The 72,089-nt window shown below is 33.3% G+C and overlaps 2 protein-coding genes across 7 annotated transcripts in view; both read right to left on the reverse strand.

Annotated features, from left to right (window-relative positions):
- Window positions 1–367: 367 nt before the first annotated feature.
- Window positions 368–45,017, reverse strand: SLCO1C1 (solute carrier organic anion transporter family member 1C1). Of its 5 annotated transcripts, none has more exons than XM_016140462.2 (15): window positions 44,522–45,017; window positions 40,226–40,379; window positions 39,188–39,329; window positions 35,135–35,267; window positions 30,543–30,667; window positions 27,832–27,978; window positions 26,895–26,993; window positions 24,822–25,067; window positions 23,572–23,736; window positions 19,428–19,623; window positions 14,678–14,843; window positions 12,018–12,202; window positions 9,756–9,820; window positions 4,491–4,605; window positions 368–2,975 (listed from the first exon to the last, which is right to left on the reverse strand). In XM_016140462.2, the coding sequence occupies exons 1-15, from the start codon at window positions 44,815–44,817 to the stop codon at window positions 2,753–2,755; spliced, it is 2,457 nt and encodes an 818-aa protein (XP_015995948.2). In that variant the 5' UTR covers window positions 44,818–45,017; the 3' UTR covers window positions 368–2,752. The 5 variants fall into 5 exon arrangements, 3 of the variants coding, with proteins under 3 accessions (XP_015995948.2, XP_015995947.2, XP_015995949.2); XM_016140461.2 differs by having other exon boundaries at window positions 4,491–4,608; XM_016140463.2 differs by having other exon boundaries at window positions 4,491–4,608; window positions 43,713–44,635.
- Window positions 45,018–54,261: 9,244 nt separating this feature from the next.
- The window catches only part of PDE3A (phosphodiesterase 3A), a 262,706-nt gene continuing 244,878 nt past the window's right edge, over window positions 54,262–72,089 (reverse strand). For both annotated transcript variants that reach the window (XM_016140458.2, XM_016140457.2), the window contains exons 13-16: window positions 71,217–71,420; window positions 70,391–70,546; window positions 68,382–68,637; window positions 54,262–60,808 (exon numbers count right to left, since the gene is read on the reverse strand). In XM_016140458.2, coding sequence (XP_015995944.2) covers window positions 60,567–60,808; window positions 68,382–68,637; window positions 70,391–70,546; window positions 71,217–71,420 — 858 coding nt within the window. In that variant the 3' untranslated portion in view covers window positions 54,262–60,566. The remainder of the gene's footprint in view (window positions 60,809–68,381; window positions 68,638–70,390; window positions 70,547–71,216; window positions 71,421–72,089) is intronic.

The raw sequence follows: 72,089 nt of genomic DNA on the forward strand, positions 1-72,089 counted from the left end.
AATGTTTAGTTTTACACAAATAGAGTCAATAGACTATTTATGATTTGATTATTGACAATTATAAAAGAGTAAAATAGTATCAATGTATTTGGATAACCAAATGCAGGATATTTTTCAGATTGCTAAAGAAGTGGCAATAACTTCCATATTGTTAGCAAGAAATAAAAACAAAACTATAGTACATATAGCATATGGTAGAATAAAAGGAAAACATAAGGAAACAAAAAAGAATGTAATAAACAATATAACAAAAGTAAAACCAAACATCAGGTAGAACAATTAAAGATCTTAATAGAGAAAATTATAGATACAATAAAAATAAAACTTAATTTTGTACTATTAATAAATATCTAACCTGAACCACAGCACAGAAATTACTTGTTTTAGAGACACTACTCTATAATGGAAGAAATAAGCATTAGTTTGACTGCTTTCACCTTGGGGAAATCATTTAATACAATCTTAAAATGATATTGCTGAACCACTACCTGTCTGAAGATTACAGTGAATCAGATGTTTATTTGAGGTACTAGTGAACTCTAGGGGCCACAGCTGTAGAATAAAAAAATAAAGTGGCCCTTGAACATGGAGCCATTGTGGGATCACACATGTCAATAAAGGCCTTATGTTACCTCTAAAGCTTGGGCCTGGGGATGAGGAAATTTTTTTGACTTCTGAAATGGGGTTTGGTTTGTTAAATAAAAAAAAAAAAAATGAACTTTCTTAGGCATAAAAAGCCTGTTTACTTCTGTCAAATGAATTTACTCATCTAAAATATCAAGGTTCCTTTTAGTAGATTCAATTCCTTAATAAATGATACCTTCTGATACCATACAACTGAGTTTAGTTTATATAAATCCACTGTCAAATTAATATTATGCATAAAATATGCTTTCTTTTCATTGACATTCAGCGCCTTTATAAAAAATTTATTTTATCATCCTTAATGCCAATTTTTTTTTTCCAAATTATTCAGGGGTAAATTGGATGGAATTCTGTTTAGAAATTTACTTGCAAAGTAGTTATTTTTCAGGATATTGCTACAAAAAAAAGCTTTGAAAAATAAAGAGGATGTGGGAGACAGGATGAGGAACTTGAATTTTAATTATACCTCTACAAAGAAAACTCTTGACAAGTGTACTCACTTACCCATTCAGTAAATATTTGTTATGGGTAAGACTGATATTGAGATGACAAAAAGGATTCCTGCTCACCAGTTAGTATGACACAGCAGGTCTGAAGTAGGCCTGCTGGAAAGAAAACATAAGGCTATTTTCATTAAAAAACAACAACAACAGTAAAACACAAAATAACCTCGCATCACTAATTACAATAAAATGACAAAATTAATATATGTTTAAAGAAAATTTTCTCTGCTCTCCATCCCCAAACTTTCCATCTCCAGTTTTTTTCCATTTATATTCATATAATAGAAAAATTAAAAGACTGTAAACCATTTTGTTTACACTACTTGATTCTTCCACTGTGTGAGTAAGGCTACTGTATTTTTGAGCTGAACCTTTTTGTTGGATTTAGGCTCCAAGACACACCTCAAAAAGACTCTTTGTTTGAAGTACTGTTTGAAGTACCCTGTTTATTGTTCTGTTTGTTCTAAAGGCTGCTTAGAATGTGGTACAATTCCATGACTCCCCTGGGGTGAACTCCACCTTAAGTCCCCCTCTCTTGGGAGGGCCAGGCTCCTCTTGTGCAGCTGTGGTAGAGGATGAAACGCATAGTATATAATAGAGCTGAAGATTAAAGATGGTGAGCTATATCTAGTCATAGGAGCACCAGGAAGCCAGTGAAGAGGAAATAAATGCCTGGCTTGACTTTTTCAGTCGAAGAGAAAGAGAGAGCTGTCTAGCAGGATGTACAAGTAGCAGCCCTCCACCCGGAAACCCTTAGGCACTATGATGGATACCAGAGAGAATACCAAAGGAAACCAAGCCCGTCATTCGACCTCTACATTCTTATTATAACACCTAAGTTTATTGTCAACTTTCAGAAATTCCACTTTCAAATATGTTATAGGATAACATCACATGCATAAGTCTAAAGCTGCTTACATACATCAAAACATTGGCAGTATCGTATTTAATATTTTTTTAATCCGTTGAATTCACAAAAGACAAGAAAGCATGTTAATATTAATTTTATTATTTTACAACCATGGTCACTTAAAATATCACACATAAAGCGTGTGTAATGAATGGTAAGAGCTAACAATCCAAAATTCAAATCAGTTGCTACTGTATATTTCTATATCCATTATTGTATTTTAATAGAAAGGAGACGTTTAAAAAAGATCTTACTTTCCATATTGTGACTCCACCCTAACATCATCAAAGTGATATTTGAAAGAGGTCATGATATGGTTTAATTTTTTAAGAGTATTCTCTTATCCTCAGTATCTCAGTTTTAAAATTACACATAGCCATTAGACTGTGCGGACAATTCTTCTACTAGGACTAACAGCTGATATGTCAAGGAACACAAGGCAAAATTAAGCAGAATGAGTAAATAATATAAAGAATTTGTATATAAATTAATGAGTTTAAGGTTAACTTTATCATCTATATCTTCTATAACAATTAATTATATTTATCAGGTGTATTATCTAATACCTAAGATTAAAAACAAAGTAAAAACATTTTGAAAGGATAAAGAATTTACACAATTAAAACCCTTTTGATTAAAATTTGTTTGCAGTATTTCTAGAAACTAGAAAAGATGTCTTCAAGTTCTCATTTTTCTAAAGCTGTGTTTCCTTGCCTGGCCAGTTGTTGGGTGGTAGCAAATGATCACTTGTAGCACAATTTTCCTTTTTGATTCTTGTAGACACCATTGTTCTTTCTCTCTTGGTTCTGAAGCTTCTACGTTTTGAAACGTAATTTTTCTTTAAAGTTAAAAGTACTGCTATACTTAGGAAAATGGACATTACGCCCAGCAGCACAGTTAGTCCCAGATATATGTGTCTAGAAGAAGAGAGAATCCAACTTTAAATAAAATGTGAAAGGAAGCTAATAATGTTACTCAATAAATATCAATACCAATGAAATCCATCAATATCGATAAAATCATCATGAGGATGATTTCTTTAAGAATGTAGATAAGTGGCTCTAAGGCTTTTCTATGAACATTTGACAGATTTTTGAAGGAAGTATGCTTAATAGAGTAATTTTTTAGCAGTACCATTATTTTCGGTTACTACTAATTATATAATCAGTTCCATCCTCTCTGTTAATTAGTCCTTTCGACCAGATGACCTAATTCCTGTTTGCCCAAAAGTCCCTGCTTACGCTAGCATTGTCCTAGTATAATTTTTAAGTGTCCCCTTTAACTCTCAAAAGTGTCCAGGTTAGCATGATAAATCATATAGTTACTTGCCCAAATTCACTTCTACAGAAAAACTGCAAGAAGCTAAGGGGGAATCAGAGCTCTCTGTGGAATAGAATTGACTCAAGAACAAACCGGAGGTTTAAATCAGTTTCTTCCATAAGAAGCCTTTAGTTCTACATTCTATCGTAAGACAGGAAGGTTTGGAAGGACAGGTTGCATGATTCATTCTCATCACCTTGTACACACACTCACAACCTATGATTAAGTAATATTGTCTTTATATTAAAGTGAATTACAGCTACAGGCCTGCCAAATGTGAACAAAGTGTGAATTTTACTCACAGATCAGGTCCTTTTCAAAGACCAAAATAAATTTCTCACATAACATCAAAGCCTATTAAATCAAACAAACTTATTTAACATGATTGGCTGAATTCACATCCAACTTCCAATTTACAGGGCTCAGCATCAAGTTTAGTTCTCTAGAAAATGCTCAGATTGGAAATCTAAAAAAAAATTCTTGCTTTTAAGTTGTTGAAGCATAGCTTTAAGCAATAAGGAGACTAAGTGATGAATTGAATTGAATGATAGCATAGTGAAAAATCCACGTCCTTCAGCCCCATACACACTCACACTCACAGAGAAAACCTTTTACTTTTATGCATTTCAAGTACTAGAATAATTGAACATCAGTTTGGCAATAAAAGCCGAATAGATTTAGAGCCAAATCCAACTCTTGCCCAGGGGGATTATAGCTGACGTAAATGGGACAGTTTGGCTCAGTTTAAAAAAGAATAGAAATAAACCCAAAATGTGACCTAAATTTAAATGCTTCTGAGTTTCAGGGAACTGCTCATTTTTATGCATAAACTTTCAAAATTCTACTCTATTCTGGAATCTTTTGTCATATTTTTAGAAAAGTGATCACTCATTTAAAATGCAAGTCAAGATTAGGAATAGGAAAAAATGAAAAATATAGCCAAATAATCAAATGATAACAGAAGTTTTCTATAAAACAGAACACACTCATGGATTAGATTATCCTTTTCCTTACAAGCAGTGAAGCTACGTGAGGACTTATTAGGGTCTATTGCATTGTGCAAATGCGGGATGTGGTAGCAGTGAGATGCAGGAACAAGTTTGATACAATACCTAAAAGTGTTTGAATCATATAATCTGCAGGATCCTCTAGTTCCACATTTCTTAAATCCCCATTTGAGGCATGAAGTATCAATCAAAACTCCAAAATATACAGGAGCTGGGATGCCTGCTGTGAGAAAAACAAATAATTGCTACTAAAAATATATGTACATCTTTTTGATTATCCTATAACAAATGATTATCTGGAACCACTTACTTCAGAGATAACAGAGCATCTGTAGGAGCTCAGAATATGCCACCCCAGAACATGCTTGTAGTGTAAAGACTCTTTTGAGATGATTATTTTGAGAAACAGGAGAAGCTCTGAAGACAGAGCATAAGTTTATTTTCTGTAAAGGAGATTTGCATTTGTAAGGAAATCTCCATTTGTAAGGGTGTCTCCCTCTGTACTAGAAAGAGAAAGATTCCATTCAAGAAAGAATTAGATGATTTTATTTTGTATAAAATCCCATGGACAAGTAGAGCAAATAGATAAATATATTTAACAATCAATTTGGATTATTTAGTGTCTTAAATAAATTTCTCTCTATATTGTCCAATATTTATCACTTAAAAACATTTAGATGATAACTAACTTTACATTGCTCTTAATAACATGAAGAAAGGCCCCCAAAAAACTAAATGCTTGTCGTTTCCTGGATATATTCTTAAATTTTCATAATGACAAATTTTAAAGAGTTACAAAATTAGAGAAGATCATATAATGAACCCACACATGGCATCAGTAATTTCAACAATTATTAATATTTTGTCATTCCTGTGTCCTCTATCTCTAGACCAACATCTCTCCCACCCTTGAAATATTTTTGGGAGAATATTTTAAGAGAAATCTCAGATATAATGTCATTTACTCGATATGTATTTCAGTACGCATGTCTAACATTCTTGAGCATACCACTATGCCATATAACACATTTTATAACTTTTTAGTCTTATCAAAAATTTATGTTCATGCTAAGAGATATGTCAGATTAGACAAAGGAAAGTACTGTATGATCTCACTTATTTATATGTGGAATCCAAAAAATATAAAACAAAACAAAAAAAACCCCAAACTCATAGAAAAAGAGATCAGACTTGTGGTTACTAGAGGTAATGGGTGGAGTGGAGGTGTGGGGAATTGGGGGAAAGTGGTCAAAGGTACAAATGTCCAATCGTAAGTAAATAGTACTAAGAATTTAATATACAAGATTATGTCTATAGATTGCACTGATGTTCGATATATAGGAAAGTAGTTAAAAAGGTAATTCTTAAAAGTTCTCATCACTAGGAAAAATTTATTTTTCTTTTTTTCTTGTTTCTTTTCATTGTATCTGTATAAGAAGTTGCAGGTTAGCTGAACCTATTATGGTAATCATTTCACAATACATGGAAATGAAACCATCGCGGTATACGTTTTAAACTTAAACAATGATGTATGTCAATTATTTCTCAATAAAATCGAAGAAAAATCCATATTCAAACTCTTCCGAATGTCTTCAAGTGATACCGAGTGACACTATTTTAGACACTGGTTTGTTCTAATCAAGATTCATACTCGGTAAACATACTACATTTAGTTAATGGCTCTCTCCCTACATTTTTCCATACTGATGATTTTTGAAGTAAGATATTTGTCCTGTAGAAAGTGCCGGAGTTTAAATTTGACCGATTGCTTCTTTACAACATCATTTGATTTGTTCTTCTAGTCTCCATATTTCCAACAACCTGGTAGTCAGCCCTTGGATACACTCAGGTTCAATTCAAGAAGACAGGTGGTTCTGTGTGTCCTGCTTGATACTCTTAGTAACATTAAAATGGATCTGAGGCTCCATTAATGAAGTTTTTATCAACTTTCATCTGCAACTTTTAGCAGATGTTTATGAAGTTGCAAAACAGGAATTTTAAAAATAATATTATTCTTTGTGTACAAATTATTTAGGATTTTTCCATAAATATTTCCCCTCATGATTATTTGGTTACTTTGAAATATAGTTAATGGAAGAAAGGCAAGACAGATAGTCAACTCCTTCCCTTCATTAATTTTAAGAATAATGAGTTGGTGTTCTAGGTGCTCCTAAATTATTTAAGTATCATTATGAATTCATGTCTTTATATATAGTCAATGTATTTCAATGCAGTACAGCTACTATTATTTATTATCATTAAATTTTCAAATTATCTCACCTTAGGCCAAGCTCCTCAAATTGGTCCTGTGTTCTTTTGACATATCCCTATTAGCCTCTGATAACTTTCTTACTTTCAGCACAAAAAGTTGTCCCATAATCATCTTACGCATTTTCTACCCTAGATCTTGAATTGGTCACTTCTCCCAGGTGCTTTGGTTCCGTTATTGAGAAATGATAATTACAGATCATACACTGAGTGTGCTGTGGGTGCTCATTTCTCCTGAGTGATACAGATTCTAGATTTTTTCAGGAGACAGAGATATAAAATACATATTATTTAAAAATAAAACTATATGAGCTTATATTGATATTTCACATATATTTAAAAATGGGTTTTACTTAAATTACTTTTGTTATACTTTTATCACTTTTCTGTTATGCTGAAAATAGATTCCTAATGATAACCATATCTCATTTGCTTAATCTTAAAATATACAGTAGTTTCAACATAAAGATGCCAAAGTTAATATTAATTAGATATAACATGTAATGAAGCTATAGGGATTTGGTAATAACTCCATCTTTTTAAGTCATTTAAAGATTTTTCTTGTATGGTTATGCCACTTATATGATATACAGCTAGTTTAAATTTGTTTTAAGAATTTCTTTGTTCTTTTAACTTAATTTTTAAAAATTATATAAAACCTCACATGATTTCACATTAAAAGTTATGTTATAGTTACATTTACAGCTTCATTTCCATTCTATCCTCTATTTCCTCTTTTCTTCTTTAACAGGTAACCTTTCTTTTAAAAAAAAATAGTTTTTAGTTTACACTTCCATTATTTCTGTTTTTAAATAAGAACAAATATCTTTGATTGTGTGTATAATATTTCTATTTTTTCCATACTTACACCAAATGCATCATACTATAAACACTATGCTATATTTTGCTTCCCTTTGCTTTAATACCATATTCTAGAGATCATCTGGTATTATAGACTGGATTGTGTCCCTCCAAAATTTTAAATGTTGAAGCCGTAACTCCCACTGTGACTGCATGTGGAGACAGAGTCATTAAGGAGACAATTAAGGTTAAATAAAGTCATAAGGGTGAGGCCCTAATCGGATAAGACTAGTGTCCTTATAAGAAAGGAAGAAACAGCAGAGATCTCTGTATGTCATACTCCACGTGTACACATAGGAAAGGCCATGCGGGGGGGAGGGGCGAAGAGGGCGCACAGTGAGAAGATGGCCATCAACAAGCCAGACACACACCCAGTCATCACATTGATCTCCATTTTCTCAGTCTTCAGAAGTATGAGAAAATTACTTTCTGTCATGTGAGCCTCCCAGTGCATGGTGTTCTGTTATGGCAGCTAGAGCTGACTAATTAACTTGGTAACACTAGAGAGACATTTTTCCCTATTCATTCTCACAGCTGCTTAGTATTTCATTATGTGAGTTTATTATAGTTTATTCAACCATTCTCATACTGATGGACATTTAGACTGCTTCCATTCTTGGTGTTATAAATAATGCCACAGTGATTGATAGCCATAAGATTAGAATTATTTCATACTTTCACTAGTGAATTTTTGGCATCGGTTCCTAGAAGTAGGGTTGATAGGTCAGAAGATAAACCTATATGTAATTTTATTAGTTTTTGCTAGATAGCCCTCCCCAGAAATAGCATCATTCTCTCAATAGCAATGTAAAAGCATATCTATCTTTCCATATACTATAAACAGCATTTGGTAATTTGCCAATCTGATAAGTAAGAAATAGCATGTCAGTGTAGTTTTAGTTTTTACTCTTATTATAAGAGAATTTAACCATCTTTTTATTCATGAAGAGGCATTTACATTTATTTTTTCATGAAATGATTATCCATACCTTTACACATTTTTCTATTTATTGTTGATTTTTTCATTCTCAATACTTAGGATCTCTCTCTATAATATGAATATTAGCCACTTGTCTATCATAAAAATTACAAAAAAATTATTTGCCCCAGTTTGTATTTGCCTTTTTTGATGTTTGCTTTATGATATTTACTGTTAGCCTTATAATATTTTTGCCATTTCCAATTAGATTTTTATTTTTATGGAATCAATTTTATGAATCATTTCTGTTACTCAAAAATTTCTTTCACATTGTAGGTTCACATTTGTATTGCCAGAGGGAGGTAGATATAGAGACCAGTTCTAGCCAGGGGCATACTTCATGCTCAGTAATCTGACATTTTTCTAGATAACTTCATTTTTATATTATAAAATTATAATTCTATAAAAAAGCTGGCCATGGTGGCATAAATTTACACTTTTGTTCTTTCCCCAGTTTTATCGGGGTCATGTTATATTTTCCTATGTACCTATTTATATCAAGATCTTTGTAGACCAATTTTATTTTCAGATTTTTTAAAGCTCAAAGTTTCTTTTTTTCCCTGGTAGTTCTCTTCTGCTGAATTACAAAAGAACATTTATAATTATTTTATTTTATTCTTCAGAATATCAGCTTTTTAAGGAATAGAAACCTTATCTGACTCATTCAGTCTATTTCCTATGGATTTTAATTAAGATATATTGAAAAATCTGGCAGTCAGAAAAAGCATTCAATTACATTTTTAAAAATCACCTACCCAGATTCATACTGCTTTGATTGTTTAAATGATCTGACTTTTCTACTAAAATGAGATATGGGACCATTGAGAGTAACTCAAAAGAATTTCTTTTATTTTAATAACTGAAAAAATTATATTTAGGCTTCAGTCTTTTAAAACTATTATTTATTTTCTCTTTTCTTTCAGAGGGCTCTCCCATAATAGCAATGGATTTTTTGACAATAGACCAATGCTGGAAGAGACGATATTGTTAAATAAAAAATATTATTACTCTCACAAAATCACTGTATTATAACATGAGTACAGTATTAGCTCTCAATAAATATTTCTGGAATAAAAGAAGGGAGAAGTCAGTAAAGAAAGGAGGGAAAGAGGAAATGAAGGGAAGAAGAAAATAAAAATAATAGAGACCTAATCACCTACGTCATTTAGTTATACATAATAATAACTCTGTGAAAATACTTAGGGAAGTATTCAAAATACACTTGTGATGGCTACCACACTTAAAACATAGATTATACTTACCAAGAACTCTTATTGCTAAAGTGTAGATACCCAGGGCAAAAGACTTAAGTTGTGGCTTAATGCATCTGAAAATAACAAAAGCACTGTTACATACACACTCATATATAGTATTTATATATATATATATTCCATTAAAGCGAATAGTAGTGTTAGTGATAATACACTTAATACATGTGGATATTAGAATTCAGGTAGCATTTATGGGGAACCCACTCATGTTGTAACAGTGGAAAGGCAAATTATGTAAAATGAAATGCAAGGAATGCATCAAGGAGTTTATACTTAATATTTCTAGAAGATAAATCACCCCTATATGACATTATATTCAAATAATGTTGGGTAAAGTAAAACTATAAGTTTAACCATCAAAATAACAAAGACTCACAGGAAAAACACAAAAACAGATTTCTAAGAAATTGTGAGAATTTGAGGCAACAATAAAAAATTAATAACCTATAACTAGTTTTTGTGGTTTTCGTCTGAAGGCACAAGACCACCTTGACCTGAGTTGATAAAATCACAATCACTGTGGTGTACTAAGTGTTTTTGCTAAACAGTGGAGACCTGAATTTTCCAGCCAAGTGCAAGAATACCTAACAAGAGCATCCTTAATATGACTGTATAGCTTTAATTGATTGGCCTATGGATTTTAATAGTAATGATAATAATGATATATGACAACTGTTGAATATTAACCATGGTACTAAGTTCTTCATAGGTATAATGTCATTTATCTCCACTTTAAAAGAGGCAAAAATCACAATTTTTTCTTTCAATCCAAGGACATCAAAATACAGCATGGTTCATTGGAGGGACTGGTGGTGAGGAAAATTCTTCCTCTAGTAGCCTGTTTATTCATTTGGCCCAGGTAACCACTTGACACAGCATAAGGGGATGTTGAAGAAATAGCCACCCATGAAGAACAGCCCTGGTCTGAGAACTCTGAGGCAGTGTTTTTCCATCTTTTCAAACCCATGCTCCCATTTGAAAATACAAATATCTCATTAAACCCTTAAAAAAAAAAAGATTTGTGGATGTTGGGTACTATTTTCTGTTTATCTTTCCTAATCAATTTCCATAATATAAACTGCAGGAGAGTAAAGATGTATATAATATTTTTGATTAATTTCAATTTAGAAAAACTTAATATTCATTCTTCAATATATTAATTTAAGTCACCTAAGCGAGCTCATAAAAGATTAATTTCCAATAAAATTTGATTTTTATGTTTAATAAATTTATCAAAATGTGTAATATTTTAGGTTATTCTTATTAATTGTATAATAGTAACATTTGAAAGACTAATTCAATTAGGAAAAACATTTTATCACTGAGAATACTGGTTATAAAACTAATATTTTAAAATTTGAATTTATATACCGTTTTACAGAGATCTATGATAGGAGAGTCAATAAAAATGTTCAGGCACAAATTATATTGTAATAGAAGAAAAACCTATAGGGAAGTTAAATAAATATATAAGTTCAGGAGAAGAAAGAAATATGTAACATTTTTGACTATTAAAGTTCTTTCTATATAATTTTACATTTAAAAGTGTCGAACATTTAAAATCATTATATTTTTTGAGGTAAATATTTACAATATACTGGAAATTAATACTTAATTACTATTTACACTTATGATAACAAATTTTTAGACGTCTACTTAATTTGCAAAGGGGTACATAGTCTTAAAAATTCTTTGAGGATTTTATAAGCAAAAATTTTTGGAGTCATTAATACCATGTTTATGGATTAGGATCTTCAACTGATTCGAAAGCCGCGGATAATTCCAGTACAAGCAAGAATATATAGAAAAAGTAATAATATAATCTCAAAGTAATTAATGCAAACCATCATGGCATTAGATGAGATTTAAAGGGTCTTATAAGTTCTGTCATCCAAGCTCAGTGAAATCATGTTTAATCCTAAAAGACATTTAGTCTATACTGGTTAATATGATCACCAACATTAGAAATAATACCTTGTATTTTTTGAGTGGTTATAGTGATGTAGGCACTAACATCTCTTTCTAGACCAATGGTCTACAAATATTTTTAACTAGAAAAATTTCTATTCAACCACATTTTTATATTAAAACCTAAAGTGGGTAAATATAAAAGTGGAACAAGGATGTAGGACAAGTTTCCTGAGAACGCCATAAAAAATTGTGATGATTCTGTAGAACAGAATTTGAAATCACTGCTCTAGCTAATCACTGTATATCTTATCTTAAAATTGGGATGGGAGTATCAGTGTTTACCTCAGAAGCAATATGTATCCAGGTATGCCACCTAGAGATAAAGTATAGGATGTGATGACTGATATTACGAGGAAATACAGAAACATTTTGGAACATCCATTGTCTTTTTGACATCTGCCCACCATGCCTGAAAAATTTCCTGATATAGAGGTTGCAGTTCCCACACAGGTGCAGTTATAAAATATCTGTAAGGAAAAAATCAATTACTGAGGTAAAGTTCACATAAAATTAAAGATAAATATTTATTTAAAAAGACTTTGCAGTAAGTTACATTCATTATATAATAAGAAGAAAAATATTATTTTATTTTTCTGTTAGAATATAGCAAACAAAGCAAAATATAGAGATAACATTTTATTATCCAAACAGCAGATGGCTGGTCTACAAACAGATCCTACAGAACAGTCTCCCAGCAAATAATGCCAAATTCACTTATGCCTTATCTCCTCTGCTGCTTCCAAGCCTTAAACCACCATGATTTCTTGCCTTGATTATGCCATGTCTTCATGCTCAATTTATTTCTACTCTTATCCAGTTATCATATTTCTCATACAGTAATCAAAGTGAGCCTTGAGAAGTGCAGTCACATTGTATGACTATATTCAACCTTCCAATGGTTTCTTGTATAAAGTCCAAAATCCTTAAAGCGGCTTACACACTATCCGTGAGGCAGCAGCTTTTGGATCCTGCTCAGAACTGACTGCTCAGTGATTTTTCCTCATTCGCTCAGTTTCAGCCACACACATGGGTTCCCATGGTGCTCTTGCTGTTTTCTCCTCTGGGCTGTTCTATACGGCTGCATGGCTGCCACACACACTTCAGGTCCTTGCTCAGATATTTCATTAAAGAGAGTTTCCATTGCCTACTCATTCAATATAATACCCCCATCGGTCAACTCTTTCATCCTCACTTCTCTTTTTCTCACAGTGCTTGTTGCTACCTATTGCAATATTACATAATTATTTATTTTTAAACAATATATCCCCACTAGGATGTAACCTTTGTCGGAAACTTTCTGCTTTGTTATCATTGTATAGTCTCTCGTTTTAGCCCCTGATAACAATTTGTAAAAGTGATGGGCACAATTTAAGGATATGACATAATTTATAGTGGTTATTAGAAAAAATATACTGATAAATGAAACTCAAAAAAAATCTTGGAAAGAGAGGCTATTCTTTTTATAATCTCTCATAGTTTAGTTCTACAAATTTCATGTATGAATGTGTATTAATGAGTTATCATTTTCATCACAAAAGAGTTGTGAAGTTTTAGATAAATAATGAACTAAAACTGGCATTTTCTTTTCAAGGAAGAGTAGTAATATAGGATTTTGTGTGTGTGTGCTTTTTTTTTTCTTTCTAATGTCAGGTAAAGAGCTTTTGAATCTTGATCCTGACTCTCACTGCATTTGTGAGTTTAGGCAAGTCCCTTGTGTTTCGGTGCCTCAGTTCTCACATGAGAAAAATAAGTAAAATAATACTCACTTACTTGAGGACCATAATGTTCAAATGCAATTTTGTTTTTAAAGCACCTCTTTTAGTCTCTGGCATGCAATGTATTCAATAAATTAATAAACGAGGCTCTAGTTAAGAAAAACCTTCAAGCGGTTTAGGCAAAAGAGTAGTGGCGAAAAGCTAAAAAGAAAAAAAAGAAGAAGAAAAGAAAAAGAAACAAAAAAAAGAGAGAAAGGAAAGAAGGATGAAAAAGGAGGGAGGGCGAAAACTCAGATTTCAGTTGGGTGAGGAGTCTTATTCACTGTTGCTAGAGAACAATCTTTTCTGTTCTGAATAAAATGTCAAAATAACAATAAACAGAGAAAATCAAGTGTTACTCTGTGTCTGCAGAAATGTTTGTCTAATCATTCTTATATTGTTGAGAAGCATGTGTAAATATACGTATGGTTTCATTTTCTGCCCTTCACCACTGTCAAATACAGACAGATCTCATTAGCTGTAAGTACAAAGCAGTCTGACCACTGCTATATACACAGGGAATATGAGGAAGAATCTATGTTTAAGACAAGAATGTAAATGTGTGATTAGAGAGATGAGTTTGTTAATAATTGATGTACATCATATCTTTTACAACTGATTTCTACTTATATTTCCAACCTCACCTCACACTTCCACTGTACAGAAACCCTTCATTCCAGCTACCTACTCTTTATTTCACAAATTGGCTTGGTTTCTCAGGAAGAACTGTCCTAGAACCATCAACTTCCTTACCATCAGATAGATTCCTGACCCCGGGTCTAGACCTTTTGGGCTAGATTTCCTAACACTGGCCTTTATTTTTCCTGTCTCTAATACCATCAAGGACTACTGATCCTGGAGTCAGGAAACATGAATCTCAATACAGATCTTATATGATCTTATGACTGAGACTTTCTCATTCCTTAAAAGCAAAATGAGAGAACTAGACTACATAAGTACAAAGCTCCTCCAGCCTCTTCCATGAATTCTCAGCCTAATTCTTTCGAAAACTCTAGTTCCACTAGTGATGGTTATATTTCCTGTCCCCACACAAAAGAACAAGGACAGAGTAGGAGCCTGGGCTCCTACCAGTGTTGTCTGCTTCTGTGTTGGTCCCTGAACCCACACTGAGTTGTGGAGTTACATATTACAGCAGGCCCAGGGGTACACACTTTAGAGATTTCTTACAATAGTCTTTCCATGCTTGGTGGAGTTTTGACAACCAGCAAGACAAGCCGATGCATACGTGATTCCATTTTCACCACACATGGGTTCCCATTTTGTTTCTGAACATTTGCATCTTGAGTTGCAATCTGAAAAGAGAGCTCGTTCATGATAAGAGACAGGTTTGGTTCTGAAAAGAAATGTAACAGTATAAAATATTACCTCTTAGCAGGCAGCACCCTAATAGTTTCAAAAATCAATGCTCTTGAGTGATATAAGTAACCCTGCCAACAAAAGTTTTTCTTTTGGAAACAAAGTTGTCATTAGAAATGTCAGCTTCTGATCATTAAATGTGAATTTACTAATAAACAACTTTCTCTTGAAAATTATCTTTAGAGGTTTACGACCATACAATATCTTATTCCTGGCTTAAGGGCTTTTACTAATGTCTATTTCTAGAATTTCAATATATTTCTATGTGAAGATGTATAAAAATGGATAACAAGGCAGAAAAATAAACTTTTAGAGCTATTTATGGCATTACTTTTAAAGCATTGCAGGTATTGTGTGTGTGTGTGTGTGTGTGTGTGTGTGTGTGTGTTTAAATTTCCTTCAGAATTGTCTGAGCATCAGTGGGATGGGCATTGTTGATGGTGCGGTGAAAGAAAAACATTGTCAAGGAGTCATTATTTCACTAAATTTTCAATGCCTGTGGGAGCTATATATCTTATTCGTGTATGTCTTACTAATAAATTCATTCCCAGTTCATTTAACTTTTCTCTCTCCCACATATTCCCCTATTGTGTGGAGCCCTTCCATATCTTATATCATCCTTTTGTTTTTTAAAATGACATCCATTTATTTGTTCAAACCCAAAAATGTATTGGAAGCTGGCTTTTATTTTTTAAACAATTAATTTTACCTAATGTTGGTTGTCTCCTTTTTTTCCCTCCCTCTTTTGTTCCATCTCATTCTCTCTTATTTTCTCCCGTCATCTCTCCCAGAATTTCTTTTTTCTCACTTCTGTTTCTTCCTGTCACCTGAATTGCCTAATCCTTCTATTTTTATTCTCCTTGCACTATCCATATTCCGTTTTTATTTTAAGGGTTACTTAGCGATATACAATGGTCTATATATTCTATCTGCCCTTTATTTGCCATCCATTCATAATTCAGTTCTTCCTCTTCCATTTCGAATTTAGTTTTTATTCCCTATTCCCATTTTTTTACAAAGGTATTAGACCTAAAATAATGACAACAACAACAACAACAACAACAAAATACTTTGCTATGTACACTCAGTGAGGTCAAAAACTATTTGTTTTATTCACTTTTGTATCCCCAGCACCAAGAATAATTCCAGGAATGTAATAGCTTAGAAAATAAGATTTCTTATAAATCAAGCAATTGAAGAAAAATGGTATTTTATTTTGGTGAAAGAATGACTCATTTTGGGCCCTCCCTCTGAGAGATATTTCGTATAAAAATTGCAATCATAATTTCTTAATTGATGTAATATTTCATCTAGTAGAACTGCTATGGATTTGGGTACCTTAGAAGTCAAACCAAAATATATGTCTTCAGATAGAATAAAAGGTTATTTAACTAGGTAACCTGGGAAGTCACAAAGGAATATTCTCTTCCACAAGACATTAATTGTTAACTGAGACTGTTTGGTAGTATCTGAAAGTGTATAAATATGCCTTTGAAAGCCTAGAACTAGGCCACTATGGATACTGTAGGTTGAGATAATAAAAGATTAGAGCTAAAAGAAATTTTGGAGGTGATCATGCGCAATTACTCATCTAGCAGATCAGGATAGTCAGGTCCAAAATAGACAGATAATTTGCTCAAATTCACAATGTTTATCAATGACAAATAACAACTTTTCCAGGTCTCTGGATTCTAAATTTGTGACTCTCACATCAGACTTATTCTCATTACTGCAGGAGAAATGTTTCTTCTACTACCATATCTAAGGTTTCTCTACAGTGTTCCTATTGAACACACAGAATCAAAACAGCCTTGTGGAACAAAGCAACTCAGGATAATTCCTCAGGAGCATGTCGTATTTTACAAAGCCAACTATTTTATATTACTGAGGTAAGTTAAATTTATCACCTATGGCAATCTCAAAGCAGAAATTAATTGTATACATGTTTTATGAAGGCTGTGTTGACAGTGGAGTTGTTACTTAAATTTTTAATTATAAGATGAGTTTTATCAAATATGCCAGAATGTTTATACACAAATGCCGTCAGACTGAGAGAGAAGAGGTTCTCCCAGTGGTGCTGTCATTTTTTTTTAGTTGCTTCTGGTAGCAAAGCTATTTTTAAGGACTAAAGAAGAGTTTTAGAATGATTTAAACAATGATAGCATTATTGCAATGCAGTCATAGTCTTTCAAGGTGAGTGCTTTCAAGGGCTAATATTCACTCAATGAGTATACTATCTTTTATTCCTTTAAAATATTTAATTTTTTTATTATGTGAGTATATTTTCAATGTGAACCTCAAAAGTTTGCTGTTGCTGCCTGTTTGTGTGTTTGCTTTTGGCTTAGCAATAGCATGATGTTATAGAAAGAATGTTACACTTTAGGAAGTTAACTGACCTTTCTGAACTCAGTTTCCTTTAAAAAAGGGTAGCGAAACTTACCTCATAAAGGTGCTCTAAGGATACAAGTGAGATAATGAAATTTAAGGTGTTTTGTAAGTTGCAAAATACAGAGTACTTTACTATTATCCATCTACCATGAGGATAATAAGGACAGTTAAAGATAATACAATGCTTCTACTCTCTCCAGAAATGTCTATTTGTTTATAACCATTTTTTTTAAAAAATCTACATTGCTGTTACTAAGGCAATGCTACACTAAGCTAAGTCTAATTGTGCTGTGACAACATCCAGAAACAATGGTATATAAACTCTGTATTCATTGATTTTCCTGGATATTTTAGATAACAAAAGTATAACTGATATTCACTTAACAGCAGGAGAAACCCAGTTAATGAAGGTGATGAAGACTGGAATATGGAGACAAGACAGATAGATAAGCTTGGAAGAAAGTGTAGGAAGGGAGCTGGAGAGCAAGCAGTAAGCAAGAGAAGCTGAACTGGCAGGAAACAGAATGTAATGTCAGGAGCATTGTCCTTTGAGCCACAGGCAGTTTCAATCAGTCAGACAGAAGCAGTCAGGGAAGTCATCCTGGCATAAAATAGTGGCTCAATACTTTTTTTTTTTTTAAACCAGTAATGTAGTTACATGGATGGATAAAGAGAGCTGCCTCTGGGAACTCATGTTCAGACATGCAGTGATGGCAAGAACTCTTGAAAGGAAGGAGCAAAGTAGTTTCTTCAAGATCTAGCCTTGTATTAAGAGTCACAGATTCCACTTCTTGGTATTTATCTGAAGAAAATGAAAACACTTATCTGAAAAGATGCATGTGTATGGCAGCATTATTTACAATAGCCAAGATATGGCAGCAATCTAGATGTCCATTGATTGACGAATGGAGAATGATAGTGTATATATATGTATACACACACACACATACACACACACATACATACATACTAGGGAATATTACTAAGTAATAATAATAAAAAAAAGAAACTTGCCATTTACGACAACATGGATAGACCTTGAGGGTATTATGCCAAGTGAAATAAGTCAGACAGAGAAAGATAAATACCATATGTTTTTACTTACATGTGGAATCTAAAAAAAAAAAAAAAATCAACAAACAAAATGGAAAGAGACTCATAAATACAGATAACGAATTAATGATTGTCAGAGGGTGGGGGCTAGGGATAGGTGAAAAAGATGTAGGGTGATAAAAGATACAAAATTCCAGTTATAAAATAAATAAATGATGGGGATATAATGTATAGCACAGGGAATATAGTCAATAACATTGTAATAACTTTGCAGGGTGACAGGTGGTTACTAGACTTATAGTGATCATGTTTTAAGGTATGTAAGTGTCAAATCCCTATATTGTACAGTTGAAACTAATGTAATATTGTATGCCAACTACTCTTTAATTAAAAAAATATAGAGCATTAGTCTCTGAAAACTAAGAAACTTATCCTACCCCGTACGGGATGGCATAGGTCTGAGAGCATCAATACATATTCTCTTGACCAAGTGTAAAAAGCTAAAGAGAGCTGTCATGTGGGTAATGGGGTGGAAGAATAGTATTTTCTCCTGAAACTTCACATGATTTGTGTACAAAAGAGACTATGAAAGGTAGCATAGAGACCATCTGGCTATTCAGGTGTTCAAAGACAAAAAATACAGTTGTTTCCATGAATGGCATATCTATTTTTTGCCAGACAAGTATTAATCACTTTCGTGTATATTACCTTGCTTAAATGTTACAAAACTTAAAAAGATAGTTATTTCTCTTTTTAAATAGAAAAATTGAGCCTGGATTAGATTAAATAACCCATACAATGCCTGTTCACTAAGAATGAACAGAAGCAAGATTCAAGGTCTATATTTTCTACAATCAGATTGCTTCCCTAAAGTAAGATGTGGGTTTAGTACATTTATATTTCTTCAAAACATTCAAATTCAGAAGAGATGGATAACAGATTTTGGTGACAATATCAGGTTTCATGTCATAAATATTGTCAGCTATTTCACAACAGAACAATAACTCCCTTTCCACAGTTATGATGCTTAAAAATCAAATTATTTTATTTTAAAGCTCTATCAAAAATTAATTTGACTAAGCAAGCCAGTCTCTTCAGATTATTTAATGAATGAACATACCCTTGGTAGGAGATAGTTAACCCTGCCACATCAGAATTTTCACATCCCAATGCAAACAGGGAAAGGAATAGGAGGTACCCAAGGACAGATGATCCCAAGTAGATTTTTGCAGCTCCAAATACACCGATTCTGAATTTTTTCATAGCTATCCCCCCAGAGAATATTCCAAGTGCCACTGCAGGTATGTTGATGAGCCCTGAGAAACAAGAAAAATATATCATTTTTAAAATTTCTGAAAAAAATTTGAGCGCACTCACTCAAACAATCTAAGGGATTATACAAAGCTATGCAATAGTTCCTGACATGTTATTAAACTACTTGGTCATTTTAAGTTACAGAAATATTCATTTGCTATCATCTATTGATGTATATCAAAAGATTTTGATGGATGCCTAGGTTATAGCTTAATCATAGTACAACTGACAGTCTCAGAGTTCTGCCTACACAATGTCTAGCACAGGGTTTAGTAGGACATTTCAAACATACTGTCAGTTTGATTATCCCTTTCAAATTCCCTAGGATCTATAAACTAACCATGCTGGCCCAAGTTGATGGCAAATTTCCTGAATATCAGATGAGATGGGCGTCTTGCCTTCTAAAGCTTCTTTTCTTTCATCTTCAGTATTTTTAAGTAATTTAATGAGACAGAAATTTCACTGATTTCTTTATTACACACTTTTTCCACTCACACCAGAAAATGTTGATCTTAAAAAGTTTACCGACTAAATATTCCAAATGGAAATATTATTTGTAATTTATACTGCAATTTGATTCAATTTATTTTATGTATTTTCTTTTGATTTTAATATATGTACTCAAACATCAGGAAAGCTAAGAGAAATTTTAGCTAGTTTCCTATTATAATTCCAGCATACCCATTCATGTTAAAGATCTTATTCTTCGTTACCATCCTAAACAAAAGTTATGACAGATATATTAAATGTTTTGAGATGGTCAGAACAATTACAATATAAATTGGAAACTTTTGATTCCCATGCAGATGCATGATAGCCTTAGCCATTAAAAAAAAAGTAATAATGAATATAATTACAGTACTTTGGGATTTTTTAGAGCTTCTTTTCCAGTGAAGCAAAATTTAATATTTTATAATGAACCTTACAATATTACTTTAATGTTATAAGAAATAAGTAGTAAGATCTAAATGCAAGAAAAATTTATGGGACTTTTCACATTCATATAGCCCATTGTGGATAAAGAGGTAAAATTAGCCATCATTCTGGGGCAAAATAAAAGTATTTTTTTTCTCACAAATTAAGATTATTTTTATCATCTCACAGTTTTTAATATACCTTTACCTATTTCTAGAACACATCATAACACAATTACTAAATTTGCTATGCTACCTTAGCCACAAAATTAATATTTTTTATTATAAGCAGCTTTTCCCCAAATAATTGTGCATTTTTCTTGATTTGTCTGTGCGATGCCTCCAGGAACTGAGAATGATAATCAGTGTTATCACTGATAGTAAATGTTGCTGTATTGTATCTACTAGAAACTGTCTTATCAATTAAAAAATTCAAAGAAGATAAGTAAAAATGAATAAATAATTACTATCTGTGTATTAAAAAGAAAAGATAAGATCATCTGCATGTAACTTAATAGAGACAGGAAAAACTTAACTGGAAAATTCAACTGCCTATCCAAACTTCTTCCAGTAGAAATTACAATGAAAATTAAAAAAAAAAAAAAAGAACACTTAAAAAAGCAAAAACATTTTACCATATATTGTCTAGTCCCTGAATTTGAAACATTTTTGTTTTTTTAAAATTTTTCTTCAATTTTCTTTGCAAAATTAAAGTAGTTAACGTGAGAAAATGCTGTGTGTATAGAGAAGGGTCCTGGATTAAAAAAGTCCATCATCTATAATTTAAAAGAGCATTATTTTGAAAGAGAATAAGGTTAAATTCCAAAAATAATTATGTCCAGTGAGGAAATAAACTTATAAACCTAGGAGAAATAATTTGTTCCTGGCTATATCATAATGTATGTATATCACAAATGCATGACAATGAGCAGGCTATTGAGTCTCCCAGAATTTCAAATTCTTTCATTTGTGCTAATTCTCCTTAAAAATAATTTTATAGGCAAAAGTATTTCATTTATTATCTACCCAATAAAGGAATGTGATTACAGATAGTCTCATTTTCTATTATAAATACCCTCCCCTAAGCTATGCTTAATTTTCCTTTATAAAATAAACTTTTAAATTTGAAATAAAAAAAACTTAGTCATCACTCTAGTGAGAGCAAAATCAATGATTCTCAAATCTCTAAGTGTTATGTACATGATAAACAATGAAAAATAATCATATGCTTAAAGATGCATCCCTTTAGTATAATTTATGAAGAAAAACGGTCTTTTCATTTTGATAAATGAAACTTGGCCTCCTCCTTTACATCATACCAAAAACATTTGAAATGGATTATAACCTAAATGTAAAAGTTAAAACAAGCTACTAGTGGAAATATTAAGAAAACATTTTCGTGTACTTGGGGCTTGAAAAATATTTCTTAAAACAGGTTTAAAACAATACTAATAAAAAAAAGAGTGAAAATTGGACTTAAAATTAAGAAGCTCACCATTAGAAGAATGAAGAGGCAAATTGAAGTCTGTGAGAAAATATTTATAATATATATTTAATAAAGAACTCGTATCAAGGAAAAAGTGTAGTACTACAAATCAATATGAAAAAGATTGACAACTCAATGAAAATGAGCAAACATTTTGAACATAATTAACAAAAGAGAATGTTAAAATAACCAATAAGCCTGCTAAAAGTGCTTAACATTATTAATCAGTCAAATGCAAATTAAAGTACAATAAGATACCACCACATCCCATAATAATGATTACAATGAAAAATACTGACAGTACTAAGTGGAACATTCTTATACTTCTAATGGGAGTATAAATTTGAACAACTCTTATGTAAAATGTTTTGGCAATTTAACTGAAGATAAATGACCCAGCAATTCTGCTCTCAGATATAGCCAAGAAAAACGAGTATATATGTCCACCAAAATACATGTAGACTTATTTACAATGGCCAAAAGCAAAATAAGTAAGTAAGTAAGTAAGTAAGTAAATAAATAAATAAATAAATAATCAAATGTATATCAACTATAAATGAGTACATAAACCATATTATATTCATGTAATAAAATATTGCACAGCAATGAAAAAAAAAACACTGCTATAAACAATATGAATGAATCTCATAAGGTTTCACTTCAATTAAAATACGCTAGATACAAAAGAGTACCTAACATATTATTCCATTTACATAAAGTCCAAAAACAGGCAAAACTGATCTATGACAATAGAGTTCAGAAAACTTATATGTCCTCAGCATCCTTCCCCACAAAGTTTCTTTCAGAGATAGATATATAGAATAATTCTTGAAATATTTCAAGAAGAGTGAATGATTTAAACCATTGGAATCTCCTATAGTAAAGGAATATGTTAAAAAAATAGGACATATTTTACACCTTGAAACAGTAGCATTAAATTACATCTTCAATGACTAAAATAGCTAATCCAGGTTTTAAAAGTATCCAATTACTTGTAGAGTAGTAATTATGTATTTGTGTATTCTGGCTCTGCATTAATTTCTTCACGCTTTCCTTTGCTCTTGAATATCTTTCTCATTATTAACTGTACTTCCAAACTAGAAACACAACTCCTTTAAATAATCCAAATCCCAGAAATCGGAAAAGTCTTTTGACTGAGCAAATACAAACTTTGTTTTGTAATAAACACCCTTTACCTATCTAAATGCTCCCTTTTTATAATCCTATAAACTGTTCAGGTAAAATGTCCACTGTTATATTTTAGCTATATCCAAAATTAACAACCTCCTAATAAAATGCATGCTTGGTCTATGTGAAGTTCTCATGGTCACTCACACATAGTTGTGAATAACTCTTGCTAGAAAACTGTACCACAGACTATGTAAATATTTCACTCTGCTGGATTATTTTCACTTACTTTTTGACTTCATATCTAAAATTCCATAAATTACCTTCAGCGTAAGCATTGGAACAATTTTCTCTAAAAGTACTAAGAGTTAATGAGATGCAGCTGATAGTACCTACTGGAAAGCATGAAGGACAGAGCATACCAATAACAAAGTTGGCCTTAGAGGACGACTGCCCATACTGCTGCTCAATGTACTTTGGTTTATATGTCACCATGCCAAATAAAGAATTGAACTGAACAGTGCTTGCACACAAATATAAAAAGTACACTGGATTTCCAAAAAGATTCTTCAGTGATGGAAGAAAATCTATAAGACAAAATAATATGGGGTAATTAAAGACAGTATCACACTTGGCAGAAGATACAGCCTTGGCAGCAGGGTTTAGATGGCTAAGTTCCACTGTTACAGTTAACAGGAGCATTTTTAGTGTGAAACACACACACACACACACACACACACTCACACACACAGTGTATATTAAGCCATTGGCACAAATCGAGGCTGAGATCTGGCCAGGTTCAGATCTAAACATAGCCACTTGCTTTTTTAGCTGTAAAATCTAGGTTATAGATAGAGGTATAAATCAGACAGAAACAGATTCTTCTAATTGATATGTGTAAAAGACAAGAGAAATGAGACTACTCCCTTCCCACCGAACTTGGAGTCATAGGCATGACATCAAGCATTTCAGTTTCATGGTCTCTATCCTTCAAACTTGGGTTATGGTCACAAGAAAAGAAATATGAATGTTATCTCCATTGAATGAATGAATTTCAGTGTAAGAAATGAGCGTTGGCTTTTTTCTTTCTTCCATTTATGCAGCCAAACAATTAGAAATGTGAAAATATTCTATAAATGTAAATATTGTTTGCTGGGGCCCTCCAGGAGGGAATATTGTCAGACCAATTGAGAGAAAGTAAACTTTCTCATGGCCACCCATTTCCACTAGAACATATCTGGCCTTTTGCCTTACCCCACATTCACTCCTTCCATAATTGGTGGGAGATATACCCCAGTACACATTTCTCAGATGGGTAGATCTCATCTGTTAAAAGGCCATAAGCCCTAAAGATTTACTCTTTTCTTTCCTGTCCATCCTGACTGATATGAAGCAGCAATCCTGGTTAAGGGCAGCAGCAAGGCCTAAAATGAAGAAGCTTGAGGGCAGGGATGTCATCAAGAAAGGTTACCAAACCTTTGGGTCATGTTCTTCAATCATTTTCCAGTAATAAAGCTGGTGATTTTTTAATCTTCATTTCTGCTTTCTGTATAGTTTCTCAATTTTTTTTTTCTGAACACATGAAGGGGAGAGAAAGTTATCATTTATAGATCCCTTATAAAGTTCTAACCGGAAAACAAAGTATTTCAGAATCAAGAAGAATGTGGCTCACCTTTTGCCATTTCCACTATTTTTGCTTTTTCTCCATGGGGTGTTTGGTAGTCTGTATGACCATCCACAATAAACTTGGATTTCTCCGAGGAAGAATTGGAATCCTCTCTACTTCGGGGTCTCGGAAGATTCTTTGGTAAACACCAGAAAGGTACAGCTGCAAGGAGACTTATGATTCCTGCTATTAGATAACCAAGCCACCAGGCACCTACCCACTGGGGATCCTTTGGGGTAATGGTTATGTGATCTGAAAAAGAGAGAGAATGTCTAAGTAGCATATACAACAAAGCTAATGGCCTGAAATAAGCACCTCTTTAAAAAAAGAAAAAAAAAAAGGCTGGCATTAGTTCTATCACATCATAAAAATACCTAATAATTCATACATAACTTTTTCTAATCTGAACATTATTAACTTGCTTTTTGAAGGAAAGAGGGTGTGTCTGGAGCATGATGCTTTCTTCTTTTGTTCCTTAAATTAAAAGTATTGAGTCTAATTACTAGGAGGGGACACATGGATTTAAAATTTAGCTCTGAGGTTCTGCAGAGGGATCCTGGGATCCATGGCAGGAGAAAAGCAACATGTGAGGAAGAATTATAAGGGTTCCACACCTTCTGCAAGCTACGACACATCCGTGCCATTTTCACCTGATTTATATATTGTTTAAGATTTTATTCAAAGAAAGAGTCACATCCTGCCTCCTGTGCCCTAAATATAGTCTGAACCACTTCAAATGCTATTTATTAAATGATGTTTAATAATACTTGAGAGCAATTTTAGGTCTGAAGCAAGATTTTTACATATAAATAAAACATCAATATCTTATTCATTGCAAAAACTTTATTTTCGACATTATTTCTCAATTGACTAAAAGGTAAGCATTGACAAAGGTTTTTGAACCAAACCAAGAGTTATATACATATGTGTGTATATATATGTATGTACATATAATATTTTATATATTTAAGTATTTATATTATATATTATATATATAAGAACCTATAAAACATATTATTTCCACCTCCACCACACTCCGTAAGAGCAACAAAAAAAGCACATGTTTTTTGACAACTATTCTCAATTGCCATTATTTTATATTCGGTAAAACGTTTAAACTAGTTCGTCACTGCTTCACCATTGCTTTCCCTTGATCATTTTTTCTCTGTTCCACTCACCACACCTACACTTTCTTAGCTATACCAGTCTCCAGACTGGATTTTAAAATTTAAGGAGTCAAGGAATTTATCTATTTTGTTCACTGTAGTAAAACAGCACCTGGAATAGAGTAGAAGTAAAATTTTGTAGGTTAATGAATTAATAAATGAATGAATAAATAAAAATTTTGAAGTATAATCTGCAGTTTATGTGATTAAAGAACAACTAATGTAAGAGTTTTGCATTGCATGTTAACACAATGATTTCAAAATGCAATCCCAGGACTTTTAAAAAATGAAACATTTTCTTGTTTCTAACTGTTTTTTTGGACTTCTTAAAAAAAAAAAACAGAAAACTACTATCTATTTTTAGGAGTTATAGTCACAAGGACAGAAACAAATTAATAAGTATGGAAAGATGAGATCTCTCATTTATTCCCTTCACAGGCACTCTCCCAAAAGGAAAGCTAGTCTCCCTATAACATGCCTCCACCTAAAAAAGATTTGTGCAATAAAGAAGGGGATTTTGGTTGCCAGAAAACTTTTGATCCTTGGTCTTTCTGGCATGTCTACAAATACTTTATCAGTTGATGTGACCATAATAAATGTTTATACACCTGAAATCAATAAGAGCCAACAAGTAGCCACGGCTTTTAGTTTTAGCTATGCTGGAATGTGTTTGAACTGGCAAACCAGAATTAAAAAGGATACATTCGAATAATAAACCATGGGTCATCCAGTTCTAATCACCACCTATTTTTTCTATTCCATTTTATCAATAATAAGTTTTTCACGGATTATTTTCAGTTTACGAACGATTACCATCCTGTCATTTTATAAAAAGGCATTTTGATATTTTCTACACTTATCCATTAAAAAATTACAGTAACTAAAATAAATGAATAAAAATAAGTTCCCTTACCTAGGTTTACAAAGCCAATGTCAACATACAGTTTGGCACATAATGAACCTAACAGGAAGCCAAAGATCGGTCCTATAATTGCAACCGTCTGCACACACCCTGCACCAAAAAGAATATTTAATTAAATTAAAAATTAAATAAATTAAAAAGCAATGTACCATTTCTTTGCATTTGTAAATTAATAAACTTTTAAAGAAGAAATGTAAATGAGATCTAGTTAGTAGCTGAAAATATTTCATCAACTCTTTACTTAAGTGTACTTAATTTGTCAGATTTTCAACTTCATTGAATTAGGAAATAAGTCCTTCTCAGCTGTGGAAGAAGAATGAACACTTTCAAGGCATTAATTACCTCTTAGCAAGAAAATAATGTCAGGACTCTGAAGAAGTTAATTTCTCAAAATGGAGTAACTTTTACTCCCTAGGATTAGATTCCTCCACTGATAAAAATCAGAATTATACTATTTGACAGTCTTTCAAAAAACTTTTTATGGTTGGTTAAGCATAAGGTATAATATCAATTTTGATATTAAAATCGATTTCTTCCACCTTAGTGAAAAAGTATTCAGAGCTTCTGTGGACCCATTTGTGAGATAACTATATATCACCTCATGTTTCTATGGTACAGTTAGCTCCCCCAAAAATAACTTATGACATCTGAAGTCCATGATGATAAATTGTCATCGTTGTCATCATTGTCATCATTGTAGTTGAGGTCACAGTTATTTTCTTTTAATCTGATGTTCTTTTCCTAATGGGACAGGTCCTTCAAATTGAAGTTTCTATATTATTCAAATCCCCAGTGTGAACTTCAGAAATATGTGAAATATTTAAAGGAGTATAAAGTATAAAGCCTTCCACACTTTATTTAGTTTCAGAACAAAGTTGATATAACCAGGTACCCTTCTTCACAAGAAAATGAAGGAGGTGATCATTACCTATATAGAAAGCTGCATTGTCTTCACTGGCAAAATCATCAAGGTAAGCAATGCCTAGAGGCTGAATGGGAGTTTCTCCAATTCCACGAAGAAGGTTCCCCAGGAAAACATAAACCCACATGGAAGAGCTGGCATCAATTTCACATTCTTGAAAGGGAAGCAAACATGATTGAAATTAGATCATTATCAAAGTTAAATATTTATTCTGCATTTCTATAAGTTGTCCTCAAATTGGATTAGAATGCAGAAATGAAATGTTGCAATAGACATAATTTGATAGGAGTTTAAGCAAGACTGGGAAAAGTTTTGTAACTTCAATATTCTAGATAATATAAATTCCCAAGAGACTTTGATCAAGGAACTCTATTCCTTCATGTTCTTGCTCCCTTACTTCCTATTTTCTCTCTTCTTTTTATTTCATACTTAACACTAAGTTCTTGGAATTCCTACATTCCAATAACATTCAATAATCCCATCTGGGAGAAAACATAAAATTTTAAACAAAAGTTTTTCTAGCCATAATCTTTAAACTTTTCTATCTTTCAGAAGAAATTATTTGCAACACTGTGCAATCGTGTTGCTTCTTGTTTTGATTCTGCCTTTTCTAGAAGTGTAGCCCAGTGACTGTGAGTTTTTCACTTATCTTCTCTAGATTTCTATTCCACTTCCCAAAATATATGTGAATTCCTTTTCCAAAAATTGATTCTAATGTCAATTCTGGCTCTAACATTTGTATAAGAAACTTATCTGTAAGGAAGTCATGGGTAAGTGTAGACACCTTAGATTTGTGCTTTCCAATATAGTAGCCACAAGCCACACGTGGCTATCAAATTTTAAATTAATTACAATTACATAAAATTAAAACTTCAGTTCCTCACACTAGCTATATTTCAAATACTTGATATGTAGCTAATAGCTACTGTTACTGATTTCCATCAGCACAGAGAGTTCCGTTGGGCAGCTCTGTTCTAGGGTGTTTTGGGGGAAAGGAGGGTGTGTGGGGAGTATTTTTAAGAAAGGTCCTATATTTACCCCACTATCATCTTTCAAATGAGCTTTGCATTCACTATGTCTAATGTCCACATATTTCTATTACTTTAAAGGGAAGAAAAGGATTGAGTTGTGAGCCTTACATTATGCACCTACCTAATAACATGTCTCTTGACATTAAAAATACCTTCATTGCCTGCCTCTAAACCCATATTTCCTTTTTTTTAACATTAAAGGTTTAAATAATTCCTAATTAGTTCTATTGTCATTTATATCACATCTCTTCCCAGATTTTCAAAAAGAAAAACAAAATATCTTCAATGATTGTACCTTTTCTACAGCTGAAAGTCAAAATACTTTAGCTCACTTCCTGCTTCTTTGTGTGGACCTGAATTAAATTTATTATCCATTATATTTTTATGTCCATTATTTCTTCCCCACTTTCTCCTCTCATATTTCTACATTTCTTTTAATCCTTTGGCACTTATCTTCATTCAAATAGCCAGACCTCTCATGTTCATTGCTCATGAAAAAGATATTTCAAAAAAGTATTAATGAGGATATTAGAGGAGTGAAAAGGTTTTATGGTATAAATAAAAGATTTGGATGGATAGCAGGTACATAAAAAAAGTCTTCTACATTTCCTTTATAGAAATTGATTCCTAGGCTAAAAATAGGGAGTAAGATTGGGGTGGCAGGGAGGAAGTGTTGAGTATATTGATGCTGAAGGGCTGTGGAGAGAGGGGTTTTGAGATGCTGCCTGTGCAGCCTCTCAGAGATGTGGCAAACACCTGTGGGTAGATCTGTGGACTCCATGAGAGAAAAGAACCTGGTAGCCAGGTAGAGCCCAGAGAGGTAGCAAGATCCCAAACATGAGATGGTTGTACAGTAGAGCTAAGTATTCCTGCCTTTGGCTACCCACAGGGTTTTCAACATCTAGAGTAACACAGAAGAAGTGACTCCCATGTTCCCAGGGGTGGCTCATACGTATCATTGCTGTGTCATTCACATCCGCCACGCAGAACACTACTATTCTAACAAAATTCTGTGACTCCAATCTTGTGTGGAAAGTAGAATTATTTCCATGTTTCCAAGACTGTCACTTCTATATCAGAGAGAGCTGTTGTGCCAAAAAGGACATGGGCATGGACATATGTATGACCAACACTGTGGCCAAAGAGATTAGATATCTAAACTGACATGGCACCAATAACAATTCCCCCCTTTACTTTTATCTAAGCTCCTTAGAATATAAGCAGTGTCTAGGAAAAAGGTGAAGGTTTGGGAGAAAGTGACTGAGATTAAATTTTTGCCATTCTGATGAAAAAGGGCTGAACACAGAAATTAAATTGACTTCATAGGAAACATCTATTTCTTTCATATCTGAGCAATGGACTGAGATTTGTATGTGCTAAACTAGTTTTACCCTAATTTCGCAGCCCACCTCATTTGCAACCACTGGAAGTTTTCCTCGGTCACCAGCAATTAATGCTCCTGTCATCCCCTAAGATTTGATTGTCTATATATTTTTGTAGGATCTCGTCATATATTGTTTTATATTCCAAAAAATTTTTATGGTACTATAATATCTCAATTAAAGTAGATAGGATTTTGACAGCAAAGATCATATAGATATTTTGTCCATACTAAAGCAAATACAAAGTTTTGTAAAAAAAACAAAAGCTTGCCTAATCAATAAAGTAAAAACAAAATCATCTTACCATTATTTATTTTGGACTGTGATTTTTCCATAACCGAGATTGGTAATTGATTGTTTGACTCCAGGAGACATGGAGAGATGTTAAGAGTGGAATTGGAGAAAGAAGAATACCTTTCATATCTGTACCTGTATATAAAAAAAAAATTTCTTCTCTATAGACTCATTCAGCATCATGCTAAAAACATTACATGCATACTACATGACTCATTAAGGTACTTAGTTTGGGTTCGCAGCTATCCCTGAATCTAAATCACCAAGCCAAACCATCATGTAATAGCAGAGTTTTCAGAAGAGATAGACAGAAGGTCTGGTTCATAAGTATTATACCATATCAGAACCAATTACATACTGTAGTGAAAGAAAATGAAAGAATTATTCATAGAAGAATGGCCATAAGTCACAAATTATCTAACACTTGAGAAAATCATGATCATATCTGGGTCAAAGGAAAAGCAATAATTTAACAACTATGGCCCTTGGCACAATGTGTTTAGTTGTAAATTTATTAGAACAACTGCAATGCTGATTCTAGAGAACTGACAATGATGCATGAGCTTTTTGAACCATTTATCCAGATGGCATCCTTCTTCTTTAGAGTTTATTAATCTGACTCTAAATTATTTCTAATTTCTCCCTCCCTTCATTGTATAGGTTACAATGGCAGCGGGATTGAAGAGCCAACAATGAATGGGAGAGCTGTGACAATCCTTCCTGCAGTTCCCTAGAACCACGTCCCCTCTCACGTTGTCCTTCGTGAGCCAATTTCTCTGCCCCACTTGCACCCTTCAGAGAAGAGTTACCCGATAAGAGGAAATCACAACATCATCTTGAGTCTCATTTTATTTGGGCACTATATGACAAAGAGGCTAGTAATCATAGTAATGTATTTGAAATGTTAATAGTAAAAACCATTCATCATGGTAAGGAAAGGATGTATTGAGTTATGAAAATATTCAGCTTAAAAAATGGGTTACTTTTTTTTTTATCAGTTTTACACTTTGGTGGGTCCATGAATCCCATAACCTCATAAAAAAGGAAAAATACTTTTGTATGTATATGAGAATTTAAGGGAAGAGGTTCATAGTTTTTTTCACTTAAATCAATGGTCCCCTGACCAAAATAGGTTAAGAACCACTTGATGAGGATAACTGTTTTTTTAATTCTTAGCTATATAGGGAAACATTTAGCATTAAAATTTTGCTAAATATAACTTTCTTTCTCTAATAATGTCCATAACCGTATAAAACCTAGAGGATCTTTAAAGGAGTGCCGAGAGTAATTATGCAATTTTTTGAAAATTGTTAATTATTTGAGCAGTCTCAATTCAATCTATCAAAAAACAACTATTGCAAGCATAATAATTATTTAGATTTTGAATAAGTGGAATTTTATGTAAGCGCCACATTTGCCATTAATTCTTATGTATGACTTTCTAGAAAAATCAATTAATCTCTTCAAATTTCAATTTTCTTAGTTGTAAATGTGGGCTATACATGTCCTATTTAGGCTTTGTTGGATAAGGAAACAGAGAAGTGATTGAATAGGGAGCCAGTGGTATAATGTCTTTAAGTCTTTCAGTCAGGGATTTTAGTTCTAATCCAGATTCAAACCCTGGCTGACACAATCTTGATTTGGGTACATGAAATTCTACAGTAGCTACAGAGAGTTCATATTTCTATAGACACTGTTCTAAACATTATCCCTGATTTTTAACTTTGCCCCATCAGAGTTATTTTTCCAAGTAGCAATCAGCATGACCCTTTAAAAATATGTCAGATCATGCCAGTCTGCCTAAAACTGTCCACTGGCTTCCTATTTCATTCAAGGAGAACCTAAAGTCCTAGCAATTATTTGCAATCTTAGTCCACAAGGTGTGATGTGCAGACCATCAGCATCAGCTGAATCTCAAACCCCACCCCAGAGCTACTGAATCAAAATCTACATTTTAGCAAGAGCCTGGGGTGATTCATATGTGCAACGAAGTTTGAGAAACAATTTCGAGATCTCCCATTTCCTTTTACACTGCAGTTCACCCACACACTTGACTCCCTTCTGCGGCAGGAACTTTGCATTCACGGTTCATTTAGCCTAGAATCTTTTTTCACAGACATCTGCATGGCTTTCTCCTTCAATTCTCAGTTATTCCCGGATGTCACCACGTCAGTGAACCACTCCCTGACAACCCTACTTTAAATTGCAATCCAAACACACATACCTCTTATGTGTCTTCGCTGGGTTTTCTCTGCGGTACTTGACATTATCTAGCAAACTATATCATTATTTATTTGTTAATTGTCTCCTCATAAGATCCATAAAAAGAAAGATTTTTGTCTCTATCATCATTACCTCTAAAAATAATTAATATGTATGTGTTAAATTCATGAATTAGATAAGCTAACACACATAAAGCTAAACACAGCCTGCTAAACACAGGCCCTGAATAACTGATATCTATGATTAGTATTTGTTGGACATCAAGGGTGTTTCTACTAGACAGACGGAGCATAAGTAGTGTTTTAGAGAAGAAAAATTACATTTTAGACAAGTACACAATTAGTGATTAACCCTGTGAAAGGTCGAAAACAAGTTATTCTAATAATTTTCAGTAGACAGCAAATTTAATGAGGGAAAAAATTCTGTGTATTTTCATTTTATTTCATTTTTTTCTCACTGAAGTAACCCCATTACCTGACGCAGTGTCAGACAATGGTAGACACTAAATAATGAATGAATAAATATATCTTTTAGCATGTAAAAGGTAGTAGATAAGAATCTATCTTTGTTCCTTTGGCATCCTTTGTCAGCAGTAGCCTGGCTGCCTAGCTGACCTTCTCTTCGATATACCTCTCCTTCTGATTTTGTTTTCCTAGTATTTTGTTTCTCATTAATTTGAAGTAACAAAATTATTAATCTGAATGCAATACCTTCACAACAAACTATTTCTTGTCTCTGGTTAAAACTATGTGGCTTAATTATCTAAGGAAGATATATACACAAAATTGGGGCGTGGCTACTGGCTATGTCAAAAAACTTTGGCAAGCATTTTACCTGTGTCATCTTATTTAATATTTGCAACATTATAGGCTAGATATTATTTTTAGTAACTATAATATTTATTTTTAAATGTATAAACTGAGACCTTGTAAGATTAAGTAATATGCCTAAGGTTATATAGGAGAGCTACTGATTCGCTTCGAATAAATTAAGTCAAGGGTTAAGGATTTATATATCCTCTGCAATTACTTTCAAACTTTGAGCTCTTTTAGTATTGGAACTCTCTTTCCCCCTGAGAAAACTGTTTCATGAAGGCTCAATGACTAGAACAAAGCAGTGGCACCACTACAGATGGATCAAGAGTTAGGTGAATTGCAAGGTCACTTCCTCAGGCTTCTTTTGCCTCCTCCCATTGGTGTTGACCACATATAACACCTTTGTAGAACCTCAGTGATCAAAGCAAACTTCTGCCCTGCGGAAAGGAGCCTCGGTAGGTATACAAAGAGCAGGCAGAGGTTCCAAAGCCACAGATTCTTCTCCGAGTAAAAATGAAGGGGGCAAGGAAACCATCTAAATAGATAGGAAAGATCTCACATAGAGGATTTTGTGTGCTACCTTTACAGATTGGCCACAGAGATCAAAATATGACTATATTTATATAAATGATCTGAGAATCCTTGGCCAGATCAATTCAAAGTTTCTTCATCTCCAGCTCTAAAAAGTCATGCTATAATTGACCTAGAGTGGGCAATAATTAAAGCATTCTTTGATATATAATTTCAAAAAATATTCTCTTGCTTCAAAACCTCTTGGTAGTCACTTCTTAGAGTTGGCAATAGGTAACCACAGAGCACGGAAGCAACATGGATATGAATGACGTAATCAAAATACTTGTTTTCAGATTCTAGTTCTAAAATTATAAGACATTTAACCTTAAGAACTTACCAGACTTTCTGGTCATGGTCCTCAGCAACAAACTAAAAAAGAGAAACTATGTTCTCCTACCCTATAGGTTACCGTAAGGGTGAAATGATATAAAGGTGAAAACCTCTGGAACTAAATACAGTATAAACAAAAGTACTAACAAAAGTACCAAAAGTAGACTCAGGGTTAAAGGATACTTATGTTCAACCTTTATTGAGGAAGTTCTATGAAATAGTTTTTTAACATTGAATATTTATTTGAGTTGATATAACCCTAAGTTAGTGATCTGCCAGTCAAGTGTACCATGATCCAGCATCTTGTCTATAGTATTTATTCATTACACAGTTGACATTTACTATGTACTATATTAATTTATTTTTGCTTATATGTTTTGCCTCCATAGATAAATAAAAGCATTTGAATGAAGGCACATTAGTGAAAATATCCCTTTAATTTTGTTGACATCAATACATATTATTATGATGTATATTATAATAATACAGATTATTATAAATAAAATTATAAATGTTCTGAAATTTTGCCCAAAGAGGAAATAATAAAAATAAGATATAAACCATGGGCTATTTCCTTAAGTTTAAATAATTAACTGTAATCATGAAAAAGGGAGAAACACAGTTGCTTAAAGTGAGAAAAAGATGATTGCTTTAGACTTACTGTTTCATGAAGAATTGAGGCATCGCAATGAGCAATGTTCCCACACCCATGATGAGGCACCCTGCTCCAATTATTTTTGGCCTGTGAAGTCTGGCTCCAAAGTAGCTAACAAGTGTTATAACTAAGAGATTCCCTTTAGGGGAAAGAATAAAATGTTAGTAAGTTAGAGAACTTAGAAAAAGTTATCAGCACCTCTAAAAGAATATAACTAAATGAATGAATGTCTATAGCAAGTCTGGCCATATTTTGTTTTGACTAAACTGTTTCCCTACCATTATTCCCATCATTTGACTTTTTTTTCCCATGAATCTGAAATGACTATTGAAATTGTCTTTATACTCAATCATCTCATCCCACTGTCGAAATACTTTAATTACCAACCCTTTTACCTTGTTTACATCCACTCTAATTATTTGTCCTTTTAAAGTGTTTTATCAGTAAATCAAATGATAGAAGCTTTCCTTTAGTTGTTCTCTTAAATTGTGTTTGCTGATTCTGAAGAAAACTTTGTTATTGTTTATTTATTAAAGTTTTCTATCAAAATTTCTAAAAGTATCTCATTTGCTTTTAAAATCTACATATTATATTCCTGTTTTAGCTGATATTCCCTATAGAAAAAGTAAAATAAATATAACTGTACTTCACTTTAAATGAAATCAAATTATGAAACTCATATCTATAAAAATTATACTTTAAAATTTGTTTATATACTTTTTAGAAACATATAAGCCTCAAAATAGAAATAAAAATTATTTTACATAAACACATCAATTATATAACCTTAATGTGTACTTTTAATACAAATTTTATGAAATACAAAATCTCCATAAATATACTCCTCTGTCTCTTTTAAAAAAATAATTAAGGAACATTTTTGAAGGTGGAAATTATGCTTTTCTAAAATATCTCTAAAGAAGCATGTGATAAATTACTTTCAGTTGATAATGGTGATAACTGACCAAACATGTTTTAAGGAAGATGTTCTCATGTTTTCCTGTGCACGAAAATTCCTGAATGAGGGTAATGAAGAAAATTGAAACATTAAAAATGTAGAATCTTGGCAGCTCTCAACAGTTTCTGATTCCCTGGATCTGGGGGCAGGCCCAGAAATCTTCATTTTTAATATTAGCTTAAATGTGTTGATGGAAATGGCTCCTGGAACATACTTTGATAAATATTGTTTAGGGTCTTAAGTTTTAGCTATTTTCATTTAGAATGTTTTCATTTAGAATATTTAGTTTTTAAGAGCTGCAGTGCTAGGTACAGCAAGACCTCAGTAATTCCACTGCAATTGATTGTGATGGCTGATGGGTGACCTTGCATTAAGGTTCTCGATGTTTCCAATTTTCTAGCAGAAGTGTGCTTCCTAACATCTGTAAGCAATTATCTAACTTACTACCGTTTATTCACTTTGCCAGCTTTAGTCAAGTGCAAAAAGAGCAGCAATTTTTATAGCAATTTTTAATTTATTGAGGATGATAATAGTGAGAAAGATAGATTGCATAGTGGCTCCAGGCTTTTTGACTCCAAGAAGAATTAACCTTCTATTAATTTTCATATTTTAAAAAAATCAAGTGTAAGATTTCTCATTTCACATTTAAATATTTAGAAGAAATGTTGTATTACATTATATTGATAATTATGTGTATATTTTTATTAATGTGTCACAGTAAGTCATCCAAAATAGAATGAAAGTTGACTTTCGGTTTATAAATAATGTCTCCCTTCCCTTACCCTCCCCGCCTCCCACATCGCCACCACCACCTAACAATAAAGAACTCAATGTTTACAGGCTGTTTTTGTGTTACATTAGCGGGTATGCCAAATACTACATAATACCATTTCTGTGTCTGTGGTATTTATACAAGTTTTCCTTTATTTAGCATCCTTTCTGAGTTCTCAGAGATATACTTAGAAAATAAATGGCAATAAATGATCTTTAAAAATAGAATGGGATATCAAAATTCTTTCGCATCTACTATCACTAGCCTCTCAAAAAGACATGAGGTTCAGAGAGTTTGAAAAAATGTTTTACTAAAATGTTACTAAACTTGCAAGTAACAGATTTTACCTTTCTCCCTCTCTCTAATCCCAATCCCCCCACATATAATATTTCAGATAACAGAAGGAAAACTACCCAACTCATCTCATAATACCAATATGTCTTTGCAACCAAAATCGAACAAGGATAATGAAAGAAAAGACCAACTACAGTGTCTTCAGGAATACAAAGTTACCACCAAAAAACCCTATTAATTAAAACTCTATATTAAATGATAAAAAGGGAACACTTCCATGATTATATTAACAAATTTAGAAAAGCACTCAATATAATTAACCACTTATTTATAACAAGAAAAAAAATCTGATTATCTTCTAAAGTGTATCTATCAAAAACACATGGCAAACATATTGCTTAGTGGTAAAATTTTAAAAACATTTTTATTAAAGAGATGCCCATTGTTACTGTTTTTAATCACCATAATACTGAGCCCAAGGCAATAAGGCAAAAATAAGTATTAACAGATATAAGAATTCAAAAGAATAATATAAAATTGACTCATACAACTGACTGTCTATTCAGAAAACTGTACAGCAACTATAGACAATCAATTAAAATTTCCAGAAGTTCAACAAGGTTGCTGTATACAGATAACATTTAGAAATCAACATTGTACTTAGATGGTATAGCCTATTATACGTCTAGGCTATATAGTATAGCCTATTGCTCCTAGGCTACAAACCCGTACAGCATATTATTGTACTGAATTTGGTACGCAATTGTAACACAATGGTAAGTATTTGTACCTCTAAACATGTCTAATCATAAGAGAGGTACAGTGAAAATACAGTGTAAAAGATGAAAATAATATAGGGCATTTACCAGGAATGGAGCTTGTAAACTGGAAGTTACTCTGGGTGAGTCAGTGAGTGGGTGGTTAGTGAATGTGAAGGCCCAGAACATCACTGTATACTGCTGTAGGCTTTATAAACACAGTCCCACAAGCCCTCCCCCTGCTTCCTTCTGACAGGATTAGAAATAGATGAAAGTTAAAGTCATGAAGTCGATGCTGTTTCATGAGCAGGAATGTGGGTAGGACTGATTGGAAATATCGAGGAAGAGAAATTAGCAGGATATGGTGTAGATTCCATAATAGTGATTGCCAGGAAGGAATGAAAGGTAGCCTGAGGATCAATAGGAATTATAAATCAAGATAGAGAGATAAAGGAACATAAAGGATTTTCATGACAATGTGGTTTTAGCTATTGCATGTTGGAGCAGTGGTCAGATTAAGAAACTTTGTGGTATTCATTAAAAAGAAGGTGTTTAACATGGAAAGGGTATAGAACTGAAGACTCAATTTGTGTTTGGTTCCATTGACCTTCTTTGGCACAAAGGGCTTACTCTGGTATTGTATTAATGGAAAAAATTAAAGTCATTTATGCTTTATATTATTATAACCTGCAAATATTTCCAAAGTAAAGGGACAGGTTGGCTCCATACTACCACAGAAAGCTTTTGCTAAAGTGGAATTGACATTTAATACTTGTTAATGTAGCTCTTGTGGACCTGTGTCCTAGTACAGGATTTAGATCCTCAACAACAATTTATGGCAATGTACTCTGAAGACCATCAGGCTAGATTGGGAAGGCTGAGTATGTAGTGCTGGGGAGACAGGTTCCTCAGTGTTGAAACAAGTCAATAGCTGAGTGATTGAGATGTAATCTCAAAATTGAAGTGCTATGAATAAGACGGAATTTATTGCCAAGTCCCATGGATATTGCTTCAATCAGAGAAGAAAATTCCTCATGAATGGTATATCCTTCCATTTTATACAGGAAATACAGCTCCATTAAAATTTCTGGGACCACTGTCATATATGTGGTCTGCGATTGACTCTGATCAGAAACTCTGAAATATGTATATAATAGTGAACATGTAGGACTATAATGGTGGTTTCTTGGCAAGAATGAATTGCAATGAGGCTATCCTTTAGTCATGCCTAGAAAACCTGGTACTTACAAGTGAGGTCAAGCATCCTCAGTACCTACCAATTTCAAAACTACCATCGATAACTCCCACCAGCGAAGAAGGAATTTCAAACCTTCTCTCTATTTGAGTGATGGTGCTTTTCAGATAGCCTTCTGCCAGTGCTTTGGCAAAGTAAACAAAAGACAAGGCACCTAAGAACACCTGGAAAATATGACAAGTCACACTTAGTCTGACTCCGACTTGACACAACTGTAAATTTACTAAATAAACAAATAACAACAACAAAACCCAAACCAAGAACAATGGAGCAAGCTTGTTATCAAAGGTAAGAAATTATACTAAGAAAATAAAAACCATAAACCCAGCACTTAACATCTTATTACTATTTCACAGTGATGATACATGCACTAGCAAACTAAAAAAGGAGAAGTACTAATCTTTGTGTTTAAGTTCATATTCTAGTTAAATTCATAGTCAAATTCTTTTTTAGTGAAAAACTTTTTTTTTTTTTCACATCTGGCTTATGTATTTTTACTAGACCTGGTTCTGTGATAGTGTATCCTCCACAGGTTAGGTTAGCATTTATATGAAAAAAGATAAATATTTGTTGAGTGAAGATTTGGTATTAAGAACAGAAACTTGGAGTCACAAGAAGCACCATTTAAAAAACAACTCCCTGTCCCTTACTGTGTGGCAATGAAAGTCAAAAGTTTCATCTATAAAATGAGAATAATGTGGATGTTTCATAGATTAAACTTTGTAACTGTACTTAGTATAATACTTGGTACATGGCAGATATTTACTAAATAAATATTAGTTTCTTTCTCCTTTTGGTTTAGAAGGGGCATTTAAGTAAGCCAGAAAAGGAGTATTTAGTAATTTAACCTATATGGTCAGGTAGAGATTGTTTTCATTGCCTGGAAAGTGTGGTTTTAATAAACTGCATCTAGATTACTTTTTAAAAAGGAGAAAAAATTTTTGCTTCTAGCTATATTGTTTGGAAAATATCTGAATAGACAGCCACGGGCAATGACTCTAATTCTTTGTTATTCTTTAGTTCACTACTTGCAGTTTTGTACCCTTTAATTGTTTGTTACCTTTAGTTCACCACAGCATGGCTGTTTCTCCTCTGAGGAGGAATATTCTGTTTTAAAGGAAGGCCTCCTAATAGGTTGCATTGAATTTTTACGAAATAACTGGATATTTTCTTTGGATGGAGTGTCCATTATGAAAATGTTTCTTGACTCCGATCTGTCAAAGTTGATTTTAAAAAAGAAAAAACAAAAAAACATTTCATTCAAAATCACACGATTTATTAAATAGACATAATTTGATGTGAAGGTAGCTTATTGTACCACAGTAAGTTGGCAAAGTTTTTCAATTAAAATTGACCAAGATGTTTGATTAACTAATCCTGCTATCAGGACTCTGTTGCCAGCATTCTTTCTCAGTCTCTCCAGTTTAAGCCTCATTATGGCAAAGAATAAATAAATGTTGCCTTTGGAATAAATAACGAAGCAGAATTTTGCTAACTTTGTGGTCTTGCCAGCTTAAACTAGGAGCATGCAGGAAAGGAAGAAGAATTCAACCATTTGAATATTGCCTTATTAGAATTAAGTCTTTCAAGCATTTAAATCTATCTTCTTAGCAGAACTGATAGAAAAGATTGATGCCTACTTTAGATTCCTATAGCATATTATAATTCCTATAGGTCTGTAATATCCAAGGGCTTAAAATATGGCAAAAAAAAAAAAAAAAAAAGAGGACCAATTGTGTATCATTTTAGTTTGTCAAATGAAGAATCCACAAAATTTGTGCCTCAGGCTTCGATTTAATTTAGGCAAAAGTAGTCTTTGGCCCGCCTTAAAGTATGAAGGACGGCATTCCTTTTCTGTGTCTGATTTCCCCTCCTCCCTGTCTTTACCAAGTTCTGGACAGGTTCACATACTCTGAATCTATTTTATCCCTGTTCACATCAATATTTACACGTCTTATGCTCCAATTTCTTTAGGATTCCACATGGCTCCATGCCTGCCTGAGAAAGTAATCTAAATGAAAAAATTAAAAAATAAAGTCTGAATCACTCAAATGTTTATCAGATGATGCATTTGTATGTTAATAGAGATCCTCTATGTTTTCAACATACTGATTAAAGAAATAATGTTATAAGTAAAATATTGGGTACTATGGTAGAAGTTTAGGTTTATTCTGCCAATGTGTATGTTACTGAGCTAAATATCAGAAGAAAGACCTAAACAATTGAAAAGTGAAGGGGATTTCTTCATGAAGTGGGAAATAAGTCAAGGAGGGTGTAGTAAGGGCCTGATTTAAAAAGAGTCATTATTAGACTTTTAGATTATTTGATTGCATAAACATACATAACTTTAACTTTTAAAATACGAAAAGATGAAAGTGGGTGAAACAGGAAAAAGATTTTAAAACTCAAAAACTGAAGTAGATGAAGAGCTGATAATGCTAAACAAGCTCAAAAGACAAAAACAGAAGAATACAATATTAATGAAATACAAATATAGATACTTCAGAGTATAAAACAAAAATAATGTACAATATAGAGAAATAACTTTAAAATCTTGACACAATGAGTAACTTTCTGGCAAATATTAATTACATGTATTGACACAAACTGAAAGAGGAAACAAAACAAGGAAGACATTAACAAAAATTCTCTGAAACTAGCTCCTCAACAAAAATGCTAAGGACAGATGACAAAATAGGGGTGCTTTCCCCAGAGCTATCCTTCAAGGAAAGATAGTAGATAAAGGAAACATGATAATAGTCTCCATTCATTTGACAAAGCTAGAATTATCTTAATAACAAAAAGGAAAACTTCAGATCTAGACATTCTAAAATCTTATATAAAATACTAGTAATTTCAAATTCATTACTATTTTTATAATTAAGATTCAGTTTTAAAATGTAATAATATCAGGAACTATATTTACCAAAATCACCACATTAAGAATTCAAAATGTTGTATATGTATATCGAAACATCACACTATACACCTTAAATACATACTTTTTTGTCAATTATATATTAATAAATGTAGAAAAAAATAATTCAAAATTAAAAATAATAAAATCTCAGTAGATGTAAAACAGCAGGTGATAAAATTCAACGTCCATTCCTGATTTTAAAAAGATAAATTCTAAGAAACTAAGAACACTGAGATTCTTCTTTACTATCTATCTGATACTAACAAACAACTTCATCACTAAAAATACTTTTTCAGAAAAATATTTTGCCAGAGTAATCAAAAGAGACTTGGGGAAATATTGGGTTATACAATGTTAAATAGATTTCTTTAGTACAAAATTACTGAGTACCTCTAATTAAACTCCGGGAGAATGGAAAAAAAAAAACAATAAAAATAACTAAATGTCTAACAAATAATATATTCATGCGATGAAATATTTTGAAGCCCTTAGAAATTAGTGTAAAGAAGTAAATATAGTTATGTAAAGCTATTTCTATCACAGAATTGATTTTTAAAATACATGCTATTAAACAGTATAAATAACATTCTATTTTATAAAAGAAACACATGTATTCACATACATATATATATACAGAGAAAAAAAGCTTAAGAAATTTATTAACAAAATGTTAACATGCATTATTTCTGGTTGGTGACATTGCAGATGATTTTTAAAAAATGTTTCATGTGTCTATATTTTCTAAGTTTTTTATAACAAATATCAATTTCTTATATGAAAAAAATATTTTAAAATATTAAAGATATAAAAAATCACCAAGCAAGAAATGTATAAACCTGAAAACATTTTAAATACAAAATGAGTAATATTAAATTCACAGTTTAAAATGGAATCCTCTTCCAAGAACTAAACTATATAATTCAAATTGACCTACTGTTTTATAAGTTTGGATTTATTATTTCCCATCAATCATAATACAGCCAGTGACAAGAAAATATAAATAATTTTATAATAAAATTACTATCACTTAACACTAATCATATTTTTAAAAGATTAAAAGGGTTATATTTAGAACGTTAATGCTAAAGAGAAAAAATATCATGTTAAACTCTGTATTAGAAACTTGATACATCAAAACACATCGTCTTCTTACTGTTGAAGGTGTTGACACAAAAATCACTCTAACTAGAATCCAGGAACAATAAAAAAACAAGAGAACTATAGTCCTCCTAGTTGATGTTGTGTTAGATCAAAATGACATCCAGCTTAAAATACTGATACTACATAGTTTTGCTGAAAATATAACTTCATCTTGATGGCTAATTTGCATATCCCCTCAAGTATAGTACGTTTCAATGAAGCTACAGTTTATGAGCATTGAGCTTTTCATTCCTCTGTGAAAAGAGGGGGTAAGAGTTTAATGACTTGGATGGAAAGATTCTTAGAGACTGCAAGCGCTCTTTCTTTTCTCTATTTGCAATAGCAGAATAGAGCAAGAACACACAGTTATTTAGAAAGATTTATATCCGGATAGATCCTTAATTGTTCTACCACTTGAACAGATTATTCTAGGAAAAGAATCCTGGCAAAGATTTTATCTAACACCCTGGATTGGAGTCTAACTTACTCTGGAAGCCAGAGAAGAATAAGCCAAGTGGTTTTTCTTCATTTTAGTTGCAAAACAACAATAACAACAAAAATTGAATACTCTGTTCATATGGGTTTGAAAATCAATTTCTGGTCTTTAAAGAGTTCAGGTGGCCTAAGAACGTTGTTGATGGAGAACACAGATGCACTGGTCCTCTGTGCCCTGCTCCTATTACAGACAGGTTAGCAGTCAGCCTCCAAAGACTGCCATAAACTGAGAAAGGCAGCCACTTCCCATCATCCTCTTCTCTTACTCTTTTCACATGAGGAAAACTTCTCTACTAGCTTATCTTCTGGATACTAGATTCCTTCACTTCAAGAGGGAAAATAACCCCATGGGACTTGCTAAGAAGGAATGTGTGTTCTGTAGAAAGCTGATCACCCAATGTGAGTAACTGTGTCAGAGTCAGATTTAGTAGGTACTATTTTTTTTTGTGCCAGGTGATTTATATACCTTTGGCTAATCTTAAAAACAACCTAACAAGGTTAGCATTATAATTTCCATTTTAAAGCAAATGATGGCTCACGGCAGTTAAGAAACTTGTCAAAAACTACCCAACTAATAAGCATCAGAGTCAAAGTCTGAATCTGGATCTGAACCTAGATCTGAGTGTATCTGGCTTGTTTAACCAGTCTTTTCTCCCATATCCACCAACCTAACAAGGGGCCCAGCAATTTCCATGGAGAAGTGTTAGGACAAGAAGTGCAGAACTCAAGAGTTTATTTACCTCTCTTCTGAGAATCTGACATGATCGTCACAAAACATTAAAGCAGAGAACTAAATCTTACCTGGAGGTGGAGATCAAAGACAGCCAATTCCTCTCAGAGGCTAGACCACACTCCACAGACTGAAAAAGGAAACTGGGGTGAATGCTACAGGAGCTCTGAGCAGTTCTGTCAGGTGGGGAGAGCCTGGATGGACACAGACAGAACAGATTAGGGGAAAGAAAAGATGAAGGGCATGGTCTCACCCTTGGGCAATCTCTTTTCTTTCTGCTTCCCTCCTGGCCTCTTTTCTCTGGCAGTCTACAGAGAACAGGCCACGCTGACAAAGCCACTGACGTGCATCTCAGCTCCCAGAGCATAGAAAAAGCTGAAGCCTTTGAGCCATTTCTTTGCAATTTGCTGCAAGTTTAAGGCCACACGTGATAAAGCTTTCTTTATTGGAGAGAGTGAAAAAAGAAAAGACCACTTGTGATCTTACTTGCTGATTCCCAGAAAATACAACTCTGCGGGGGGCAGAGGGTAAGGGAACAGAAGCAGGAGGAGGGACGGAAGTTTGTAACAAAGATCCCTCCTTCTCCTTCCAAGAAGTTTTTAAGCCAGGGCTCCTCGAAGACATCTCTGGGATCCTTCTGTTAAAAAAAAAAAAAAAAAAAAAAAAGGCTCCTAGAATAAATCTCTGTGTGGTTTCTTTTCCCATTGGGATTCTAGAATCTAGAGATACAGAGACAATGTTCCAGGTCAGGATCAAGACTCTACAGACCTCTCTCCAGAAAGAGTTGATTTTCAAAGAGACATGATCTGTTGCTCACGTCCTGAAAATTTCTGAGCCTTAAATATAGAAAAACAGAAAAGAAAAACATTGGATTTTTTTGGCATTTAATTGTTCTATCTAAATTCTAAGGAAAGATAACTCCTTCCAGTATGAAATTCTACAATTCTAATCATTATTTTTTGAAGAGTATATTTTTAGAGGATTTTGAGCAGTATTAGCTTGTGCTCTTAAATGAATATTCAAGATCCACCACGTTCTTAAATGAGTCTCAACTTTCACCTTTGTAAAGCAGAAGTTTCATTAGAGAGAGAGTTACAAAATTGTTTTAAGAGTTAAATTATATCATGTATTCAAAAGTACATTCCAAGTAACAAAGCACTAAATAACAAGAAAGGTATCATTACATATATATTTTCAGTTCACATAATGGTCAGGATCATTAATAAATAATAAAATATTATATGCACATTTTACTATGAAAGAAAAAGAAAAGGATGCAAGGAAAAAAAAATAATAAGCCTTATAATGAAGCAATGGTGTGTACCCAGACTCTGAAAGATCAAATATTTTATTTTAGCAATCAAATCAGCCTCTGCCATAAGGAATAGTGAGCAACATCTTACTAGGTCTTACATGTTCAAAATATACAACAGCTGGTCATTGATGCATTAAAGGGGAGACAGTATTTACTAGCTAAAAGTGCAAAGGGCCGACTTTTTCTCCCACAAAATGAGATTTTCCCCTGAGAGTGTAATCTGGTCTATTCCCAACTTGCTCAAATTCACTCTCTAAACATGATGCCTTTCTGACCTCTACTGTCTACAGTTAATATTACTATTTTGAATAACATTATACTTATTTTACATGATACTTAGAGCTTCTAATGTGCAGCCGTACATTGGATGTATCCTACTTTCATACACTAGACCAGGGGTCATGAAAATTTTTCTGTAAAGTGTCAAATAGTAAATAGTTTAGGTTTTGCAGGCCACGTAATCTCTTACAACTACTCTGCCATTGTGATGTGAAATTAGTCATAAATTAATTAATTAACTATAAATGAATGAGTTTCCTAGAGCAGCTGTAACTAAGTACCACAAATTGAATGGCTTAAAACAAAACTATTGTCTTACAGTTCTGGAGGCTAGAAGTCTAAATTCAAGGTGTTGGCAAAGCTATGACCCCTCTGAAATCTTTAGGGGAGAATTCTCCTTTGCCTCTTCTACTTTCCGGTATATAATTATTGTGGGGTATGATTCTGCTGACAAGTGTAGGCATTCCTTGGCCTGTAGATTCATCACTTCAATATCTGCCTTTATTATTACATGGCCGTTTTCTCCCTGTGTCTGCCTTTTGTTCTTAAAAAGAAACTAGTCATACTGAATTACGGCTCACTCTATTGAACTAATCTTAACTTGATTATATCTGCAAAGACCCTATTTCCAAAAATTAGGCCAAGTTGGCTGATATAGGAAGTTTTTTGGGAGGGGCGACACAATTTTTTTTATTTCACTTCTTACCTGTGTTGAGTTTTATGTAATCATTTTAATAACTCACTTCCATATAGCCACAATTCTCTTGTTCATCTGTTAATTTGTTGTTTTTCCTTGGCAAACCATACCTGAGTTAAATTCAACTTTCTGTCTACTCTTATGTTTGCATCTACACTGTTTTAAATAGTTGCAGGCCAACTTACTAACTTGCTCTCAGGGCTCGTTTTGAATTTGGACCATTAACCTCACTGGCCCTTACATACATTGTTAAACATAATACCTTTTAACCACCCAATCACTTTCCCTCCCTCCTGAATGACTTCTTCCTTAAACTTTCACATTATTTTCCCAACTATTATCAGCTAATGACTTTGCTTAAGGAATCCACTGAGGACATAGAAAAAGATCAGGAGAGAAATATCACAATCTGCCATCATCACGTTTACTATCCATCTACATGTGTATTCATATTGCCTGTCTTCTCTCCTGTCTCTGTGGATGTGTGGCCCATGTTTTTAAGATGACGCTTTTGTCTACACTCTGCATTTAAAATTCCTATTCTCCAATTCTTTTCCCACCAATTCTAAGTAGTTTTTTGCCTCTCCCACAACTACTTTCATCAACAACGTCAAAGGCTTTCACGTTATTAAATCCAGTGATGAATTCCAAGACCTCATTTTAATTGATCTATTAACCAAATTGTACAACATTGATTGTGCCTTTTTATTCAATCCATTTTCTTCACTGGTTTTCAGAATACCACCCTCCCTTGGTTTTTCTCCTGCTTTAGTGATCGTTTGCTCTTAATCTTCATTGCTGGAGTACCCCACAGGTCAGTCCTTGAAATATCTTTTTTGCTCTGTCTATACTTATTCTCTCAGTTATCTCATCTAGTCTCATGGCTCAAAATATCATCTGTAAGATGAATGAGTTTAAGAAAAACTTTGTAGTCTCTAACTGATTTAAGAGTTTTCTGTCTAAATTATATATATCTTAGCTCTCTGCACTGAAAAGATCTAGAAACAAGGACCAACCAAGTACCGATAAGTGCAACTAGCACTGAAATATGATAAAAAAGAAACCATGTTGTCTTCATATTTGACTGTTACCAGATCTGGAGATACAAAATGGGCCTGGAATACCTTGTCATATCAAGAAGTAAGGAGGTCTCGAAGATTAGATTGTGCTAAAAACACTCAGGGGGCAACTTGAGCAGACTCTTGCTACTCAAATACAGGATAATTTTGAGTATCAATAAGAATAACTATAATAGTTGAAATATATAGAATGTATAAATTTGTGAATTCATGTAATAACATTACAAGAAAAAAATCACATGGTCCATTTTGTATGTTTCTAAGGTATCACTTAAGGGGAAAATTGCATTTTTCCTGCTTTTCCTATTCATTATGCTCACTAGAATTTTTGAAGCATGAAGCCAAATTTCTCTCTACGGAGGGATTCAAACTAATAAACAAAAAAGATAATTACAATATTGTAATTTTCAAACCTCCATTGAATTAATTCATTAGTGAATTAATGAATAAAAATAATGGTCATCAATGATCAACAATTTCACAAAAAAGAAACAACCATCCTGATGGAAGTTAGAAACTTAAAATACCACTTTTTAATAGCCCTCCTCTCTACTTAAAAAAACAAATAAAACTAATCTTATCAAGCCTTGGTTTAGAATGAAACAATAGTTCATAAGAAATACAGGGAAGAGAAAAACATGTCAACTGACAATACAGATGCAATCAGCAAAGTTCAAAATGGAGAATCTCAATAGGACAAAATAATCAGATTTTTTTCTCCAATCAAAAAATGCAAGGGAAAAAGGAGATGGGTCTGATTAATAAATGGGCCAAAACCTTAATAGATAGATATACCAACAAAGATATACAGATGAAAAACAAACATATGAAAAGATGCTCCACTTTACATTGTCATCAGGAAAATGCAAGTTAAAACGACAAGAATATACCTAAATACCCATTAGAATGGCCAAAATCCAGAACATTAATAACATCAAATGCTAGTGAGGATGTGGAGCAATAGCTGGAGGGAATACAACATGGTACAGTCACTTTGGCAAACAGTTTGGCTGCTTCTTATAAACCAAAGCATACTGTTACCATGGAGTTGAGGAATCATATTTACCCAAAGAAGGTGAAAATTTACAACCACACAAAAACTTGCACACAGATATTTATAGCAGCTTTATTCATAATTGTCAAAACTTAGAAGCAATGAGATGTCCTTCAGGAGATGAAGGGATAAACTGTAGTCTACTTGGACAATACAATATTCAGCACTAAAAAGTATTCAACCATGAAAAGATATGGAGAAACTTTAAATGCATATTAGTAAATATAAGAAGTCAGTCTAAAAAGGCTAAATACTGTTTGATTTTAACTATATCACATTTCGGAAAAGGCAAAACTGTGGAGACAATAAAAAGTTCAGCAGTTACCAGAGATTGGTAATGGGAGCAGGAATGAATGGGTCGAGAAAAAAATGATTTTTAGGGCAGTGGAAATACTTTATATGATACCCAAAATGCTGAATACATGTTATTACATATTTGTCCAAATCCATAGAATGTACAATATGAAGATTGATTATAATGTAGATTGTGGACTTTGGTTAATTATGATGTGTCATTATAGGTTCATCAGTTGCAACAAATGTACCACTCTGGTGGGAATGTTGATAATGAAGGAGGCTGTGTGTGTGTTTAGGGGTGGGAGGGAAGCAGGAGGTATCTGGGAAATCTCTGTATCTTCCTTTCAATTGTGCTGTGAACCTAAAACTGCTCTAACAAAATGTTTAATAAAAGAAAAAAAAGGAAATAGGAGAGAAATTACATATGAAAAAAATTTAGGAATTTAATCGATATTGTATAAATTGACAGTGTATGAACCTTATTTGTACCCTTATTTAAAAAGAAATATCTGATAACGAGATTTTATAATCTGATTGAAAAATTTATAACCTGAGAAATGTGAACATTGGGTGGGTATTTGTTGTATTGAGAAATTTGTGTTAGATTTTTTAGAGATGATAAAGGTATTATTGTTTAAGGCACATATCTTTTAGAGTTAAATGCTAAATCATTCACAAACAAAGGATATTATGTCTTAGATATTTTCAAAATAATTTTGGTGTTAAATATTTGAAAGTATAAATAGAACAAGGTTGGCCATGTTAATTGTGTGAGCTAGGTGATGGGTAGATAGTATGCAGTGTACTCTGTCTCTGACTTGAATATGTTTGAAAATTTCCATAATTGAGGTTTAAATAAATGCTAGATATGTATAGATAGATAAACTATTAGTGGATATATTTCAAATTTCTTTCTTTAATTGGCCATAAGGGCACAATTGTTATATATACATAACTTTTGTTTTCTACTATCCATTCCATGTTTTCTTTGACCTCAGGCAATACTTCATCTGGTTCAAGGTTTTTACTGATGAGATTACCCCAAACTTCATTACCGAAAAGACAAGGTCCTTAGTAGTCTTGTCTTTATGGGGTTGCTCTAGTTTTCCACTGTATTTACTATTTGACATGGCAGTACTAAAAGGCTCCACAGGGTTCTAAGTATAATCTTTCCTGCCACTATTTGGTAATAGAATCCAATTTCAGCTTAATAAATTGGGATCAATTACTTCCTCTCTTGTTGGCTCAGTGACATGAAAGAACAAAGTGGCAGGTGGTAGCCTCAATTCCAGGGTTATGGAAACACCACATCCTTTGATGAAAACGTCCCTCACTTGGAAACTAGTTCCTCTAAACAAGCAAAACCAAAAGTTCAGGAGGTAGGAAACAAACTAAATCGGTTATTAGGTATAATAGGGGAATAATTCCTGCTTCTACTCTTTAATTCCAGTATGTATACTCTCTGTAGGACAAACAAGATATAATGGTAGATGGTTAAGACTATATGTTGCCTTGTAACCAACCACAGCCCAATCATACTGGGGTTATAGTTAGCACTCTAACTCAGTTTTTAGTAGGGTGTTTTGACATTCTCAAAACTGTGTCTTTCCTGCTTTCCTCATTACTCTTGTTGGCTTTTACAGTTGAACACCCAATTCCATTATGCATATGAGTTTCCATTATGTGAAACAACTGTGTGGTCCACATGCCTTCATTATCTTCACTGTATCTCTCATCCTTTTCTTGATTTGTAGAAAGCAGAATTATAGTCCCCAAAGATGTCCACCTCATAATTTTTGGAAGACAACAAGTGCATTAAGTTACATGGCAAATGAGACTTTTCAGATATAATTAAAGCCCTTTAAATAGGGAGATTATCTTGGATTATTTGGGCCAAATGTAATCACGTGGGACCTAAAAAGCTGAAGACTTTCTCTAGCTGGAGAAAGAAGGGATGCATTAGAAGAGGAAGTAAGAAAGTCTCCAAGTGTAAGAAGGAATCATGTGCTATTGATGGCTTAAATGAGTGGATGAGAGGACCAATGCCAAGGAGGCAGGTAGATGACCTTCAGAAGAAGAGGAGGAGGCTCCTAGAGGACAGCCAGAAAGGAAATGAGGACCTCAGCCTTGTAAATACAAGGAAGTGTATTCTGCCACCTAAACCAGCTTAGAAGTAGATTCTATGGACTTAAGAGATAATCCCAGACTGGTAAACATTTGATTTTAGTCTTGTGAAAGACCCAAAGCAGAGAGTACAGCCAAGCCCATCTGGACTTCTGACCAACAGAGCAGTGAGCTAATAAACTTGCATTATTTTAAGTCACCAAGTTTGCGGTAATTTATCATGGCAGAAACAGAAAACCAATACATCATCTCTAGCTACTTCAAAGTCCCAGGCCTTCAGTGAATTCACCTTCGGTATCTGGCAGAAAAAAAAGTCAAATTGACAATAAAGCAAATTGCTGTTCCCTACTCTCCACCTCTGCATCCCACAAATGCTAACTACAAAGTATGAAGCAATCCCCTCCCCATCCCCCATTCAGTTCTGCCTGGTCCCATTAGCCCAAAGGGTCACAGACAGTATGGGCAGCTCAACAATACTTCAAATCTGAAGGATTTCAGCAGAAGTGGACGTGGAGCTCCTTTCTTAAGCCAGCAATGATTTCAGAAATGATCAGGATACAAAGTAGCTCCAGGACTAAAATAAGTCAAGACTTATTTCTTAAATCTCTGCTAATAAGTAAAAATTTTCTATTTATTTAAGAACTAACTTCATTTGTTTTTTATTTTCATTGGTTAGAGTGTGTTACCTATATTCCAAGCTCTATCTCATGTGTTCAGCAGGTGTAGGGGTGATGTGCAGAGCTGGAAACACCACTCTGATCTCTGAGGTCTTCTATTTCAGACAGTGGCTGTGGCTGTCCCTTTCCTCTGGCCTGGGTCTCAGGCTCTATTAGAACTTACCCTACCGTGACTCCTCTTATCCTACCATGTAAATTAACTCTTCCTCACCTGAGATCAGTTTTGACAGAACAAACAGATGGAGGTTCAGACTGTATTATCCAGCTAACAGAGAACATCACCATAAGAGGAAAACCCTGGGAGAGGGATAAAATTCACAACAAAAGAGGACATAGTCTTGCCCTGTCATTCTATCTATAGTTGGAAGAATGCATGTGCATGTGTATGTGCATGTGTGTTTGCACACGTGTGTGTGTGTGCATGCAAAGGGAGAAGGAACATGTATGTATGTAGAGTGTACATACATACAGAAATTTGAGTATCTTGCTTTTGGTACTATTTAATTAGAGAAAGAATATAGCTTAGCTACAGAAAGTTAAATGAAGGTTAACATGGCTAAGAATTCATCAATAGTAGGGAGGGAGAATGACCATGAAAATAGAAGCCCTCAGGAGTTCTTGGAAATTATGAGAAGGTTAATGGTTTTCATACTACAGCATAGGCTGGGTACAACTACTAAATTTAAATATGAGAGGCAAGGATGCTTTCAAAAGGCTGGGTAGAGGACCTGGGTTGTACAAATAACTACATCAAACATGCTACTAGAATTATATTTATATTATACATTATTTTCACATTGCAATATCCATATCCATTATCTGTGACACAAGTCTAATAATCTTGAGTATCTTTACTGTAATATAATATATATATAAAACCAAGAGGCACTTCCAGTAAATCTGGGGAAAAAAAGGAGCATTATTATAGTGTCTAAGCTAAAAAACAAAAATAAATACAATTTATATAATTTTTTCTGTACAGTTTCTACTTTTTACAAAACATTTACCAGCCATTAACTACGTCATTTAACAAATACATGTGATAGGACGATACAAAGTATTGCTACATATATTAAGTGCAAGACACAGATGAGAGGACGGATTTATTTTCAATTGCAAAGTGATCACTTAAGCCCAATGTCTCACTCTTGGGTTTCTAAGAGTTGATAAATTTGGAAAGTCATTAATAAACAGATTCAGTTGTTGAAATTGGTGAGGATTACACTGTTATGTACATATGACATACCCTACATTGTTACTTTAGTTGGTAGTTATTTGAAAATATTGCCTTTTTTAAGGATACTAAATTAAGTTAATCCAATACCCTCTGGTTTACACATATTCTATGAAGTTATATATTTGAAACATGCTAATTTTAACTTTCCACTGACTGTTTTATGTCAGGAAGAGGTAACAACTGATCAGAACAATTTACTCCATCAGGAATCAACACATTTTAACACCAAAAACTTAATCAAATTAACCAAACCAACCAAAACAAAAACACTCTGGATTCCAATTAAAGTGCTTTTAGTCATAAATTCTAATATCATTATAGAAAGCTAGGGAGAATTTCATTTTAATTATTTTGCATTGAGTTTTAAAATATTTATAAAAGCACCAATTTTCATTTTGTGACTTGCATGATAAAAATCTCTAGGTGGGTTCAGTGATATTTATTTCCAGTGCTTGTCAACTAACAAATTGTCCTTGTTGGAACGAAAATGGTGTAAGTTCTTCTGTGAGACTATACTAAGAAATGAACTACACTCACAAATGAAAAACAAACAAACACCAGTTAAACAAACAAAATATGTTTAAAAATCCCATGCAAATATTGTATAGAGTATTAAAAATAGTAATTTTCAAACTAATGAACAAATGTATACTAAAGTTCAAGCCATTTACATCCCACTAACAGGTACTATGTAGATATGTTAGGGTTATTATTTAAAGATAGCAACACCATAGTACAGGATTATGTTTATAAATAGCTAAAACAAAGTATCTGATATAATATGGGTTTTTGAGTCATAAAAATAATCAGTTAATTTTTAAAAGGCGATGATAAATTCTATCAGCTAACAAGTTATATGTATATACAGACAAAAAATCTTTAAACATTTATTTTAAATTTCACATTGAATCATCTGAATAGTTTGCTATTATGTAGGGAGTAAAATTACTAGAATTAAAAACAAAACAAAAACTTTCCCTTCAAAAGGTATTCAAGCAGCAGTTTCTAAGCTCCATGGGTAAATTCATGTGTAAGTGCTGATTGTAATAAACAAAATCAGGGTTGAAATATGAATCCATTATGTCTCTTTACTTCAGAGTAACCGAAAACTAAATTGGTTTGTCATAAAATGGAGATGTGTCCTGGGATGAGCCTAGAACTTTTATGTAGTGTTCACTCCCAATCCACAGCTCTTTTATTTTTTTGCTTTTTAGTACAGTGGGCTGCGCAATGAAACTAGGTGTGCTAAGTTAGAACTTGAGGTGAAAGGCAATCTCCTTATCACAGCAGATGAGAATTTCTGATTATTTTTTTTTACTAACTTTGAGTTGGAGAAGTAAAATTGAAGAGAAGCCATATTTTTCTCCTATGTGTTTGAATTTTTTTTTTTTTTTAGAGAATAGGAAGAATTCCCTGCTGTAGTTTCTGTTTCATTTCAAATAGATATTTCTACACAAAATTTAGTTAAAGCATTGTCTTTAAAAATATTTTTTATTACTTTTCTATTTATAAATTTCAAATTCCAACCTAACATTTAATCACTCTTGGCAGATGGATGTATGGGTGTGGGTTATTGACTAGCGAGTACTTCATCTGTGAAAGTCAAGATTAATAAGATTTAATTTTCTTAGTAAGGAAAATAAGTATTTAGGTTTTTAATTGTTAGAATTTAGTTAAATATAACTAAATTTTTTTAAAAACAACCTAAAACACGACAAGCTGATAGCACATGCCTTTTCCTTGGAATAATTTAGAAGAACTCAGACTATAATTTGTACAATTATTCTAATTAAATTATTGGACTAAATTTATTTTTATTTATCTCATGTATTTATTGGACCCTTCATAGAACATTTTCCTCCCTGAGACATGAAAGATATTAATTAGAAAAAGAAGTAAATAGTCTTCTTTCCAGTTTTGTTACATAATACTAGTTTTCTATCAAAATATTTAGCATCTTTATACCATGGAATGTCATGTTGTGGGTTTTGTTATAATTGGATTTAAAAAGTTTAACAGCTTTGATCAAAAAAATAAATCATATTTAAGTATTTGCAATACTACTTATATATGGGGATTAAATATTACTATCTTTCAGCAATTTTTGATTATTTGTATGATTAAAAAATGTCTTGATATGAAGCAATATGGAAATCTGATTCAGTATTTCTTATCAATAAGGAGAAGGCTTGCCTTTTCTTCTGTATTTCACAACTCCTCAGAGAAGCAGAAATCCACGGATACCAACATCTGTCAAGGTAATCAAACTTGTAAGCATACTATGGAGAATTTGGATTCTTTTAAGAGCATTAAGCATATGTCAAAAGTCAATTTTGTTTTCCATCTACATATCATTTCATATAGTTTATATTCTTACCTGCACCAAAGTAATTTATACTGGATTAGTATTTTGGGATCAGCAGATTGAATTCCAACAACGAAATGAAGACTAAATCTTCAGTTGTATATTTTCAAACATATTTAGCAATGAAATACTCCATTATTTTTGTCACCATTGTTAACCCGCTGTTAAGATGACTTGATAGTCTGAACAGAAACATCAGTTCGGGTAAGGTAAAAGCACCCTTAGGTAAGATAAAAGCAGCATGATTTTCACAAATGAAATGTGTTAGGCAAGTTGCCCAACATCCATGGGCATAATATAGACTGAAAAATATTCGTGTTCTTTGACATGGTTCATTAGTGTGAAACATACGAATGCTTATAGAAACCTCAATTTAAGCTATTTATTGGATGCATAGTTTGTAGTTTAATTTACTTAGTACTTACAGTTTAATTAATTGGCCCCAATCAAGTTTCCATTAAGAATTTGAATATTTTCTAGAGGAGCATACTGATACGAATATAGGACCTAAAACTGGTATATTTCCCTCTGATTAGAAATTCTATTAATAATTAAATATTGGAATGTGCTCTTTGCCTAAAATGGCTAATCTTCCTCCTAATTTAATGTTGCATTTTGTTGACTAGATTAGGAAAAAATGCACTGACATAAAAAAGTTCATAGTTTTACTTCATGGAGGAGTCATGAAAAAAATGAATGATTTAGAATAATGGTCATAAAGCATATTCCTGCCTGTTTGGAGAGTAAGTGAATGAAAGAAGCTCAGTTTGGTTTCAAAGTATATAGATACTTTAGCTCTAAATTATCTGGAGCTATTACTACTTGAAATTTTATTAATTTTTTTCCCCACGTACATTACTGATAATCTCTAATGTAAGGAGAATTTTGATTTACTCTATACTATAAAAGTTTGCAGAATTGTTTTACTGCCAGTTTAAAACAGTTTACTTCCAAAATGGCATATAAGCTAGAAAAGACATTAAGTAGGAATCGGGGTTAGAAGGAAAAAATCGATTAAGACCCTCATTGTAGTTTTGATTATTATTTTAGAAATATTAAAAATGACAAGGACAGTGGAGATCCTCATACTGACATAGAAGCACCAAAAAGACCTTCCAAAATGGAATAGAAATAATTTTTTTGATTACTCCCATCAGCCAGGAGTTGTTCATCACACAAATAGTTCACTGTTGTAAAGCAGTCATTTCAAACTTTAGTCTTTATTTACAATGATAATTTTCATATCTTTATTACTTAGAAAATAATTTATACTTTTTCCATCATTTAAACAAAGTATAGGCCTGAGTCTCATGCCTTTTGCACAGCTTTTACCTTCAAAGAAAGTTCTCTGGGAACGTGATGGGGACATCGGGAAACGCAAATCAAGAGAGGCAGGGAACATGAGGAAAACGTAATACATACATGTAATACGAACAGTCTACATGACACACAATCCCTTTCCTTTAGTTTTACTGGGATTGCAATGGTTAGGATTTGTTCTGGAATTCCATCAAAATGGAACAGACAGAATTTGGTACTCTGCTTTTAGAAAGTGGATATTTTCTTAAACATGAAGAAATTCCTTGCCAGATGAAGACCAATATAGATATATCCCTGTACAAGCAAGCTACTGTCTTCATCTTCTATTGAGAGTAAAACCAGGTCTTATATAAATGACAAAAACAAATTTTTATACTTGTATAAAAAAAACCTCTAAAGTAGTGTTTTCACCAAAGAAACAATATTCTGAAAGTTGGCTTAGGTAAGTGGAAAGGCATTGTATCAGCATGCTGGAAATGACATCGATTACACTCAGGGTATACCTGGTCTTTTCCTTAACAGGAAACAACTAGTATCATCAAACTCACCATCTCCAGCTTTTCCTACAATTGTTTTTATGGTTTATTATACCATTATCCTTTTCCCTAAACTAGCTAGAAATTCCTTCATTTGAAAGACCTGAGTTTATCTAATGGCACCTATAAATAGGAATTAAGCTCTGGAATTAGATGTGGAATAGTAATATTGCTGTCACTAAGGAGAAGGAGACCTTCACTAGCAGAAAATATCTTTTTACATTCCTAGGCATCCTCTGGGATGTGCTGTGTGTGTATGAAAGTCACATACTTGACAAATCTCCATTTCTTGATTTCAACTGACATCTATCTTTAATATACTGAAATTTTATTTTTAAAGAAAAAATGATCAATCTTCCTAGACTGATGGACACAATTCTGGAATGAAGAGGTTCTAACTGCTTTGGCCATCATTATTTCATGCACTTTAAAATGAAACAAACAAAACCAGGCAGTTTGCTAAGACTTCTGTTCTGGCAGTCAGGCTGGCCACTACTTGGGGCCAGGAAGCTTGGATAGAGCTGCCAACATCCAGTTACGAACTCACAACTCTTCTTCCCACACTCTATTTACTCCACACCTAGATTTTTCCTCAATTTATATTTATTTTACAGATATATGGCATCTGGAGAAGAGGAAAAGATTAGCTTTGTTAAGAAATTAGATATAAGAGGTATGTGAGTATAAAGTCTATTTTTTTCTTCTCTTATTTGCAAGGGAAGGAGAACAGTTAAGTTCACTGGGAAAAATGTATCTGTAAGTTTTGCAAACAGAGAGGCACACAGTTAGTAATACTACGAAAATGGAAACCAATAGTAAATCCTAAATGATGAAGATCTGGTATTTAAAAAAATGCAATTTTTCTTATTATTTAGGTAGAGTCTGCATCCATTTGACCCTTTCCATATTTTCCTACTTATTGGGAAATTTGCCTTCAAACCATGTTTATTTCTGATTGTATTATCTTTGCTTTAACTTAAAAATGCCATCGATTACTGTAAAATCATTGCTTTGGAATGGAAAAATAATCACTAATGAGAAACAAAGGCATTTTTAATGTAAACACTCTTCTATGACTTCAGAGGAAATAAAAAAGTAGAAATCGCAATCAAGGTTTGCTTAGAAGCTAAGATTGTTTAGATGATGAGCAAGTCTGTATATAGCACTGAAGGAAGAGTTATAACCAAAAAGTGTTGGAACACCAATGATGAGCATTTCGTGTTGGTCAGGAAAGTCTTTCACCTGGGAATCATGGACCCAAAAGTAATCCAAAGTTACTAGTGAAAAAAAACATTCTTTGCAGCATCCTCATTTAATTGGCACAAGATACCTGTATCAGATTATCACTTGTACTAGAAATAGGTAGATGTGTGGCTGTCCGTAGACCTCCATGAATCATCGCTCATTTACTGGGCTTGGAGATAGCTTCAATGTATAAAAATGGTGATTAAAATATAACTTTATAAAAATGTTTCATTTTCCCTTTAAAAAAGTTTATATCTACAGAAACAAAAAAAATCTTTATATTTACATCAAGATAACTATTCATGACAAATATAATAATATGAAATAAAATATTGAAAGTGAGTATCAACTTTTTAAATAGAGGTTTGGCTCACAGCATAAACAAGTGTAAATAAACAAACAAACCAAAAAAAAAAAAAAAAAAGAAAGAAAGAAAACGACTTTCAATAATAGGCCCAGTCCCCCCAAATCCTTTTATAATCGTTCCTGCCAAAAGAAGCATGACAACGGGCCAAATTGCAGATAAAAGCCACCCCATCACACAGCATGTGGAATACCACAACAGGGTTGGTCAGTGGGACCTTTGCCACCCAAAAGTCAATCTTCAACAGTTGCCAAGAATCGAGCTTTCACTATGTCAACAAACACCAAAACCTAGGTTGAAATTTTCCCCTTCATCTCTCACTATATATATCCCAAAGGGAGTCTCGGTTTGCCTTTTTCTATCACACACATTTTGCAGCAAATTAAGACATGGGAGATTACTGTTAAGAGTAATTTCCCAGGTTTTCTCTGGAAAACTTTTAGAGTTCTAATCTGATTAAAGATCTGACTCCATCTCCTTCTTAGGTGTTTAAAGAATGCCATCCCCTTAAATGGTGATTTGATCTTAGGTTGAGTGACAGACATATTCAGAGACAAACAGCTATACATTCATTAGGCAAGTAGATTGAAAAATGCCTCAGTCTTCCAGGTTTAAGGCTGGTGATAGAGAGCCCCCTAGTGGTGTGTAGCAGTAGTACCAATCACGTGGCCCTCTCACCCAGCCGATGAATACCCTCCTTCTGCACAGAGATCTTTATTGAAGCTAAATGGAGGAAGGCTTTTGGAATGGCTGCCTAAAACACTGCAGAGTGAACTTCCTTCTGTTTGTTCGTAATTGCTGAGTCATCTGCTGCCGGAATTCTATGAACTACTAACCACAAAAATCTCTCTTTACATACACAGAAAAATATATACACACAAGAACCCTTTCAATCCTCTTTCTCTCTCCCTCTTAATACACACACACAGACACAGACATAGACACAGACATACACGCACACACAAGATGTTGGCAGGAGAGATAAGAATTCAAATAATTCTCTGGAACTTTCATCCCTCAGTATTAAGAGCAAAAGCTTCTTAATTGTAACCTACATTTGCTGCACTGTTCCCTTGCTAAGCGGCACCATTTCCTTCATTTTCCTTTATTTTTCCTTTATGATTTATAATATCACAGTGACCACTATATATCTTAATATGAATGTTACTAAATCGTGGAGCCAGTAATCCTGGCTTTCAGTGTGTAAGTGTTTATGTGTGTTCATGTGTGTGAATATGTTTTACATGTGTCTACGTGAGAGCTTATATATACACACACAAATATATTTCTTCCTTAAAAAAAATCTTTAGAAGCTGGTGTTGCAATGTGAAAGCTTCTCTGAGCAAGAGTTTTTAACCATGTACCTCACTGTAAAAATAAACACACAGAATGTGAAGAATCCCAAAATGCAATAGCCATTTGCCCATCTTCTTGTATTTCTACAGTGTTGTGTCTAAGTGTTGTGCTGGCTTGAAAAGAGTCTGTGACAAGTCACTTGGTTTGGAACACAGCTCGTTCTATTCATTGTCACTGGTTTGGCTTTGGGGTTGGGATTGCCTCTCCTCTTGGCTTCCCTTTTTCTTCTTCTTCTTCCCTGATGGCCTGGATCTGTTCTGAGGAATGCTGCTGAGGAGACTGGTCCAGGGGCTGATTTTCAGTGCCTGCCAATCGTTGTTCCTCTTCTATGACTTTCTTCCACATCTTGTGGTTCTGCAGGAGGTGCTGAGTTATTTGGCAGTAGATTTTCCTCCTTTTGAAAGTTTTCTTTCCTGGGAAGATAATGAATTAGACTACTTATTTATATGCTGAATACATGACAGTTATTTCTTTTCACATTATTAATATGAGTTAAGTACCAAATGAGTACATATATCTATCATTTGATTTGTACACTGTAATAATGTCATTTTCAAGAGTGAAGAAATAAGAGCAAGATGGCAATGACCATTAATATGTCATTGAGACATAACTGTGAACACTATGTAACATCTGGTAATGTTCAATACAAGGTTCTGTTTATGTCTTGATATTACTCCCACTCTTTCAGACTCTCAAAAGTTTTCACCTAAATTATTGGAATAACTTCTTGTTATATCCTCCTTTCCTTTGTCAATGAGTTCAAGAATCTACAAGATTTATTTCTTTAAAGATGGCTTTAATGTTACTGTTCTGCTTCATGCGGACTAAAATATTAATTTCAAGTTCCTCTCAAAGAATGCTTGTTCTCCCACAAGCTGGCACATGCACGCTTTCGCTGTCTTCCTCCATCTGCAGCCCAGTACCTATCTATACTTCACTGCTTTCTTTTCTGCACATACACTGAACTCTTCTACTTCCAAGCTGGTACTACCTCTCTTTCTGAAATGCTCCTCAGTCCCTAAAAATTCAATGTCCACTTATTATTTTGAGATCTAGTCAGATGTCACTGAATTCCTCTTCTAAGAAATAATCTCTCTTCTAAACTCTCTTGTCACTCTATATATGCTTCTCAAGTAGATACTGTTTCTCATTTCCTCCCCCGTTACTCATTATCATTATTTCTTTTTCTGATAATTACAAATCCAAAGTCATTTAAGGGAGACTCTTATTCCTTCTTTCAGTTATGTAGTCCTGGAAAAGGCTTTTGAATTCTACTCCCCTACCCACCTCCTGACAATACAATTGTGTCACAGTGACTGGTGAGTACATATGTAACCCAAGTCAAGCCAATCCAGAGTACTTTCCTGGTATTTTCCCCAGTGGCACAGAATAAATGTATCTGGAATGAAGTAAACATAGAGCTGACGACAGTGCCAGCTTTATGAAGAAAGCGAGGTTGAAAGACCAAGCTATCAGGCTGATGAGTCAGAGACAAGAACAGGAGTAAGAAGCTATGATACTAGGCAACATCATTTTTATATGAAGCAATAATTTTCCCTTTTGTATATATTCATTCGATTGGAGTTTTGTCACTTATAAAAAATAGTGTCCTAAATAATGCACATTCTTTAAGGCACTCATCTTATTCACATATATTCTGGCTCCTTTACTAGATGATAGCCTCTTTCAGGAAGCCTTGTAAGGACAGGTGCAGATCTTTTACAGGACAAGCCTCATCAAAAATGCAGTTAATAGATTACCTTTTCTTGTGATCAAACAATTCAATGTTTTCAACACAGAAGAACTAAAGACAATTTTCATAGAAATGCATCTCTTGATTGAGAAAGTGTAATAAAATCAGCTTCAAGATGAAATACTGCCATTTGCAACAACCTGGATGGACCTTTGAAATAATCATGCTAAGCGAAAGAAGGCAGACTGAAAAAGTTGATAATCACATGACATCACTTATATGTTGGATATAAACCTAAAAGCTACAAATGAACAGGACAAACAGAGACTCAGGGACATGGACAATGGACTAGTGGTTATCAGAGGGTAGGGGGTGGGGGAAGAGGAAAGAGGTAGACAGGGTAAAGGAGGTCAAATATAGGGGTGTTGGGGGAGAGTGAAGTGGGTAGAGGGGATCAAATATATGGTAGCTGAAGGAAACTGGACTCTGGGTGGTAATCACACAACAGAATATATAGATGGGAAATTATAATGTACACCACAAAATTATATAATCATATTAACCAATGTTACCCCAATAAACTTAAAAAAAATAAAATACATAAAAAAATTAAAAAATCAACTTCAACAGAAGAAACATAAAACATTTTAAAGAATTTGTACTGATATCATAATACAGTTTTCAGGCTCCTAATTTCTTGTCTATTTATTAAGTACATAGTATATACCAAGTGTGCCAGCATCTGGTGATTCTCTGATAGACCAGAAAGATATAATGGTTGTCATCACAGAGTTTTTACTATAGTGGGAAGATAGAGAATAAACAAGTAGCTACAATTATATTGAGTCTTACAAAATCTTTGAAAGGTAGCGCACAGAGAGGGAAAGGACTCACCAGGAAGGATTCTGCATGATGGTGGTGGCTTGGACTAAGATGAAGACACATAGATAAATGTGAGCTATATTTGTTAGGTTTGATCAACAAGATTTTGGCAATTGTTTAAATGTAGGAAATGAAGAAGAGGTAGGAATCAAAGACAACTTTGCACGATCTGGACTGATGAGTCAAGTAGATGGTGGTACTATGAACTGAGAAAGGGAATATTAGGTGAAAAGCAGATTTGAGGGGTATGTTGAACATGATGTGTCTAGGAAGCTTTTAAGTGAAGAGGTAAAGCAGGCAGTTGGTCTTGATTTTAGAAGAGAGGTTTGTTCTTTTTTAAGCAAACAGAATATAATGTAACTCTCAGTACCTTCATCTGAGTGATTGTTTTAGACTTAGGCAAAGAATTTAGAAATTAGGCAAAGATCCTCCCATTAAACTGTAAACTTCCCTTTGGAAGAAGCTTTTCTCCCCTCCCTTTTGTGTCTATATCCACAAAGTCCCAGACTTTAGTAAGCATTCAGTAAGGGTTTACTCAAATAAATTATGTTCTTTCTAGTTTCTATTCCATAGTCCCAAGTAAATAGTGAAATGTTTATAAGTGATAAAAATGATGATATGGAAAAGTGGTCCACAGGAAATTCTGATCTAATCGAGACAACATAAGGAGTAACAGTACAAGTTATGAGATGATCAGTAGGAATAGTTGAGTTTACTTAATGAAGCAGTAATCATTTACAATGTATAACCTGAAAGAAAGAAGAAGAAGAAAGAAGAAGAAGACAGTAACAACAACAAGTAAACAAAAAAAGTGCCAATTACTATGACATGTGAAAAAGGAACTAGATCTCTTGGAGGTCATCAAAATTTTTGTGGAAGTGCTAGTGATTGCTTCAATGGTTTTATTATAATATGCCACAGAAATTTCTTACACTTTATAGGACAAGATCAATTTTTAAAACACAGTTCAGAAAAAGAACATGAAATTAAATTATCATGGATTACTTTTAAGCCATACAGACACATAACAAAATTATTAAATCGATTAAATGCCAGGGGGAATGGCATTTAATAAGTAGTTATAAGCAAGAATTAAAAAAAATTTACTGTATTCATTATTTATTCACAAAATAAACCCATCAATCAAACTTATATTGATCATCCACAAAATGATTGGCCATTTTTTTGGATGCTATGGAAACAAAGACCAATTTGTCTCGGAGCATGTTTTAAAGGAGCTTACAATCTATAGGAGAGAGAGCCAAGAAGGCAAAAAATGAAATACACATGCTGTTTTTTATGACATACTCATATGACCAAGATGCCCTTAATGTTCCCCTAAGCCTGACTAAACTTTTGACCTCCCTTTCTGTAGAGCATTTACTTTATAAAACTTGAAATTGCAAATTCTTTCTCTGTCCCTTTGTAAAATGTATACATCTTGTCCCAGCAGCTGGTCAGTTTTATAACTCAAGGACCTGGGAGCCTAACTTAAATAAGCACCATTAGCAAACACAAATGGCCTGATCACATTGACCAATTCCCCTCTAAGTTCCTCCAGTACTTTTTCCAGTAGTTCATCCCAGTGCTTAAAAACTCTCCTGCCTTTGTTTTGATAGAGGTATATTTATTTTTCTCCCCTATTGCAGTACTCTTGAATAAGTCTTCCCTGCCATTTTTAGCAAGTGTGTGGTACAATTTCTTTCTGACATATCAAATCATGGCAACACAAAAGATTCAACCTGTGTGGGAAGAGGTAAGATTTTTTCAAAGGCCATGACACATGAGCCGAGATGTAAATCATGAGAATTAAATACCTTGTGTAAGAAGGGGTTGCTAGCAGGCGGAGTGGAAGGCATGACTATAGGCACAGGGCATGAGGCTCTGGAGCTTGATGTCAATTTCTTCATTTGAAAACTTCTTAACAAGGGCTACATATATACATATGTATGTGTGTGTGTGTGTGTGTGTGTGTGTGTGTGTGTGTGTGTGTATTTAAATTTAAAGAAATTTGAATTTTTCTATCAACATAAAATATATTAACACATTAGATTTTTAAAAGCAAACCTCTAAAGTACTCTTCTACCAAAGCCATTTACTTGTTTATTTCTACTTTGTTTTTGATGTAGTTAAGCACAAATTAGTTTCTGTTGAGAAATTTTAAAAGGTTAATACACTTTTTAACTTCACCTTTTGAATCAAGAGAGTTAAAGATGACTATTGGCTGAAGGACAGACTTGAATCAAGGTCATAGGAAACACTCTACTTGTTCAAGGTGATTATTTCATCTGAAGGTTAGACGCATTTGTGGCAGTGCATTCTTAGGGAAGAAGCTAACAAAAACTCAATTTTTCTCCTTTTTCCTTTCAGGGCAGCTCCCATGAGAACAGCTGTTCTCTTATTAATGCCATTTAACACTAGCAATAAACCTCTCTGGAATTAAACAGAATGAGATGACGTAGAAGAAAGTTTGTACCAAATAAATTTGCGTAGATTAGAGTCTGCAGGTGGTCTAAAACATGCCTGTATTGGGAGCCAAATTGTTCAGTACTGGAACCTTTTGAAATGAGAACAAAGAGCCTTTCATTGCTCAACTTCTAAATGCAGCTTAGTACTTCATTAGAAACCTCTTAATTCACTGTAGGAATCTTTCAGATTTAATTATGAGGTAGGGAAAAAGCCTTCTTTCCCTAGGATACCATATTGAAACATTTTATTCTATGTTTCCTGGGAGATCTCCAAGTTTTGAAAATTGCTGAGATTATCAGTGCATATTTAACTTAAATTTTCCAGAAATCTAAGTTTCAGGCTAAATCATGTTAACCATCGCAGTTAATGGGAATTTTGAAATTAAAATTACAAAAGTGAAATAGCAATGTAGTTAAAAATGAGGAGACCTGGGTTTCCTTTCTGGTTCTTCAGAAACCATCCATACCTCGGGATGTTACTTAGGCTTCTGAGCCTCAGTTTAGTCTTTTGTAAAAGGAGATAGCTGAACTGGATGATCACCAATTCCCTTCCCATTTCTAAAATCCTATTATCCTAAGTGGCCAATTTTTACTGAAAACTAATATTTTCCAACATTTATCATTTTCTTGGCCACAAAGAAATACTTCAAAAATAATTTTTCAAAAGCTACAAAGTATCAAGTCTTTGTTGATGGATATGTTAAATTTTAATATAAGGTGGCCAGTTGACCTTTAGAAGTCTAATTTAGTAAACAGAATCCATAGAGTTCTCATTATTGCTTTAGTGAGCTTGATAAAAATGGGAAGATCGGGAGACTGACACATCAGAATCTGGAAGTCAGTATGGCAACCTGACCTTACAGAACAGAAGGAATTGAATCTTTGGTTGTCACGTTTGGAGTTAAAGTCAACAGCAGTGATTTGAGCTCGTTAAATCTTCTGGCCTAGGTTCTTCAGTGCTTGATGCCTGGATTATGTGTGTGATTTTGCAATGTGTTTGAGTTCAAATAGCAATCAGTTAGGACTCATGGGAATAAAGTTTTTTCCAGAGGCAAAGCCTATACGTCTATATCAATCACTAGAAAAACTGTCCTGCCCTTAATCAGACGGCAAATTACCTGGCTCTCTGGACGAAAATAAATTTAAAAAATAAAATATAGGCTTATTGGATGAACAAATGAAAAAATAACCCATACATCCCCAAATCTTGGTACCTACCTCCGAATCCCAAGATTAGCCCAAAATTTCTATTAGAAATATTTTTATAAGCATCAGAGAAATAAGAATCAGAGAAATACTTCCTTCACTAATAGAATATCAAAGGAAAACAACTTTTGTTCCCCTCTCCATTCTGAATAACAGTTAATACAAAGGATAGAACTTAAGCAAAAATTTGACCTAAAGCCAAATTTGCAAAAACGCTGTCTCATCAGTCTATAGTTAATCATGACCTCTTATCTCTGCTTATGTGAGCTTACAACCACGTTCAAATATCAGGGAAAAATGGGTGAAGGCCTATGTTAGAATACTCCTTTATTAGACGGCCAAGTTGAACAAAGTTATGCATTTTACTGACTGCTAAAAAATAGAAACAAATGATGAGAATGTCTTCCTTGGGAATATTTTTGGTAAGGGCTTTGAAAAACATTAAGTTTGTATGTTGTTTATGAAGGTAGATAGAAACTATGTACTATGTTCTCATAAACATAGAAACTGTATTTGTACAATGTCACTGTAAGGGTTATAGGTTGTCATAATTATGCTATTAAGGCCTCCTCATTTAAATTAAGTGAATTAGATTGGCTACATTATGCACTCCAAATCAATAACCAGACATAACCACCTCTCATTGTCACTATTGCCACTACCTCTGTACAAAGCCACAGTCATCTCTCATTTGGATAATTTCAACAGGCTCTTCATTTATCTCCTTGCTTATACTCTTTGTCCTACCCCAAACTCAAGAATATTCTCGATACTGCAAGGGAAGCAATCCAGTTAAAATTTAAGTAAGTTGAATCGTAAACTCTTCTGTTCAAAACTTCTGATGGCTTCTCATCCCATTCAGAGTAACAGCGAAACCCCATACTGTGACCTACGGAGCCCTATCTTAAAACCCTACATCATCCGGCCCCCCACTCTCTCCTGCCACTCTCTCACCCCCTTTCCTCTGCTTCAGCCTCCTCAGCTCTCCTGATGCTCTCTGAACACCAGCCAAGCCCACCGTAGGACCTTTACGTGGCTTGCTTCTCCTTCTCCTTGGAATGCTCTTTGCATATCTATCTTTCAGATCTTTTTAAAATTAAAAAAAAAAAAAAAAACTCTTCTATTTAGACCTTCTGTGGCTACTTTATCGCTTTAATTTCCAAAATCTGTCTTTTTTTTTTTTTTTTTAAGATTCTAGCACTTATCAGTACTTAACAGACTAGAATTACTGATTTGTGTTACTTAGTGTCTGCTGATGCCACTGAAACATAAGTCTAAAAAGGCAAGGATTTATTTACTCTTTTGTCTGATTTGGTCATAGCTCTGTCTTCAGTACCTGGAAGAATGCCTGGCACAGAGTAGGTGTTCATTAAATAGTTCCTGAATAAACAACTGATTCTACCTCTTACTGCTTTAGATGGTCTTCCCCTAAACAAGCTGACAAAAGCCTAGAGTTGGTCTATATGATACAAATTCCTTACATCTCTAAATCATTAAAATACTCTGAAGAATAAGCTTCAACTATTTAATTTTTTTGTTTGTTTTTACTTCATGACAAAGAACATCTTTTTGTATGAACATTATTGTAGATTTCATAGTCTGTAATTTCTCTTATTATGATATTGCATAAGGGGTCTATCCATAATCGAATGTAGCAGATGATATTTGGACTCAAAGTATATAATTTAAAAAATGCACAAATTCATCCAAACCCAGAACTAGATTATAACTTACTTGGAGATCCATTATTTTCACAGGTTTCCTCTTCATTGGGTGCTTCTTCTTCCTCTTCTTCTTCTGGATCATCAGTATCTCCTGACTCATCACTGTCTTCCACCCATTTCCCTGGCATTAGCCCTGCTGAATCATAGGAGTTGCACAGAGGACCCACAATATGAGAAATAAAGGATTCCTGAAGATTGGCCAACTGAGGAGCAGAACGGTCCATGAAGGGGCTTATTGGTAATCCAAGGCTGGCCTCTTCATCACCCTAGAAGCAGGAATTTAGAAAGGTAAATGACAAGGAAAATTTAAAATATATGTAAAGTCAACATTCACTTGGCATATAAAATTTGCGAATATGCAAGAACCTGGATATTCGTGTGTGAATTCCCTCTTTACTGCTAAGAGATTCTATTCAAATTTCTAAGATTCCTAGAGCAATGCTTTGTTACCATTTACCACTTTTGTGATCTTGAGGTTTTGGCTTTTGACCAAGGGGAAATACAAGAAATGGTTTAACCTCTCAGTAGATAATATTTCTTATCTTGGTAGATAATATTTCTTATCACATTAGTCAGTGTACTTTATAGTAGAGTATAAGTGCACCGTAAAACAAATGCTTGGAATAATTACCAAGCAAATACATAATCTATCATGTTTTCCTTTTTGGCTGTGGCTACCAGAAATCTTAAAATGTTGTATCATTCAATTAAAGTTGCTTCCTAATTCTAGTTTTTGGTTGAATTATATCTTCTGTGATTATATGGTTTCTGTATTCTTATTTATCTATATGTTTAATAGGATCATTTTACAAGTGTTTTCATTTTGAATTGTTGCAAATCTTTCTGAAAAAAATCTGTTAACTAGAAGTTATTTACCAAAATTAATGAAGAAATAAACCAATATATCAACAATGGTTATACCTATGTAGTGGAATTATTATAAGTAAATTTTCCTTTTTCTTTACATTTTTCCTGTATTTCAATATTTCAGGATTGACATGAGTTAATCTCATTCCTAGGAAAGGCAGTACACTGTTTTCTATAAGCACAAACCTTTTATTCTATGAAACTTGAGTATAATATCCATAAAAGTTCTTTCTAATCTCTTTTTAAATACATCCATTGACAGGCAATTTATTACTTATTAATGCACCCCATCCTATTTCTGGATGCCTGTAGTAATACAAATTTCTTTCTGATATTGACTTGAAATCTATGTTCCCCTAACTTCTATAAAATTGTTGTATTCATACCCTTTTTAGGGAAGCAGAGAGAAACTTAATATTTCTTATAAATCAAATCCTGTATCAAGCACTTCATATAATTTATCTTCTTTAATTGTTACAAAAATTTCATGATAAACCTAATCTTAAATTTGTATGTCACCTTTAAGTATCTACAGATTATTATTGCATCGTCTCTATTTCCCGCTGGGGTAAATGCCTTCACTTCTTTCCTGTTCTGCTATGCCACTGATCTCTCCTTTACCCACGCCCCACTGCCTCCAGATTCCTCTTGAGAGCACGGTTCTTAGTATTAAACACAGTTTCAAGTATAATCTGGTCAGTGTAGGGTGATATGGGGAAGATATCCCCATGTTTATATTTTGGTGGTAGTTTTTTGGTAGTGTGCTAACCCTTGCATTATTGTGTCAGATAAAATGCCTATTTTTCAAAGCTTTTCCATGCACTGCTGTTATTAACACTATTTAAAAAGTAAATTAATCTGGCATATATTCATATACATATAAATTTAAACTGGCTTCTCTTATATAAATTTGTAAAAGAATAATATTTCAGACATTCCTAATGTCTCTACTACTTATCTCAGAATTCTTATAATTATAATTTAGTCAAATTGTCTGTCATTTTTTTCTCCTCTGATTAAAATTGGCCAGGGAATTTTCTGATGTTAGGGTGAATATGAAATAAATTGATCACATTTTCACATCTCTTAGAAGCTTTGGCAAATTTATAAGCAGCCTAAGTATGGATGAAGATAAACAGTTAAATCACTTACCTGTTCATAAAATTCATTGACAATACCCTCTGTCCACTGAAGATGGAGCTCTTTACATTTAGCTGGCCCATTGATATCAGCCAACTTTATACACATTTGACAAACCAGTAGACGATCATTTTCATTGGTCCAATCTATTCCAACATCATCATTCGCCTGTTTGAGGGAAAAAGTTAAAATGTGTTTTGCCTCGATGAAATCAAAAGTTGAAAAGGAGAATAAATGATAGAATATTTAGTGTCTTACTACCATGTGAAGTTCAGAATACCAAGTAATGAGGAATTTCTCAGTTACTTAAAATAATGTTGCTGGCTTGCATATATTAATAGTAAAATAGTTCATCGAAAAAGTAATTTATTAATTATGGAATTGAAAATAAGTACTATTTAAAATTAGCATATGTTATCAATTTCTATTAAAATAACATAGCTACAAATGATAAAATTTTCTTGAATTAACATTTGAGCATATATGTTTGATGTATGAAATTTTGCTTCGAGGTTTTGACTTTTCTATTGCCAGGTAATTTTTGTTAGTGTACCACAGAGATGAGAGTAAATTAAATCTAACAAAAACACAATGATAGTTAGAATTTTATTATTTCTCTATATCACAAAATATAATATTATAGAGATAACACTGCAACTTCTCAAGTTCTTAGACTAGTACCAATACCTATTTATCTGCTTCTGGTTAAACATTTGATTGCATTTCATTTTCACATTTGACACACAAGTGGTGATAGCTATGAGTTTTGTTCTACACTTTAGTTCCATGACATCTTTCAATGTGGCCATAAAATGAAGACTGGTACAAATCTAGTTACCTTGGCATTAAATCTGGCTACGAAGTCAAAGTGTTTCTTCAAGTCAGTGGCCAAAATTGCTTCGATGACAAGGAAACGGAAATGTTTAAATTCCACATGGTCAAGGTTAACTAAGAAGTTATACTCTGGCCGAGACATGAAAAGATTCCATGCAGCAGCTGCGTGATGATTTTCCAAAACTGAGCGATCATTATAAAGCACCGCCTACACAAAAAAAGAGTTTAGAGTTCAATTTTTTAAGTTAAAATGAGTCACAAAAACAAAGAATAATATGCAATGCTTTTGGAACTATCTTTTTTCTTGGAACACAGAAATATAATCTTGTGACTGGTGGTTTATTAAGAATCACTTACTGCTGCGCATTGACTGTTGATTACTTTTTAAAGTTAAATTTCATTTTTTTTTTGTAATATAAAGTTCATATCCTTGAAACTTTATTTCAAACATTTACAACCCAGGGGCTTATAGTTAGATTTTATCAAAAAAATTTTTTTTGCAGGGCATAGGAATTTAACCATAAAAATATGCAAATGTATTAACATTCTTAAGAGGTAACTCAGTACTTCTTGAGCCTAGAAAAAGAATGACCTCCTCTTAAATATACATAACTAATAAAGAGGAATGGAATCCTTGAGAAACCCATCATTTAATACATTCTCACCCTATAATCAGCCGTAGGAAATAATATCACCTTTTATCTAGTAAGTGAAGGAATATGGTAATTATCTACCTGTTTGACATTCTCTAATAATGCTGAGGGAAGGAGCAGAAGAGGAAGTTGCCTAAAAAATGCTTGAAGACTGGGGTGATAGAGGAAAAAATGGCATAAGGATACAAAGGAAAGACTAAGAACATGGAAATTAATACTGAAGT

This window comes from Rousettus aegyptiacus, unplaced genomic scaffold (assembly GCF_014176215.1).
Source record: "Rousettus aegyptiacus isolate mRouAeg1 unplaced genomic scaffold, mRouAeg1.p scaffold_m13_p_2, whole genome shotgun sequence".
Classification (NCBI taxonomy): domain Eukaryota; kingdom Metazoa; phylum Chordata; class Mammalia; order Chiroptera; family Pteropodidae; genus Rousettus; species Rousettus aegyptiacus.

Coding starts and splice junctions, on each gene's coding strand:
- SLCO1C1 (XM_016140461.2), bottom strand. CDS start 44,817: ATGCTCTGGGAGCTGAGATGCACGTCAGTGGCTTTGTCAGCGTGGCCT. Junction 23,737..24,821: donor AATAGTGGAAATGGCAAAAG/GTGAGCCACATT, acceptor TTTGTCTTATAG/ATTTTCTTCCATCACTGAAG. Junction 4,609..9,755: donor TTTAGCAATAAGAGTTCTTG/GTAAGTATAATC, acceptor TTTTTCTCACAG/CAGGCATCCCAGCTCCTGTA.